The sequence below is a fragment of the Arachis ipaensis genome, chromosome B4 (genome assembly GCF_059453495.1).
Source record: "Arachis ipaensis isolate K30076 ecotype BB chromosome B4, ASM5945349v1, whole genome shotgun sequence".
Taxonomy (NCBI): Eukaryota; Viridiplantae; Streptophyta; class Magnoliopsida; order Fabales; family Fabaceae; genus Arachis; species Arachis ipaensis.
In genome coordinates this window covers 14,314,368-14,386,456 of record NC_142439.1, presented here as the reverse complement: position 1 = coordinate 14,386,456, position 72,089 = coordinate 14,314,368, and the positions used below count along the sequence as shown (strand labels likewise).

The 72,089-nt window shown below is 33.2% G+C and overlaps 3 protein-coding genes and 1 pseudogene across 4 annotated transcripts in view; 1 reads left to right on the top strand and 3 right to left on the bottom strand.

Moving 5' to 3' along the window:
* Positions 1–1,138, bottom strand: part of LOC107638874 (ferritin-like catalase Nec2) — a 3,083-nt gene extending 1,945 nt beyond the window's left edge. Inside the window, exons 1-2 of the mRNA XM_016342272.3 lie at positions 774–1,138; positions 1–42 (exon numbers count right to left, since the gene is read on the bottom strand). The exon at positions 1–42 is cut by the window's left edge and continues 184 nt beyond it. Of these exons, the coding sequence (XP_016197758.1) occupies positions 1–42; positions 774–1,138 (407 nt within the window). The remainder of the gene's footprint in view (positions 43–773) is intronic.
* A 10,680-nt stretch (positions 1,139–11,818) lies between these two features.
* LOC107638875 (uncharacterized) lies at positions 11,819–21,325 on the bottom strand. The gene is made up of 10 exons (XM_088484405.1): positions 21,221–21,325; positions 18,810–18,893; positions 16,446–16,485; positions 16,277–16,329; positions 14,722–14,775; positions 14,546–14,593; positions 13,988–14,138; positions 13,498–13,663; positions 12,514–12,594; positions 11,819–11,903 (listed from the first exon to the last, which is right to left on the bottom strand). The coding sequence occupies exons 1-10, from the start codon at positions 21,323–21,325 to the stop codon at positions 11,819–11,821; spliced, it is 867 nt and encodes a 288-aa protein (XP_088340531.1).
* A 17,773-nt stretch (positions 21,326–39,098) lies between these two features.
* Positions 39,099–41,306, bottom strand: LOC107636051 (ferritin-like catalase Nec2 pseudogene; annotated as a pseudogene). The gene is made up of 3 exons (XR_015880974.1): positions 40,936–41,306; positions 39,753–39,978; positions 39,099–39,497 (listed from the first exon to the last, which is right to left on the bottom strand). The product of XR_015880974.1 is annotated as a ferritin-like catalase Nec2 pseudogene (transcript).
* Positions 41,307–56,565: 15,259 nt separating this feature from the next.
* LOC148566726 (protein FAR1-RELATED SEQUENCE 5-like) lies at positions 56,566–57,126 on the top strand. The gene has a single exon (XM_088484404.1). The coding sequence runs from the start codon at positions 56,566–56,568 to the stop codon at positions 57,124–57,126; it is 561 nt and encodes a 186-aa protein (XP_088340530.1).
* Positions 57,127–72,089: the final 14,963 nt, after the last annotated feature.

The following is a 72,089-nucleotide window of genomic DNA, read 5'->3' as shown; positions in this document are numbered from 1 at the left end:
AGCAATGGCCTTGAAAATCCTCTCACCGTGCTCTTTATGGCCCTGCAACCAAATTTAATTAAGTACTTTCATATATATAAACTAACACGTCAACACATTTTGTAATTTGTAACTATCGATTAATTATTATTAATATTTTTAATAATATAAAATTATATTTAATAATATAAAATTATACACTTTTTTTTAATTAAATATTAACTAAGTTTTAATAAAAATACTAACCCCAATTCTAAGACTTTTTCTAATTTAATTACTCTCAAGTAGTCTTTTATAATAACTGATAATTGAGTCAAGAATGTTTTCCTCCTTACTGTATGAACAAATTTTAACCATATATTTACGCTTGTTTTTTTTTTTATTTTGCAAAATTTGATTTATAAATTCAAATATGTTTTACTCTAGAATGATTGCAATACTCACAATAATTAACAAGAATAAAGACACAATAATCACAGTCTATACAAAATAATGAATTAAATTTTTCTGATATATTAATAGGAAAATGATCGAGAACGAATTCATTTTATTTACCTAAATTAAAATTAGATTTTTTTTCTTTTAATTTTCTCTTTCCTTCCCTATTATAAAAATCCAAAATGCAAACCTTTAATTTTTACTCGTCTAGTTGGTCGATTGATAATTCAAAAATAAGTTTTTTTTTTTTAAAATAAAACCATGATGATTAACATATACACAAGCAAAAACGTCTTACAATAAGAGAAATGATTAATAAAAATCTAGAATATGAATAAATAAAAATAAGAATGAACCTCAAATGTCCAACTTCTTGGAGACCAAATTGGAAGATAATATCCTTAATAAGGGGACTAAGATCGGCAATTTTGCCACCAATGGGAGAAGGTCCTCCTTCTGTTAAGTTAGGGTTAACCACATCCAAACCATAACCCTCGGCTCCATACAAAAAAAATTCAGCTTCCAAGTACTCCAAATTCAGAGCCACTTCAATCAAATCAGCATCAGATTTTGGAATAGTATCCCATGATCTCACAAAAATTTCATTAGAAGAATAAAAGAGAAACACTAGCAAAAACACAATAAAAGAACTCATGGAATTAGAAATAATGTTAAATGCCATGTGGATTTTTTTTTTCAAAGAAGATGATGTGTGATGCATGCATATAGGTTTATTTGGTTCACACTTGCGTCTATATATAATACCGAAATGGAAATATTTGCAAATAAGTCCTCTAATTTTTGTCTAGTGTTTGATTCAGAAGACAAAGACATAAATCATTTTTAAAATATGTGATTTAGCAATCCTAAATTGCTAAATAATAATGATACCAACAAAAGACCCATTTTAAAAGAAAATTTAACAAAACATATTTTTTTATTTATACTATTAAACAGATTTAAAATATAAAAGTTACATATTTTAAAAACGATTTTGTTAAATGAGAAAAATGAAGAGAAAAAAATTAAAAGCAAAAATATTAATTGATTATATTATTGAATAAAAGAATTTTTCTTCTAAAAAATTAAAGTCTAAACTACACATAAATAAGAGTACTTTAAAGTTATTTATACTGACACACAAATTTTAAAATCTTTTAAAATATCGGGACACGTATATATATAAAATATAAATTAATTTTTTAATTATTTTTAATATCTTATTTTAATTATATAAAATATTTAAAATATTTTTTATTTTAATAAATAATAATATATACTATTCTAAATTTATTTCAAGAATACATGTTAAGAATAAGATTGGACTCGCGAATACGTGATGATATTTAAGTGTGTTCAAACATGTTGAATTTTTTTATTTTTTATTAAGACGTGGTTGGATATGACAGACATGCGTGTCGGACAAGTGTTTATGAGTATCGTGTCTGAAAGGTGTCCGACACACAAATACAACAACTCAATGAAGTGTTCGTCGTTCATAATTTTTTAGCAATTTTTTTTTTGTTTTCCTGTGTTCTTTTAACGGATAAGGAAGTGAACATTTTTTATTTAAATTATTTAAATATAATATTTATAAAAATACATAAATAAAATGTATTTATTGATATGCACAACATGTCATATTCGAAATAAATTTAGAGCGCACAAATATAAATATTATATTTAAATGATTTAAATAAAAAACCCAAGAAAGTGCCATGTGGCAAAAGGATAGTCGCACGCAAGTACTTGTTAGGGGTACATAATTATCAAGCATTTAAGCTGATTAGGTTTTGTGATTAATTAATATTTCTTAAACATTCTTTTTCAATGTTTTTGGGGGGAGAACTTGAAAGATTAGTCAATAGTTTAGCTTGCTTTATTGTGTGTGGTCAGCATTAGCACTTAATTGGTGGAGATATATCGGTTTGATTTTAACAAAAATATTGTATGTACTTTAAAATTCAATCAGTTAGTATATTTGTAATTTATTTTTTTAATTAAATAATTAAACACTAAAATAATTAAATTTGTTATAGTAAAATTACTAAATTTAAAGTAAATGAATAACTAAACTTGTTTATATATAGGAAAAGTATAGGTAGACAATAAAATATTAAATAATGTAAACAATTAATATATCAGATGTTCAATTCATTAGGTATGCGGATGATTATTTTAATATGAAGAGTTAAGTGGGTAATTTAGAGTGTAGTGTATTTTTACTTTATTGAGCCAATTTTAAAATTCATTATTTACATTATTGTTCACAAAAATTATTATCTACCTACTAAAATTCATATATATAATCTAATTTATATAGTAATATAATACATTTTTTATGAGATGTCAAAACGCATTTAATTGCTAATTACACTACAACGCCAAAGAAAACACATGGTTTTCGAAACTGCGACTAAATAAAAGGATAGTAGCGATTATGGAGCAGTTTTAGATTGCGTTGCAAGCAGTAATTTTTAGTATTTTTGTTACTATTAGATCCGTATAAATATTAAATTATTTTTAAATAAAATTTTTTATTAATTTATGTATATAAATTCTGAAATTGTGAGTATAAATTATATTAATTTATGTGTGTAAAATTTTAACAAATATATATATGCAAATTATATATGCTTGATGTGAGCAAAATATTTATAAATATGAATGCAAATTATTATTAGCTAATTGCTGATAAAAAATAATAATATTTACTGGTAATGTAGCATCATTCATTGCAAAATTGCATAATTTAGCAGCAATTTTAAGACTAAGATAATTATTGCAAATTCCTAATAAAAGCGTTTTATACTGTCGTGCAATTATATCAATTCTCTTAGATAACTTTTCACGCAGTTAATGTGAAAAATAGTTATTTTTATTAATGTAACGTTACGTAATTAGATACATATATAAAACGTGTATCAAAATTAAATTAGTTAAGAAAATTATAGATAATAAAACAGAGTGCAAAAGAAAGTTTTAGGGAAAAAAAACTTTACAAACAAATAACACCAGCATAAAACAGCACAACAAAAGAAAAAGCATAACCTATCTAACTGGTAAAATATTATATCACGAAATCATTTGTATAAAAACTCAAATTGTTAAATAGTATATATATAATTTAATGAAAAATACACAACTTGGCAGAAAGTTGGAACCTAAAAACGAAAACAAAAATAAATAAAAATGGACCACAAAATACTAGCTACTCGTCAGAGGAAGACGAGAGGATACAAGATAAATTATACCAATTGGCTCCTCTTCTAATTAAGTATTATTATTATACCTATGATCTATGATTTATTTATTTTATAAAAATATATATGTACTATTTTGCTTAATATTTAGGTTAAATGATACTTATTAGTGTCCCTTATTCATCACCTAATTTCTTTAGATAACTTGGTACGTTATTAAAGCTTCCTTTTTGGTTGTTGTAATGCTGTCTATTCTATTCATACAGATTACAAACCATGGATTAAACAGATAAAAGTTACAATAATTAGTTGTTTAAATTGACATGGGAATCGAAAGGAAAACAATGACCCTTTCTCATGCAATGATTTTTAGCTAATTTTCAAGTCCACGCATGCATGGAAGCTCTAAGCACTAAGCAATTTCCATAATAAGTAAATAGTGGTCCAAATTGCACATAGATGTGCATTTAATTAACACGCAAATATCTATAAATATAACAATGATACTGGTGCTTTGTTTTATCTAATTTTGGATTTGGATTGGCATTTGGAAGAGTCGATTATTATTTATTAGATACACTAGGTTAATTAGAATTTAATTTTTAGATTTTGGTAAACATATCGATCAATATTTATAGAAATTGGATAAAGAGTACTCTAAGAATATTGGTTAAAAAAATTAAAAATAGAAAGTTTTAACTCGTAAAAAGTTTACATTTTTAATTGAAAGTTTTATATATCGTAAAGTGATCTTAAACGTATAAGAGAATTTTTTATTATAATAAAAACTTTTTAAATGGAAGTGAAAAACAATTATATAACCAATATATCTGACCTTTAATGATATCCAACTTTTTGAAAAATTATTGAAAAAATAATTTATAGAATATGTAATTATTACAATTCACCTTAATATACCGTTTAGTTTTTTATTTTTCTTGGAACATCGTTCTTTTTTTTGGTGTGTTTCTTTCTAAATTTCAGTAAAATGATTTTACAATGCAAGTTGGCTTTTCATAATCATAATTGACCCACACCGATGAAAACGCTTATTATGTTATTAGGTTCCGGTTTTATCTGATGCAGCTTCTAACTAAGACATATACACAGTGTCATTACTACATCATCAAATAAAGGAAAGTTTGCGCTTCAAATCAGTGGGTAGTTTATTTAAACAAACCAAATGGAGTATCGTACTATTTTTATCCTAAAATGTTTAAAATTGTATTAATATTATTTCACCGTCAAATTTTTCACTAACAATTAACAAAATTGATGTACTGTTAATAATGTTTTTGTTAAAGCTACATTTGTTTAATTTTCTTCTCTCATTTTTATCCTCTCAACAAACTCAAACTTCATTTTTTTATTCTCTTCTTTTTCTCTTTTACACTATTAATTCTCTAAGAGGGATTTAACAAAAAAGAACAAGGAAGTAGTAAAATGAAATTTGAGCTTGTTAAAAGAGTGAAAGTAGAATAAGAGGGTTGAGCAAATATAGATTTAACAAAAGTATTTGAAGGTTCTTGATAGTCTAGAAAAAGAGGGTTGAATCTATGACTTTCTTTAATTACTTGATTAATAAAGCCTTAAACCAAAACTTTTAAGTTTACTTCTGTTTGGTCTGTGTATGTGATTATGCAGGAGACAATTTCGTTTTGTCTCATAAATCGTGAAAAATAGAATCAGAGTAGAGATGAAGAAGATGACACACAGCCATATATCTTGGTTCAGTTGTCTAGTGCAATGTAACCTACATCCAGTCTCCACCACAACGTTGGTGGAATTTTCACTATCTTTCCAAGTATTACATACACCAATTTTCTAGAACTCAAACATAATCCTATTTGAGACACACAAGTTTCAACATAAACTTAACTTGGCTATGTAACTACCTATACTCAACACACTAAGTACTTATCCAACTTAGTAAGGGATACCTCTCAGGTACATAACACAAAATAGAAATACAACCAAAAGAAATCTGAAATCATTCTTGGCTTTTCTCTCCAAGTGTTTCTCTCAACCTTTTTCTCTTAATAGCTTTTTCTCAATGTCTCTTTTTCTTGTTTTTACTTCTGAATGAATACAAAGAAAGATACAACTTTAAAACAGATATATAAACAATAAACCATGAAGAATATGATGATTCACAGTCTTGACGCTATAAGTTGAACCGGATTCATCTCTCTCTGATAAAACTCTCCATCTTGGCGGAATATTCCTTTAATGTAGAAATACTATTTAAAACGTTAAACTCTCATAGGGAAGCTCTCTCTCAAACTCAGATTCTGGTTCTCTCTCCTTGTTTTCAAATGAAAATCAATTTTTCTTTTGTATCTACCTTGAGTCACGGTTAGAGTTTCTTCTTCAAAGGTCAACTACTTGGTCCTTGAACCAGCTGTAGCCCTTTTACTTTTTTTTCCATTCAGACCATAAAATTAGGGATTTGAAATCTAATTTGTTGGCTTAACCGAGGAAGTAGGTACAGCAACAACTTACTTGCTCAATGAAAATCCCAAATCCAATCTTTTAGATTTGTACTTTAGCTCTAAGAAATATTTTCAACCAATGATTCATAATAGAAAAATTTTGTCACCACTTTTTTTATTTTGCCCGAAATAATGGTGCAGGAGAAGGAGAAAATGTGAAGCAATTAACTTGCATGTTAAAGGAAACTAATTGCCTTTAACTTCTCTAAACTCTTCTTAGCTTACTTTTGATTCACTTGATTTGACATTAGCTTTTTTTATTATAGCTTTCCCTTTCTTCTACTTTGATTTTGAATTGAAAAGTAAACTTCTCTTCCATGTCTGACCAACACCTGAAATAAACACACGCTGAGACTTAACTTAGGGTTGCTTTGCTTTTGTTTGAAGGCTGCTAATGGGCTGGGTTTGTGATTCATTTTTTTTTAGTTTTCCACGGTATCCCCCAACCCGACAGGTCAAGGACTAATCCGTCGCGGATCTGAGCTCCATTTAAGGGTCTGCTGCTGGCCAATGGGTTGCTGTATGCACAAGGCGCACAACTAGAAAATGGATTAATACAGACAGATTTACAAACAGATTTAGTCTTTGTTATAGACGGATTTTTGGTTGCCGAGAAAATTACCGACGGATTTTGTCCCTTTGTAAAAGCCCCATCGGAAATTATTTACCGACGGATTTTTTCTGTTGGAAAATTACTGACAGATTTTTACCAGTTACCGACGGATTTTCCCTCTGTAAATTCTCCATCTATTTCCTGAAGTCGACGAACTTTTCGACAAATTTTTCGTCTGTAATTACTGACGGATTTTTTGATGGATTTTTCATCTGTATTACAGACAGATTTTTCGACGGATTTTCCGTCTGTAATTACAGACGGATTTTTCGACGATTTTTTTGTCTGTAATTATAGACGGATTTTCCAACAGATTTTTCATCTGTAATTTGAACCTTGAAAAATCATCTCACACTCTGATTATAGACAGAAAATCCGTCTGTAAATCCGTCAATAAAGTAAAATATTTTTTTTCCAGTTACAAAATAAACTTATTTTCATACAAAATAAATATAAATTTAACACAAATTTTTATCTAATTTGTATTCGAATATTTATAATATTTCAAAAAATAAACAAATTCATCGTATTATCAAACTAAAAGAAAAGTACTATAAACAAACAAGTCAATATAATTCAAAATATAAACAAAGTGTTGATACATCAATTATAATAACAAGTAACAACCATACATCAACAAAGTGTATTGATACATCAACTATTGTCCTCTAATTAAGTCAAAATATACAATAAGGTTGCTTAATTAGGCTCTAAAATTGGAACTTCATCTGTACAGAAACCATTAATCATTATTGTGTCCATTGATTCAAACTAACAGTGGGGTCATGAATTGATCCTCTGCCTCAGGCTTCTCTGCCTCCTTATATTTTTCTATTTCTCATCTGTTTCCCAAGTATCAAATTCTAACAAAAATAAAAAAAATAGTGATAACATAATCTATATACAATGTATTCTTGAGATGAATAAGTGAAGCTCACCTCAACATCTGGTCTAGTTCCAATGACTTTCGATTTGGGGCTGCAAATTTAATAGGAGAAATAATATGACCATGGGTTAGTCAGAGAGAGACCAAATAATTATTACATTCAATTACATTTGATATGCAGCCATCATTATAAGCTAAAAATAACATACCAGACTCAAAATAGAACTGGCAAAAGATGCTGAAATCAAGTGTATATATTTTTTGAATGTACCTCTAAGTCAATGAGCCAACTATTGGCTCCTGATCCGGATCCAGGATGAAAGTGATAGGCAGGCAATGTTCCATCCAAACATACTGCATGTAACACCCTAACTACCAAAGCTCATGCTTCCGGCTACGCGACTCTGATAGCTCGGACATTACGACGACACTTATATTATTTAATACTAAAATATGAGCCTGTTTGAAACTTTAAACCGCAATACCGCTCCTAAAAATACTTTCGTTCGATAACGTACATCCATAGATACCATACAACTTACAAAAACTCATAAAGAGTACATACATATATACACTTATATACATAGATAATATTATAAGCATTATCCAATACAATTCCTATCCCTCTTACAGAACATATCAAGATAAAGGCGAGGGTACAAAATATACTAAAGCAATACAGAGTTCTCAACAACAACTAAATAAGCTCTTCGTAACTTCTACGCCCATATCCTGAAAGGGGAAAAATGTAGGGGGTGAGAACATCATCCTCGAAAGGGTTCTCAGTAGAGGGTTTTTGGGAATTACTGTAATAGGATACATGAAGATAACCGCACCAGTGATTAATAACCGTCTCATGCCTCTTTTCAAAAACAACGATTTACAATGAAAGTAAAGTCGGAAATCTTTTCTGAAAGAGGAACCTTTCAATTCTCAAAAACTCAAAAGCCATTCAAAAGGATTTATCTATGCTGAACCAAAATAGCCTTTCATATTTTTTTCCAAACCAGAGACACACAAAACCAAAACCAACCGTCGGTTCATCTCATTTCAACCACGGCCCTAGGCCCAAACAATCCAACCATCAACCAATCACCACAGTCCAACAGAGTCCCAGTAGCAAACACAAATAGGAAGATGCAAGCACAAACAAACAGTTATTGCAAGTAGAACAATTAGCAATTAATCACATAGGCACACCAAGTATAATATACACACCCAAACAATGTCACATAGATGCATATGATACATGCCTGTCCCTAGTGGCTGATGATATCATCTATCGGTTATATAGCCAACCCGACACGTCCTGGTAGCTAACCATGGACAGAAACACCCACCGCGGAGCAAGTAGGTTTGAGCTACAACCCAATTGCTACTACCCGCTCAACCCAGAGCCAGTGGAATAACCACTACTGCGGCTACTACCCAGGCGGGTGTTTAACAGCTCAACCTGGAGCGAGTGGAATCACCACTACTACCGCTACTACCCAGGCGTCACAGTCTCTGACCTGGAGCAAGTGGGACGAACCACAACCCTTGCTACTACCCAGGTATCTCAAGTATATATTCATTCAGTCCCAGTCATGGATCAACATCCATCTCAGCCATCCGGCTTAAGTTCATAATTCATAGTCAGCCATACGGCCCATAACTCATTCGGCAATCAGCCATAAATCAATATCATACACAGCCATTCTGGCCCATAACAAAACAGCACTTCCACCATCCAACATCATCAAATTCATAAACCGGCATTTAAGCCATAAATCACTTTTTCTCAAATCGCTTTACTTTGAAATCAAGTTTCAACTCTTTTCAGCATTGGCTTCAGAAATCTCATTTCTCAAATCATCTCAGGCTCATAAGCCAAGTTTACTCAAAGTGAGTTCCCTTTTTAAAACAAAGCCACTCTCGACATCCTCTTTCCAAGACTTCCAAAACCATGGAAAGTTAAAGATTCAATTTGGGAACAATCAAAATCACCCATTCCACAATGGAATTTTATAACAAAATTTCTCGGCAGAGTCCCAAGTCTTTAGGGGAGAATAACATAACTCATTTCACCAAATTCATTTAAAATCATTAAAACATTGGCTTTCCGATTTGAGTAGGAAAATAGGATCTAAGCCAAACCGAGTCACGTAATCATTTACTTCTTTCAAAGCCGTTTCCTTTACTTAAGCAAAACCAACTTCAATCCCCATGATAAATTCTAGAACGTTTCAACTGTTCAAGGTTTGTTTTAGTCTTGCAAGAATTCAGAATTCAAGGAGTACTTAAAACCTTTCTCAAAACATTTCAAAATGAAACTTGTCAATAGACAGTCAGGTCTTTTCAAAATCATTAAAACTCTTTAATTGAAACCCCCAAGTCAAATTCAAAGGCATAAACCCTTTTCACATTCAAATAGCTTTAAAACACAAGTTTCATCTAAATAACTTTCTCCTGAAAGAGATACAATGCATTTCTTAAGAAGCAAGACTAAATCACAATTTCCTCTTTAATAATTCATTTCGAAAGCATGAATCATCCTTTTCTCGATAATTCAAATAAAATAGTAGAAGTCTTTAACTCATCATTTTCCAGACAACATTTCAATAAAGACTCGGATTTTATAGAAATTTCGGCAGCACCCCCCTAAAACTTGGACTTTTGCACCCGATTCGGGTCCCAACTAAACCGTTTCTCATTCCTTTTCAACAGTTCAAAACCAAAAATCAATTCAAAAGCAAGCTAAATCCAACAGTCTCCTCAGTGGCATATCTCAAGGAAACCATTTCAGAAATCAACCGATTTAACTCATTTCTAAAGCTTTAAAGAATCGGTTCAGCAATAAATCATTTATCAAAACCAAATCAGTTAAGGCAACCCAGGCTGAATTTTGAGAGTATTCTATCTTTCACATCATCAAAATAATTGACTCAATCCAAACCAATCCTCGACGGATTAAACTCATTTCAAATCTTTAAAGAATCAACTTCAAACATTACATTTCATAAGCCACACAACAATTCAGCCAAACCAACATCCATAGTCATTCGAGTCAATCAAATAATACATAAGGCAAATACAATCACCAAATACACAATATCTCACATCAGTACCCATATGTAATAATTCCAATAATAAACTCTAGTTTTCGGAAAGCGCCCCTACCTCAAAACGCAATTCCATTACCCAAACGTCTCACGGAGTCCCTTTCGCCTCAACGCGAAGTGACGGCAACCAACAACTCGGCTCCACTTGCTTTCTCAACAATCTCAACGACTCTAATCGCAACATACAACAAGTGAAACTCAATCTTATAGCAATTAACGCCACAAACCTCAGCGTGAGATAACAGAACAATAACGAAAGGGCTTTCAGATCGAAACGCTTACCGAACCGAAGAAGGAACGGCTAAACCGAAACAGCGGCGGTCTCCAAACCGGCTCGACGGAAGCCCGGTAGCCACCTCAAGCGGCAGCGGTGACGAATTCCAATCACGACGACTGAAACCAGCAGGCAGTGACCATAGTAACCTCTGAATTCAAAAAGAATAGAAATCTCAAATAATACCCTTACCGGCAAAAGTAACCAGAACCTCCAACGGTGGCTCCGGCGGCAGCAACTCGCGTAACTCCAAACGACACCGCTTCAGTGGCGGTTTCCGGCAGACAGGCATGGTGGCGCGGCCCCAGACGGCAAAGGCAATGGGGAGCTCTGGGGTTCAGTGGGCAGATCTGGCGGCAGGAGGAGGCACGAACGACGGCGGCGACAGCAGCACCTCCCTCCACCCCGCGTGTGTGCTCTCTGTTCATGAGCCGCCAAGGACGGCGACGGAGGGGACCCTGGTAGCGACAACGACGCGGCTTCAAGGTGGCGGCGGGAACCTCGAAGGCGTTCAGTCCTCACCGCGATGGCGAGCTCGTGGCGGGAGTGGCGGCGGCTTCTCCTTCCCAGTCCTGGCTCGCGCTCGTCACCCCCTCTCATGGCTCGTTTTGATCTCTCTCTCTCTCTCTCTCTCTCTCTCTCTCTCTCTCTCTCAGCCTGGTTCGGCGACATCAGCAACAGGGCGGACTTGACGGAGAGCAGAACGGACGGCGAGGCTGATCGCAGGAGACTCGACGGCGATGGCAGCGGGCCCTTGCTGTGACGCCGTCCCTCCCTCTCCGATTTCCCCCATCCTCTTCTCCGATCTTTTCCTCCATGCTTGTGTGTGTTGCTATGCTGAGGGAGGATGAAGGTGCTGCGTGATTTTGGGGAAAGGCTGTACAGCTGCTGGGTTGTGGGGAAACCGGGTCGGGTCACTGGGTTAGGGTTTTCATTTTTTAAAATTAGGGTTAGGGGTAAATTGATAATTTCACTTAAAAATAGGGATAATATAGTAATTAGAAATAAATTCTAATCCAACAATAATAATGTATAAAAATACTATTTGCTCATCAATTTCACACTTTATTTTCAATAAAATGTTCAAATCCAAAAATTAGAAATAATATACTTAATTTCTTCATTTTCCAAAATAGTAATATCAATATTCTAAAATATCAATTATTTAGTCCAAAATCATATAAAAATCCTTTTTATTTCACAACTACCAACTATATGATTTAAATATAGAAAATAATCCAATAATTATAAAATTGGATAATAATCATAACTCGTCTCAAATCCAATAAATCAAGAATTGCCTTAATTATCTTTAATAAAATAATTTCTGAAATTAAGGCTATAAATAACTATATGATTTGAGACTTACGCATAAAAAGAGTTTTCAAAGGTTCTGGGTCTTACATTGCAAATGTAGCACAAGAAAATATAAAGCTTAATAATCAATTTTGAAGCATTTGAGACACTAATTTCGTTTCACAATAAACTAGATAAGCTTTGTCATTAGAGAGAGGAAACAGTAGGTACCAGCTCTTTTGGCAGTAGCTCCATTGATAACAGTAATGGGCACCATGAGAGGAGGTGACTGGGAAGGCAGCTTGCATGAAACTGATGAGAATAAAGCATCGTTTACAAATTTAGATAGCTGAGCCTGAATCATGTTCAGCAATCTACTTTACTCATGAAATGAATGTATGAGATACTAACCATAATCAGATAGCTCCAATTGGATACATGATTGGACAATATGGTGTAATGAATTAGTCCAAAGGAATATGAAAAACTTCACACCTCACTACACGTGTTAATCATATTATTTTTTTAATAGATTGAATTTTAACATCAAATACTCTATATTTTGTATGTGTGAGAATTAGTGGAAGAATGGGTCATGAACTAGTGGGAACAGCAATGAGTGGCACTAATTACTTTAGTATTCATGTGCAATAATATACAAATAAATAAATAATACTGTGATCTATTGTGTTGAATCAGTCCCACTCCACCTGCTAAATAAACCAAATTCATAATTCCTAATCTAAACTAAACAGAAACATTGAAATCATGGAAAAATACTGTTTACAACTTTCTAATGCAAAACTATAATTAGAGAGACCCACAAAATTTTTTTTCTCTTATTCAACACATGCACAAAATGTATCATCAATCAACAAAAGAATCATCTTCACCCACTTTTTTTTCATATAACTTCTCTATCTAGAAGAAGACATAAGAGATTTGGAGATTATGCAGATAAAGAATCTATTGATCAGAAAATAAATGAAGGCATAAAAGGGTACTGCAATTTGTTCACAATTTTCATGTACTTCCTTTATCTTTGAGGTGTCTATCTTTCTTTTTTCTTTTCATTTGTGTTATGTTTTTCATTCTATCTTTGAGAGATTACAAAGACTTAATTACAATGCAAGAAGTTCATCTCATATTTTCTTAAAGATTTTACAGTCTCTATCTATATTTTAGAGATGCATGGTAAACAAATATTAGGCAAACCTTAGGTCCCAATCTCTATTCACATCCCAGTATAAAGAGTACGATGAGTTCACAACACTTGACAGAAGCCAGAGAGGCCTATAAAAGTTTGTCCACTTATCAGGGAAGACGTGATATTTAAGGGCCGAGAGAAAGATAACTGGCACTGCGGTTGAATATTTTAAAGCTGAAACCATAACCAAAAGACAAAAGATGAGTTGAAAACATGATAGGTTGATCATTAATGATTAAAGAACTCAATCAATAAAAGAAAGAACGTAGAAAACCATCAATTAAATTACAAATAAAAGAACATGATTAACTAAAACAGTATAAAAGACTCCAACATTAAAACCAATATTCTTAACATATTATAAGCCTAAGATAGAAGAATAATGTATTACATCAATTTTCTAAACCTGCAAAATTTAGACCAACAATTGATAACTAAAAAAAGTTCTGAATAGGAAACAAAAAGACAGCATGATTTAAGGCAATAAATAGCTCTTACCATTCAAAAGACAAGTTTTCTCCCCGGTATCTTTGTACTGACGGAGACATTGGTTTAGATGGAAAAGATAAAGCAAGACAAGCACTAAAGGGATTGCAACAGAGTGACTGCCACACACAGAATCAGCTTCCAACCAAGCAATTGTGGCAATCTACAAAGATTTTAGAAAATGGATCCCCTAATTAGAGAAGTCAATCAAGCATCTTGAGAGCCAAGAACAAAAGATACAAGTCTAGAAACTAAAAATTTTAACTATTAATGAACAAGCTCTATGGAAAAGGAGAATGGTAAGAATGTTTAAATCTGTAGACAAATTACAAATATCAATATTATATAGAGTCCACAGTGCTGTTTTTTTCTCGAGAATATTTTGAACAAAATCAAGGAAACTTGTTCCATGACTTCAGTGCTATATATTTGTGTATATATATAAATCATATGCATAAACTTGACAACATTCTGCCATAATCAAAATAGGAGTCCCATAAGTTACATAAAATCACAAAAAGTTAACTCTAAATAGAAAAAGGCATTAACATCAACCAATCAGAACCAAACCTGCCGATGTACCATCCTACATATAGAATGCTCCAGATCAGAAAAAACCTGCATAAAATCATAATCTAAATAAATGAAGGAGTGAATTAATAAAAAGTTAGAAACCAAAATTTAGATAAACAAATATGTTGATTCTAAATTTCCTAGAGAAACATATCTTCAAAAGCAAAGCAGACCTTTGCCATGGAAGTGAAAATATCAGCCAAGAAGAAATCAGAGAATGATATTGCCTGTTTACATGAAAATACAAAAATATCATATATTCAAACATAGTTCCAACAAAATATAAAATAAAAAATTGGTTAAGGAATAATATGAAGTTTGCTAAAGTTTACGCTCACATATGAAATTCCTAAGAATCTAAAAAAAAAAGAAAGAAAAAAATATAATTTTCTAAAGCTTAACATCAATAGTTCCCAAGTATCTCTGAGGAAGGAGAGGACAAGTTTCAAACCAATGTGGCAATGCCTCTTCAAGGGTTTTTTTACTTTTTTCTTGTCCACATAATAGTGTATTTTGTGTAACTGACAATGTTATTGATTGACAACTGACAATTGGTTTTTTATTTTGAATGGCATCTTTATGATCAAGGGATTTAATTCTTTTCATGACATAGTAAGAGGCAGCAGTGTCAAGTCCACTTGTTGGTTCATCAAGAAATAAGAGTGTTGAGGAGTCTTTTAAATACAAAGCAATAATTGTGATATCAAAAATGCTTTGCAAATCAGAATTTAACACATGCAAGAAATGGAGTAAAATATTAACATCAACTGATATTTGCCAAAGTAATCATATTTATGAAATGGTTTACGATATTGATAGGGCACAAAATTATTGCTGTTAATCTCATTCTAATCAGTCACAGAGTAATTTCAATCTATATACTTAGCATATTGCATTTCATGAACTGGTATTTATAGTTCTTTCAAATGCAAAATGAGCAAAAGGTTTTATTTCATTAGATAGGAATAAACTAACTAATGCATGTGTTAAAACTCAAGAAACATAAGAAAGAGTGGAATACTAGAGAGACAAGCTTTGAAATAAAAGCAAATCAATTACAAATATAAATATCAGAAAATCAATTGAGACTGATTTGAAATAAAAGCATAAGCCTATTGTTCTCATTGTTAAGTCTTAACTCAAACAAATATATATTGTTAAGTCTTTACATATAAAACCTCATGATAAGTGAGTTTTTCTTCTGTGCAGGTCGGATGAGAAAAAGGGAGCTATTGCCATATGTGATAAGATGGGATTAAAAGGCTATCAAGTAAGTATATACATTCCCTAACATGTGAGATTCAATAAAAAGGCACAATTATCCCAAAAAAAATTGCTAGTAACTTATAAGTTATAAGCTCTAATTCATTTTACCTCGCCATGTAATGTCACTTTTGATCAGATGGGGAGAGCTAGACAGATGGCCGAATTAGATGCGCGAAGAGCTGAAGTCTTAGCCAAAGCAGCAAGACTCATACGGAAACAAATCCGTATACATTTAGCAAGAAAAGAGTTTATCACCTTGAGAAATGCTACAATTCATATCCAGAAAATTTGGAGAGGTAAGCTGTCTTCTCATAACTTTCTGTCTTCACATAAATTTGGAGAGGTAAGCTGTCTTCACAGAACTACTAAATAATTAATAAAGGAGTGAACATTTAAGATAAATAAGGATACAGAAATTGAACTAGGCAAAGCAATTACAACTAGAATGTGAATACAATATACCTCTAGTACACATATCTGCGCAACATTATCAACAAACTGCCTAGAAACCAGAACTGCATCCAAAAGAAAGAAGCCCTTGTCAGTGCAACAGCAATTTCTAATCCATATTGATTTAGGCACCACATAACTGAGCATCAATTCAAGACGTAGCCATGATCTGAAAACTCACCTTTACCAGATTTGCCCACAATGGATGCAGCAAGTACAACCTATATAGGTGAAAAAAATTTAGAACATAAATTCAAAGTTGTATAAGATAATTCAAGCAAATAGAAAGAAAGACTGAAGTATTCCCCAATCCAGTTAAATGCATCATTTTGCAAAGGAATCCAGCACTGCCCCAACCTCACAATTTTGGCTACGCTCAATGGGCAAGTAACTTGCATATAATCTAATTCATCACCAATTTTGTACGAAATAGAATTTACAACAACCTATCATAGCTAAATTTGAGGAGAAAGAAAATAACACCAGGTATCATAAGCTAAATCAGAAGATCCAACTGTAATCTTGAAGAACATTCAAATACAAACCTCATCATGAATAGATCTCAATTATAAGGCAAGTGTGTACAATTACACAACACAAAGCCCATGTAAATGTATCACAGATTCAAATTACATGCACATATCAAAATTGTAGCTGATAGAGAAGCCTAAAATAAATATCGAAGTGCGGGATTGTGAGGAAACAAAAGGATTACCATGTCTGCGTTCGATCTTTGAAATGACGGAAGTGATTATTGTCTCAAATTGAATCTAACAAGAAAAAAAAGTCTGTAACAGTGTTAGGAGCCATGAGATCAGAGCGTGAGATGAGAAGAATGTGCAGTGAGGGCAAGTGAATGAAGAATTCGAAGAGAGAATACAGAAAAAGAAAAGAGAAATAGAGGTTACCAGAATGCGATCTGAAATTCAGAAGCGCAGATCTAAATGGAGGGGACTGAAACACAGCTCAAACAGAAGCAAGAAAATGGAGCTTGTAAGCGATGGAGCTTCTTCATGGACGGAGCGATGGAGAGAGCGGCGGCGGTGAAAGAAGCTCCTGCAATGTTTTCCGTCTGTAATTTATGCTAATTCATTTTTTTTATTTTTCGACAAAAAATCTCTCTGAAATTCCGTCTGTAATAGCTAATTTTTTAGTAATGGCAGGATTCGAACCCTCGACACTTGTTTAAACGGGCAAGTGAGCTGACCACTCAACCAACCCATTCATTTTTCATTCAGTTGCTTCAGATCATTTGGTTTCATAGATTTGGGTTGCAATAAAGAGTTTGGGCTTGCACACTAAATTAACATTATCAAATCTACTTGGGTTATTAACTCGAATTCAATATGTTTGTCATTATCAATTTTGTTATTTAAATTTCTAAACTCAATAATATTATTAACAGTACATCAATTTCATTATATATTAGTAAGAGATTTGATGGTAGGATAATATTGATGTCATTGTAAATATTTTGAGATAAAAATAAGATAATTAAAACGTTAAAGACTAAAATAAAATTCACTCTAAATGTTAGAGACTAAAATAATACTTCAGTTTTTTTATATATAAACAGTTGCTATCTTATTAGTTTTATAAAAAAAAAATATAAAACCTAAAAAGAGACCACTATTTATGATTAACAAAAAGAGTAAATCATTGTTAATGTCCAGATTTTAAACTACACATAAACCAATTTCTTATACCACGATTTATGGCCAGAAAATCATGCACCCAAAGACCAAAGGATGAAATCACGATTTATTCAACCAGGAGATTAAACCTATATATATATATATATATATCCCACGATTTACTCGAGAAAAAGTCAAAACCGGAGAAAAGCCAACTATTTATGTTTGTATAGAAAATAAGTCGAAGGTATAAATAGTTCGGACTAACGAACATGGAGTGTTGTAGAGTGAAAAAATAGATGATAGTGATAGTTTTTTAGTGGAGAAATTAATATTTTTTTGGTAAATTTTTTTAAAGAATTGCATGTACTTTTTAAAAGATTTAAGTATTTCGTTTTGTATTTGATAAATTAAAAAATTTATGTGTTTGTATTTGTAATTTTTTAAAAATAAGAGTTTTTAAAAGCATTTAAGAAAAAGAAATTTAAAATTGGTTAATGTTTATAAAAATTAAAAAATTTAATATAACATCATATGGTAATTAATATCTAAATTTAATTCTTATATTATTGTCTATTATTATAATATTTTTAAATTTTAAAAACTATTTACTAAATATACTTGTTATTGCTTATACTTATTAAAAGTTATTTTTCGATCTTTAATTGGGTTGTTCGACCACAAACGGAGAGCAAAAATTAAAAGCTCAACGAAACAGATAAGTTGAGCTATCAAAACAACAAGTCTCATCCTAACAAAAGGCACGACAAAACACCCAACACAAACAAAAACCAAAACAAATACACATCTCCTAATCGATTAAGACCAAAAACTCAAGCCCAACAACCTACAAAATAACCAAAACACGGTATCAAACACCATAGCACTAACACTAACTCTTCAAAAGATACCTTATACACATTACTTCGTATAAATGAAACTAGTTCTAGTTTTGTGCTGTTCTCCGCCTTCTTCTGGTTCTTTTTCTGATTGTACTATCAAGTATCAATCATGTTTAGTGACAAATTCAATAAATTTTGATAGTGAAGGCAAAATATATATAACATAATAATAATAATTTGGGTTTAGCTAATATGTGTCCTAAAGACACATGACAAACTTAGTATTAGTGGAAGATTTTAAATTTTTCATTTAATAACTATAAAATAAATACATTAAAAGTTAAGTTTTTTGTATTTCCAATAAAAATATTCTCAATTTTTAATCTTAATATATACTTTTAGGACACAAGATAAATAAATTCTAATAATTTTTATAATAAAAATATTATATTGCATAAAAGTCAGCTATAAAATTGTTCATTAACCATTATGTATTTGTGTGTAAATATATTTATTGTTTAATTAATTTTCAATATGTATTTTGTATTTCAATATGTATTCTATACAGGTAGTTACTTTTTATGTACATATAGCATAATTATTGTTATAATTATTTTTGTTATTGTAAAATATGATTAGTCTTCAAAATATATAATTTACAAATTAAAATACTAAAATAATAATTTAAATAATAATATATAATTTATAATTCTATTTTTTAAGTTTCATATTTTTAAAAAAATTGAGTAATCTTTTTTTTAAGAATACAATCGAAATGTCTCTTTTTTTTATATATATTACTAAATAATTATTTAGAAATTCACTTCTCATACAATCAAAAGCCAATTCTCAGTTATATTTATAATTAAAAAATTCTTTCAATTAATATAGTTGTTACAGAAAAAAACTAAAACTAATCTTAAAAAAAGATAAATAATATATTTTGAGTTCATTTTTATGAAAGAATACTAACTTTATTTAAATTGAGAATTAATCATTCTAATAAACATCTAATTATGAAATTCTTAAACTGACTATTAAGTACCAAAAGTTGAGTAAAAAATTATTGTGGGGTCAAATTTAATAATTTAATAGGAACAAATAAATATTATTATCATATACTACTTAAAAAATTTTCAAATTGTAGTGAAGGCACTTGTCCCCACTACAATGCATATAGATCCGTCTTTGACCATGTTGATATTTTTTTCGTCCCTGGTTACATAAATGTTCCATCACAACTTTTTCATCACTACATTGTAAACCTAGTTGAGATCCCAAATTTCAGGTTCTTCTTGCTTCTTTCTTTAAGTCATTTATATCACTATCATCACTTGTTATAGGATCATTTTTTTTCTCTTCTCTTTGAATCTTGTACACTTTTCTTCTTCTTTGTTTGGTATTTTTTTGTTATTTTTTTTTATGCTTTTCCTTCTTAATAGATGTGTGGCCGCTTCCCTATTTTTTGTGATGAGTTCTCTTATTTTTCTTTTCTTAATTTTGCTTCCTTCCTTTTTAGAACTTGTTTTCTCCACTTGAATCACTTTTTTATCACCAGATTTTTTATGTAACCTCTTACTTTCTTCCAATCTGGCTTGTGCCAGATTTTTTTCTGTAATATCTTCAAAATCAGGTGAAAATAAAGGTCCTAAAATAAATTTGTCTTCCTTGTCTTGCCTTATTTGCTTTCAAAAGATTTGCTTCTTTTTTTATCCCTTGTAAGTCTAGTGGTGTCTCTTGTATTATTTCTTCAGAGTTATTATCATTATAGATGCACTTAGTTGATATTAAACCTTTTGTGGAGGTTAAGTTTTCTATCATTTGTAAGTCGAGAGGATCTTGCCTCTCCACCTGCTTGTCTACCTCTCTATGAGTCGATAAAAGATCTTCGTACATGACGTCTATCTTATTGTTCTTAGTGCGCATTAAAAGTGTTGCCACATCATTGTCTTCTTCTTCCGTATTATGACTTTTACCTTTCAAACTCCCTATATTTTTATTCTCTATGCCTGTTTTCTTCACAAAAATATCATATTTTTCTCTATTCAGATCCAAATGTATCAAATCATTGATATGATGAGCTTAGTTAATATCCACCAACACTTTGACGAAATTAAAGTTTCCACCTTTCTCAAATTTTTATCAAATTTTATAATTTTTTCACATCCCTGCAATTTTAGAGAAATTTTTTTCACACCATGCATGTAAGAAAACTCCAAAAACCTCCACCCAAACTCTTCTCATCCTATTAGATTCCTCTGTGAATCATCTTTTTACCTTTCCAAAATGATTAAGGAGAAAAAATGATTTGAGAGTTTCATTCATGTTTTCAATTGAGTCAAATGTAAAAATTATTTTAAACGATCCCAAATATTTAACACAAATGAGCATGTGCCAGTCATAGAAAAGCTTGGGATGGTTTCTTTCGCCTTCAATGAAATGACAGACTCTCCAACGATACTTTTTTCAAGTTTCTCTACCATATCCTGATTGACCTTCCCTTTTACTTCTCCTGCGACCATTACAATTTCTCTGTCTTGTACACTTAATCCCTTAATGGGATTTAGCTCAATATTTTGGTTCATTATTAGAGCCTTCTTAAAAGTTCTTTTGCCATCAGTGTTAAAAATAGTTTCTTTGGTTGGCTAGCTTGATCCTGTTCTGTTAATTTATCAAATATAGATGTTACAACTTTTAAAAAATAAAAGTTTTGTCAAATTTAAGTCTAAAGAGATAGGAAGGATGTCACTTTTACGAAAAAAATGCTAGAGATCATCAGAATTTATTATTTTTTGCCATCACTTAGCCATCAACTCAATTCTTTTAGTCTAGTTCTTTTAGTCTAGTAATCTAAAAGATCACACGTTCTTTAAATTAGTCCCTAAAAATTTTTTTAATCAAATTCGTCCTTCAAAAATTTTAAATTAATCGAATTAGTTTTTCTATCATATTCTTTGTTGACAGCGCCAAACACAGAAGTCTTAATTGACTATTAGCATGATAAATTTATGAAATTAGATCAAATAAAAATCTAATTGAGGGGAGAACTTGAAGTATTAGAATTTTTCAATTTGGGGTTAATCTAATTTCATAAATTTATCATGTTAGCTGCAATTAGGACTACTAGGTGTGTGCTATAGTGTCACTTGTAAGAATCGGAGTTTTTCACGTAAAACCATTTTAATAAAATAATTTTTAAGTGCTCGAAGTAGATTCAAAATTTATAAGTTTTAATTTGAAATTATAAAGGTGAAATTTGAATTCAATAGATTTTTCTGAGTTGGAAAACGTATCTTTTTCGAAAAGTTTTGTAAAAATGCGTACTGGCGCTTAAGCTAGCAGTACCGGCTCTAGTCTGTCCAGTACCACGTATTTCGGAAAATAAGATTTTGAAAATTGATTTATTATTTTGAAAGGATAAAAATGATTTAGAATTGAAAACCGGACACTAATCTTAAAAGATTTTGGCCCAAAGTGGACCAAACGGACCAAAAACGCTAACGGGTTGGATCGGACCCAAACCGTACCCAAGGCCCAACATATATATGCTTATTAAATGAGCATTTCAGCTCATTTTCACCCCAAAATAAGAAAGGGGGCGCTGCATAGAGAAGAGAGGAGAAGAAGGTGATGTTACTATTCATCATTACCTTCCGGGAGCCATAACTTGAGCTACGGAGCTCCGATTGACGAGCCGTTTGCGGCCACATAAAGCTCTCATCGAACTCTTTGTTTTATCTAAGAAAATCTGGTAAGAAATTGTATCTCAAGCTCCAGTTTTCTACCCTAGTTTCTGTGCATTTTTTGTTATAGTTTTTTAGTAGATTTTGTGATTTTGGTTGTTTAGATGATCTTTAATAGCGGGTAATCGTTGGGCTTTGCCCCAATCCTCTTTTGACAAGTTTGAGCTTTGGTGCTCTTAGAGTTATCTTGGCTTTTTGGTGGTTTCGTGCGTGGAGGATAATCGGCCAAGGTATGGTTTCGGTTTCCTCTATGTAATATATAATATTTCTGGAAACTTAGGCTAGTGAACCATAAGATAGGATTGAATGATGTTGGTGTATGCCTAATTATTTATGAAATTATATTGTATGATGAAGAAGATTATAGAGAATGATGGAATGCATAACATATGTTTATGATACTTGTTGAAGGATATTGATGATTATGATGTGTGATGATATATTATGATGATGGTTGTGGGTTTTGAATCTTGTGATTGGTGATGATATTGGATGGTGCCGATTTTGAGTTAATGTTGCATGAGGATGCATTATTGATGTTGAGCTGTAATTGTCTGGTGCTGAGGACGTTAGGTAGGCGATGGCGATGAGGTCGCTCGGAGGGTAGGTTGGTGAAGGATGTGAGACAGCGGTGACTAGTTTTAGTTAGAAATCCCCTCAGATTAGATACCTTTGTTTATTATTTACGGTTTAAGTTATTTATTTCATTAAGCTTGAATATCTGGTTGGTATGAAGCTCTAGGATTGCCTCTGGCGTCCAGGAGTCTTATATCTTACATTACTGGGCATTGTTACCATACTGAAAACCTTTGGTTCTCATTCCATATGTTGTTGTTGTTTTTCAGATGCAGGTCGCAACCCATCTCGGTGAGTTGTTTCGATTTTGTGATTTTGGTTGTTGAGGTGATCTTTAATAGCGGGTAATCGTTGGGCTTTGCCCCAATCCCCTTTTGACAAGTTTGAGCTTTGGTGCTTTAGAGTTATCTTGGCTTTTTGGTGGTTTCGTGCGTGGAGGATAATCGGCCAAGGTATGGTTTCGGTTTCCTCTATGTAATATATAATATTTCTGGAAACTTAGGCTAGTGAACCATAAGATAGGATTGAATGATGTTGGTGTATGCCTAATTATTATGAAATTATATTGTATGATGAAGAAGATTATAGAGAATGATGGAATGCATAACATATGTTTATGATACTTGTTGAAGGATATTGATGATTATGATGTGTGATGATATATTATGATGATGGTTGTGGGTTTTGAATCTTGTGATTGGTGATGATATTGGATGGTATCGATTTTGAGTTAATGTTGCATGAGGATGCATTATTGATGTTGAGCTGTGATTGTCTGGTGTTGAGGATGTTAGGTAGGCGGTGGCAATGAGGTCGCTCGAAGGGTAGGTTGGTGAAGGATGTGAGACAGCGGTGACTAGTTTTAGTTAGAAATTCCCTCAGATTAGATACCTTTGTTTATTATTTATGGTTTAAGTTATTTATTTCATTAAGCTTGAATATCTGGTTGGTATGAAGCTCTAGGATTGCCTCTGGTGTCCAGGAGTCTTATATCTTACATTACTGGGCATTGTTACCATACTGAGAACCTTTGGTTCTCATTCCATACGTTGTTGTTATTTTTCAGATGTAGGTCGCAACCCATCTCGGTGAGTTGTTTCGATGGTGACAAAGCGAAGGATCCTGGATATGTTTTGGAGTCCTTTTTTATTATTTTGTATTAATCTCTCACTTTTGTATTTATTTTTCCTAGAGGCTTACTTTGAAAGAGAAAACTTGTATAAGCTGTTTTAACTTTCAGAATTCTGTACTGTCTGTGTATAGCTAGCCGGCTTAGACTCCGTGAGCCGTGGCTAGATCTTTATACTATCATACTCTTATTTTTATTATATTATATCTATTTCTTGTGAGTTAAGTTTGTAGCTTTGTGTGTACGGTTTGCGCTTTTCGAATCCTGTTTTTGAGCTGTATCCTTCATCGGGCTTCTCAAATATATTACTTCTTCTATATATTATATGTATAAGCCTTAAAATTGTCGTAACCTTTGATTAACCTTTGCTTTACGACACGAGGTAAGGCTTAGGGTAATTAGGGTGTTACATTTAGTGGTATTAGAGGTTCATCCTCATGAGCCTGAGGGATGGACCGATTGTGCTTCAATGCATACTCTGTGTCTTTTTTCTGTGATTCTATTAGGTTATCTTTTTGATATTGCATAGCATGCTTGTTTGTGAGTACCTTTTTGGGATAATTGAAGCACTAGGCTTTTGATATTGAGACTGATCACCTTGATATCGATTGTTTGGTGTAGACGGAAACCCTAATGGCTACTCGCAAATGAGGTCGTACGCGTTCACGAGGAGAGGATAGAAATGGGCAACCGGCCGATAACCATGCCGAGTTCATAGTGGCAATGGCTAATCTTGCGAATACCATGGAGGCGAATGCTGCTGTGACTCTGCAAGCTGTGCAGAGATTAGGTCAACCAGCTGGAAACGGGAATAAGAATGTGGAAGGAAATGGTGATAACATGGGAGGTGCTCCGATGACTTTGGCTACCTTTTTCAAGGTACATCCACCAAGTTTCATAGGTTCAACCAATCCTACGGAAGTGGATAATTGGTTCCAGGCCATGGAGCGTGTGTTACAAGCACAGCATGTTCCGAACAACCAGTATGTAGAGTTTGTTGCATATCAGCTTTTGGGAGAGGCTCAGCATTGGTGGCAAGGAGAATGCCGCTTGCTACAGCTTCAGAATGCCGACATTTCTTGGGATGTATTCCAAACGGATTTCTACAAGAAGTACTTTCCTGTATCGGCAAGGAAAGCGAAGAAGTTGGAGCTTATGCAGTTGAAGCAATGTTCCTTATCTGTGGCGGACTATACTAGCTGATTTGAGGAGCTCTGTAGGTTCTCTAGGGTGTGTCAGGGTGCCCTAGAGACTTATGAAAGTTGGAAATGCATTAAGTATCAAAGGGGCTTGAAGGATAACATCATGACTACTGTGGCTCCTTTGGAGATTTGGATATTCTCCGATCTTGTGAACAAGATGAGAGTTATTGAGGAATGTGCGAAGACCGTAGCCTCGTCGAGGGACACTCGTGGAGGAAACACTAATAGGGAACGTGATGATTACCTTGCACCGAGGGGACAAAGCTTTAAAGGAAATGGGAACTTCGGAAGGGACAACGATGCTCAGTTTCACCATTTGAGGGGAGGTCGTCTGTGTTTTACTTGTGGAAAGTCTGGACACATATCCAAGTACTGCCACCGTGGGAGGAACCGAGATGTGAGCAGGAGTCAACAACCAGGCCGAGTTTTCACTACAGATGCAGGAGTAGAGGCGACGGAATCAGATCCGCTGATGAGAGGTAAGCACATAAAGTTGTTGTGATATGTTATTAGGACCTAGTTGGCATAGTTTTATCTTAGGGAAGGTTGTCGTAAGTTTGGTCGAACTTAAAAATTTGTTGGAGGGACCAAGAGAAGCAGACTTTTGATGCATGTAGCCGAGTAATTCAGATTCTTAGTTACGATAATCAGAGTGACGCAGCGGAAGGAGAGAGGCAATATCGACACGGTAGAATGCTTCAAGGAGGATATATTGAGTAATTCGAATTTTCGAGGGCAAAATTTTTTTTTACGAGGGGAGAATGTAAGAACCAGAGTTTTTTACGTAAAACCATTTTAATAAAATAATTTTTAAGTGCCCGAAGTAGATTCAAAATTTAAAAGTTTTAATTTGAAATTATAAAGGTGAAATTTGAATTCAATGGATTTTTCTGAGTTGGAAAACATATCTTTTTCGAAAAATTTTGTAAAAATGCGTACTGGCGCTAAAGCCAGCAGTACTGGCTCTAGTCTGTCTAGTACTGCGTATTTTGGAAAATAAGATTTTTAAAATTGATTTATTATTTTGAAAGGATAAAAATGATTTAGAATTGAAAACAAAACACTAATCTTAAAAGATTTGTCCCAAAGTGGGCCAAACAGACCAAAAACACTAACGGGTTGGACCGGACCTGTAAGGTCCCACATCGGTTGGAGAGGGGAACGAAGCATACCTTATAAGGGTGTGGATACCTCTCCCTAGTATGACGCATTTTGACGAGTGAGTGTGGGGGACTTCGCCTATCATCCCTATCGTCAAAGGCAAAACCGTGAGGCCTTGTGTGCCAAAGCGGACAATATCATGCTAGCGGGTGGTCTGGGTTGTTACAGATGGTATCAGAGCCGGAGCCCGGATCGATGTGCCAGCGAGAGCGCTGGGCTCCCTTAGGGGGGTGGATTGTAAGGTCCTATATCGGTTGGAGAGGGGAACAAAGCATGCCTTATAAGGGTGTGGATACCTCTCCCTAGTATGACGCGTTTTGACGAGTGAGTGTGGGGGACTTCAGCTATCATTCCTATCGTCAAAGGCAAAACCGTGAGGCCTTGTGTGCCAAAGCGGACAATATCGTGCTAGCGGGTGGTCTGGACTATTGCAGGAACCAAACCGGGCTTAAGGCCCAACATATATATGCTCATTAAATGAGCATTTCAGCTCATTTCCACCCCAAAATAAGGAAGGGGGCGCTGCATAGAGAAGAGAGGAGAAGATGGTGATGTTACTATTCATCATCACCTTCCGGGAGCCATAACTTGAGCTATGGAGTTCTGATTGACGAGCCGTTTGTAGCCACACGAAGTTATCATCGAGTTCTTCGTTTCTATCTAAGCAAATTGGGTAAGAAATTGCGTCTCAAGCTCCAGTTTTCTGTGCATTTTTTGTTATAGTTTTTGAGTAGATTTTGTGATTTTGGTTGTTTAGGTGATCTCTAGTAGCGGGTAATCGTTGGGCTTTGCCCCAATCTCCTTTTGACAAGTTTGAGCTTTGGTGCTTTTGGAGTTATCTTGGCTTTTTGGTGGTTTCGTGCGTGGAGGATAATCAGCCAAAGTATGGTTTTGGTTTCCTCTATGTAATATATAATATTTCTGGAAACTTAGACTAGTGAACCATAAGATAGGATTGAATGATGTTGGTGTATGCCTAATTATTTATGAAATTATGTTGTATGATGCAGAGGATTATAGGGAATGATGGAATGCATAACATATGTTTATGATACTTGTTGAAGGATATTGATGATTATGATGTGTGATGATATATTATGATGATGATTGTGGATTTTGAATCTTGTTGTTGGTGATGATATTGGATGGTGTCGATTTTGAGTTAATGTTGCATGAGGATGCATTATTGATGTTGAGCTGTCATTGTCTGGTGTTGAGGACGTTAGGTAGGCGGTGGCGATAAGGTCGCTCGGAGGGTAGGTTGGTGAAGGATGTGGGACAGCGGTCACTAGTTTTAGTTATAAATCCCCTAAGATTAGATACCTTTGTTTATTATTTACGGTTTAAGTTATTTATTTCATTAAGCTTGAATATCTGGTTGGTATGAAGCTCTAGGATTGCCTTTGGCGTCCAAGAGTCTTATATCTTACATTACTGGGTACTATTACTATACTGAGAACCTCCGGTTCTCATTCCATACCTTGTTGTTATTTTTCAGATGTAGGTCGCAACCCACCTCAGTGAGTTGTTTCGATGGTGACAGAGCGGAGGATCCTGGATATGTTTTGGAGTCCTTTTTTATTATTTTGTATCAATCTCTCACTTTTGTATTTATTTTGTCTAGAGGCTTACTTTGAGAGAGAAAACTTGTATAAGCTGTTTTAACTTTCAGAATTCTGTACTGTCTGTGTATAGCTAGCCGGCTTAGACTCCGCGAGCCGTGGCTAGATCTTTATACTATCATAATCTTATATTTTGTTATATTATATCTATTTCTTGTGAGTTAAGTTTGTAGCTTCGTGTGTACGGTTTGCGCTTTTCGAATTCTGTTTTTGAGCTGTATCATTCATCGGGCTTCTCAAATATATTACTTCTTCTATATATTATATGTATAAGCCTTAGACTTGTCGTAACCTTTGATTAACCTTTGCTTTACGACGCGAGGTAAGGTTTTGGGTAATTAGGGTGTTACATCACTTAAACAAATTTTGATGCTTTTAGCAATGGAAGTGACAAAAAGACTAAAATGACTAACTTAAAATGTTTGAAAGACGAATTTGATTAAAAAAATCTTTTGGGGACTAATTTGGAGAATAAGTAATTTTTCGGAGACTAATTTGACCATTTACTCATCTTTTTATATTGTATAACTAATTGTTACTTCTGATTCTGAAAAAATCCAAATTTTAACTCTTATGCCATCTTAGAGGGCTATACCTTATAATAATTTTTTCAACATAAAAAATTTCGATAATGATTATTTAGAAACTAACGAGTCAAAGAATGATTTTTAATGAATTTTTAAAAATAATTTATTGTTCCATTTTGATTTTATAAGTTTATAAAAATGTAAATTATTTGAAATTTGAATTAACAACAAAAAATTAAATTTCTATTCTTATTTGTTTTGATTCGATTTACTACTTATATGGCATATACATACATAATAAATCGAATCAAGCTAATTTAATTTATATATAAATAATGTAAATCGAATCAATTTAATTCGATTTATATAAAAATATTTAAAATAAGAAGTATAATATTTACATAATTTTAAATTTTATTTATTTTATCTGAATAAATTACCCTTTTTCTATATTTGAATAATTGAATATCACCCTTTCAAAAATGCCACCTGTACCATGAGGCTTAGCAATGTTGGCATTTTTGTAAACGCACCTAGGTTTGAAATACGGGTTTAACCTATATAGTAGAATAAAAAATATTTAGTATAAAACTTAATTTATATTAATTTAAAATTATTTTAATTTATATTTATTAATTATTTCTAAAATAAAATGTATAATATTAAATATAATAAATATATAATTTTAAATATTATATACATAAAATTATAAATATTAAGTTAAATATAAATGCATGTTAAATAATTTTTATATTATTATCTTCTTAACATTACTCCAGTAAAATATGAAAACTCATATAGCTGCGTATGTATAGATAGATGTGTGAATTTATATTATGATATAATATTTAAAAGGGTCCATCTAGTGTACAGATGGATATATACAGATTTTTGTCTTTTGTGGCAGAAAAGCGTGTCACTAAAAAGTGTTGCTTAAAGAGAAAGTGTTACCCTTAATCGTTAACTTGGCTCTGATACCAATTTTTTACAGTCGACTTTCTTTTTAATTTCTTTTTCGAAATTAACTCTTCATATTTTACTTTAAATAAGTTTATAATTTGTATAGATTAAATTAGTGGTGCTTTATTTAAAGGATTTGAATAATTTGCAAGTTTATAATCTAAAGTATTAACCATTTCTACTATTTTTCTTGTGTGATTATTTATTATTAGTCCTTGATTTATAATTCTGATTTTTATAGTTTTTTTCAATCTTGTTTTAGTTTATAATATTCTTTTTTGTATGGATTATTGTATATAAAATCTTTTATCTGTTTGTCTTTTTCTTTAATATAATTTCTCAAATCCTCACAAACTTCTTTTATTTCTACACTTTCTGTTGTTTCTAAATATCTTTTTAATTTTTCAACTTCATTCTCCATTTTTTCTTTCAATAGTTTTAATTCTTTTAAGTCATAATATGGTTTTCCAGGCATTTATAAATTTTTTAAGTTTAATTCCAACTTATTTATATTTATTCTTATTTCTATCCTTTTTATTATAAGGTCATCAATTTCAATTTGAAGATTATTTAATTCCCTTTTATATTCCTTTATTTTACTTTTTAATTTTTCCGCCATTTTTCTTTTTATTTTATTTTCTGGTTTTTCAATCTTTTTATGCTTCATTATTTATTTTAGAATTTCTGCAGACTCTATCATCGATTCATCACTATTTTCCAGAGATTCTATTAATTTTTCTAGCTCTTCAACTTCTCTTTTCAACTTGTCATAAATTATTTTTAGAGCTTCAAATGCCTTTTGATTTATTCCAGAAAACTGTAAATAATTTAAACGATTTTCTCTTTTAAAGAGCTCTTGTTTCTTGTCTTGATAAGTTACATATATTTCTTCTTTATTTATTGTCATAATTTAGTGTTTAGAGTTTCATTTAACTTTTCGACCTTTTTTGTTAATTCTTTTATTTCAGAATTTTCTTCTTTAATTTTTAACTTAGATAAACTTAAAGGGCTATTAATTTTAGATTCTCTTATTTGAAAATTCGATGAAACTAATTTTCCTGATGGTTCTTTTAATAATAGAACTGGGTTTTCAATAGCTTTATATTTTGGTATTTCTGTTTTTACAATTTTCTGAAATAATTCATCGACATAAATTCTTTCTCTATTTTTAAATATTATACTATGATGGCTATTTGTTAAAGCATAATTTATAGCATATGTAATCGAAAATGGTTCATCATCTTGTTCCATTAGATTCTTTCTGTGAAATTTATAAGCCAAACTTATAGATCTACCAAGATTTTCAGTTGATAAAGGTATAGCATATCTAAGATGGGCATTGAATTTAACATTTACGTTTGCCAAGTTTCCATGAACAATTCCGATTATTTGATCTATTGGGTCATCAGTAATTCTTTTGTCACAGATTGCTAAGCTTATTGGTGAATTAATTCCTTTCATATATGTAGATTTGATTAAGACTTGTATAGTACTAATATGAATCCATCAAATTTTAGATCTTTTTTGTTGATCCTTAATTTTCTCAATCTGTTTGCTCAATTCTTCATCATTTATCAAAGCTATTTCAAGTTTTCCATTGGCGGATTTTATCTTTATAGGAGCTTCAAGTTGAATTTTTCCATAGTATATTATATTTTTTCTATTAAAAACTTCTTTTAAGAGATTTTGTTTATTAAAGTTTTCATGTGATTTGAGATTTAATTCTATTTTTAGAATAGCCTGTTTTTCATTATCTAATAAAGCAGTTAATCTATAATAATCAGATTCTTCTGTTAATTCTACACTTTCTAAATAATTCATAATTGAAAGACTAGGATGAAGATGTACCTTTCTGGAGAAAAAACTTCCTTTATTTAGTATATTTTACATAAGGTGTTTTTATCTCCAGAGGGAAGATTGTAGATGCTAACTCCAGAGGAGAGTTTAGAATTATTTTTCCCTAAGGGAATTTTTTTTCAGACTATAGAATCGCCTTGGCAACTTCCTCCTTACTCTCCTAGCATATGAGTACTCTTAGCCTCCTGCTTTCTATTGTCTGATGCTTCTACAATTGCCTAAGCAACCTATTTATAATAGTTGGGTTTGATGGACAATTCCCATCCTTACCCTTCTTATGACGTCATTGCTTACGTCATTGTTTGTTCTTTTGCACCAGCTACATTGTTGGTGCTCTATGACCTAAGTGCTTACATCACTATGCAATAATGTTGAGAGATGCTTCAGATGCACTGTCCTCCTCTTTTATCATGTGACCCTCAGATGCATTGTCTCCTTCCTTCATCATGTGAGTTGATTCCGTTTCATTATTGCTTTCTTCAGATATCTCTGAGGCACATAGCTGGCACTTGTGGTCTTCTCTGTCTTTTATCAAATAGCAGAGATTCCTCTTTATCCCTTCAGGGAGCTTTTCTAAAAGTCCAGATAAGTTGTAAAATGCTGATTCAAATTCCACCAAGAGTCTCATCTCTCTTTCTTCAATTTCATTTCTTTTACTGGACACAAGCAGAGTATTTCTACTTTTATAATTAATCCTTGTGTGAGATTCCTTCGTTATTTTTTGAGTTCTTTCAAAGACCCTTGCTAATGTGCTGGCTAACCTTCCTTAATGACTGTAAATCGTTAAATCTTGAATCTGATCAATTGGTTGAAAATTTCCTGGGAAGACGGACATGAATATTACTTGGTGTGCTGGAACCAAGCATTCTTCTTCTTCATTAAAAATAGGTTTGACTGTTTGTAAATTTTAGGGATATATCCCTTGGATTTACATTGTCAATCATATTTTTAAATCTCTTTACTGCATCAACGAATCCTGCAGGAAACTCACTAATAATTTTTAGATCATTAAAAATTAAAATTGTATCAATTAATCCATATTGGAAAAACTGATAGGTGTCAGATGGGGAAGCATCTGGGAATATAACCAGCTTTGTTAGCTGTTCTTTGGCAATAGGATAATATCCCAAAATTGCCCTTTTTTCTTCAGTCCAATTCAGGACTATGTTAAGGGTTTCTTTGAGATTTGATCTACAGATCCTTTTCTTTTCCTTGATTTCAGCCCTTGTAGGAATGTTTCTTATTATCCCTGTTCTCTGGGTTTGAATTGGAGTTTTATCTGCTCTTTTTAAGGTTTGCTCTGGATGGAGAGCTTCATATTCCCTGAAGGATTCCTTTGCCTCTTCCAGTGTTAGAAACCCTCCTTTATGAATTATCCTTGATTGATGTGTGAATGGTGCTGCTTTTTCCCAGGCATCATATACTCCTTTCATGGGGCCATTATAAATTACATAATATTTTTTATCTTAGGTGGATTTTTTAATGATTTCAGCAATTGTTTTATTCTCTGAAATTTTTTCTTCACCTGATTTGTCCACCACGCTTAGCTGGCTGAACTCTGATGGTTTTGCTTGCTGTGTTGATTTCATTACTTCGATGGCCTTCTTGAGAGATTGAATCTGTGTCATTATTTGCTGACAATGCTTGCATTTTTCGAGTTCTTGCTCATATTTTTGAATTTCTTGATCTAATGCGTTGTAGACGAACTCCATTCTCTTGTTAATGTATCTGCAATAACATTTTTGTCACCCTTAATATATTCAATTTTTATTGGATATTGTAACAAAAATAATTGCCATCTTACCAATCGTCCATGATTATAATCAACTTTTAAATTATATCGTATGAAACCTGTTAGGTAACTTGAATCTGTCCTTAATGTAAGTTCTCTGGGTAGTAAATCAATTTTCCATTTCTTAAGAGATTTAATTGCTGCTAGAGTTTCCTTTTCATGAGTGGTATATCTCTGTTCTGTTGGAGTAAAAATCCCTGAAATATACCTGCAAAGTAATTCCTTTGGGGAAACTTTAGAATCTAATGATTCTTTTTCTTGTTCCAAACTTTTTATAGCTTTCTTAGCTTTTAGACATCCTGACCAGGTTATGTCTGAAGCATCTGTTTCTACTATTAAGTAGTCATTTTCTTCTGGAATATAAAGTTCTGGAAGTTTTTCACATAATTCTTTAATCCTTTGAATTTGCATACTATCTTTTTCATCCCATTTCCATTCTTTTTTAGTACTTATTTTTGGAAATAAGCTTTTAGTGTATTCTGTTATATTCTTTAAAAATTCTTGATCAGAAATATAATTTATACACCCTAAAAATCTTTGTAATTGTTTTCTATCTTCTATTTTATTAGGAAATAAATTTACCTTTTCTAGGACATTTGGCTGAAGTTTTAGCTTTCCTTGAGTGGATAGAATTAATCCAAGAAACTCTATTTCTTGTTTTGCTATTCTTGCTTTCTTTTTGCTAAGAACTAATCATTTTTCTTTACATCTTTCTAAAACTATTAATAATTTTTGAAGATGATCTTCTCTATCCTGTTTTGTAAAAATTAGTATATCATCAATGTACACTAAAACAAATTCATTTAACTCTTTTAGATTTTCTTCCATAAATCTTTGATAAATACCCGGGGCTTGTTTTAATCCAAATGGTAATACATTCCATTCATAGAGCAACACACTTGTTGATTCTTTTGTTGGGCAAGTAAAAGCAGTTAATTTCTTTGTTTCTTCGTCTAAACGAAGTTGCCAATATCCTGATTTTACATCAAGAGATGAAAACCAAGTTGCTCCTTTGATTTTTTCTAAAATAGAATCTTTTCTTGGAAGTTTATGAGCATCACCAATAGTTGCTTCATTCATCTTCTTATAGTTAATAACCATTCTTCGTTTTCCCCTTTTAATTTCATTATTGTTTTCGACATAAAAGGCTGGAGCCGCATGAGGACTTTTACTTAATCTTATAATTCCTTTTTCCAAAAGATCTCTACATTCTAGTGAAAACTCTTCTCTATTTCTTACGAAATAAGAAATTTTATTTGGAACATTTATCTCTTTTGTAGGATCTTTTAATTTAATACTTACTAATTCGTTATTTGTATTTTTAATATCTAAAGGATTTTCAACACAAATTTCATCCAAAAGTTCTTCTATCTTTATTTCAAGATTATTTTTTGGGATATTTATCTGAAAGTATAAATTTAAATAACATGTCTCTAATATAGAAAATATTTTAAATTTTAAGATCTTATCTATAGTAGTAGTCGGTATTTTTATACGTTTTGATTTTTGATTTATTGAAGAATCGTGTGGAGCTTTTAAAACTATATATGTTAATTCTTGAATGAATGGATGATATAGCTTTAAAAAATTATTTCCTATGATAAAATCCATTCCAGAATCTAACATATATATAGATGGAACAATGAACCTATAATTTTGAATAAAAATTTCAACCATCTCTGCTTTTTGGTCAATTTTATGTATTGATTTGTCAGCTATTCTAACTCTTAATGGTTTCTTTAATTTTTTCCAATCAAGTTTTATATTTGAACTAGCAAAGCATTGTGTTGCTCCAGAATCTATGAAAGCATTTATAAACTTTTCTGTTATTTTTATAGTAATAAATGTAGCATTATTACTCAGTCTCTGAGTCTGTTTCCGAGACATATTCAAAAATATAGTCTAAGTTATCATCAGATTCCTCTAAAGGTTCCATGAAACAAGACTTAGCAATTTCTATTTGTTTAGTAAGATCCTTTTTATCCTTCTTTTTCGGACATTCATTTGCATAGTGTCCTTCTTCTTGGCAATACCAACATTTACCATTTTCTTTTTTATTCGGGCAATAGATATTTCTTTGTTTTTTGTTTTTATTATTATTTTCCTTTCTAAAATATCTCTTTTTTCTCCAGTTTGGATAGTATTTTCTTTTTCTAAATTGATATTTTCTTTTTCTTTGAAAATTTTTATTAAGACCATATTTTTGAGGTATCTCTTCATTATCTTGACAGCAAATTCTAATTATATTTGCAAATCTTTTTTGAGTTGCTTCTTGCATACAACGTTCTTTTATTTCCTCTCTTATTGCAGAGGTTGCTCCACCAAAGTTATTTTCAATTGTTCCTCTATTTATTTCTCTTATAAATCTTCCCATTATAAATTCATTAGCAGGATATGGAAGTTTTGTTATATACATACTAAGATAATGATTTTTATCTTCTTCTTTTAATTTGTAATAATGTATTCTATATTCACATATATAAGACTCCACATTACATAGATCATATATCTGAATATTAGCTAAATGGTTTTTTGCTTCTTGATATTCTTTATTATAAACTTCTTGTCTATGATCTATAATATTTTTTCCAAAAAATTCTTTATATAGAATCATCATTATATATAATATCTTATCATAAGCTGTAGTTTTTGTTGCTAATTCTTCTATTATTTGGTTTTCTATTGATGTCATATAATCTCTTATAGTTCCTTTAGTATGAAACCCTATGTAATTCCAAATATCTCTTCCAGACAATTCACTAAGTTTTGGATTAGTAAAGGCTTCTAATAAAAAGGAATTCAACCAATTTTCAAAAATTTCTTTTTCGTTCTTTTTACAGTCTAAATCGAGCATTCTTTCTCCTTCCATTTCCTGGATTTTAGGAACATATTTTGATGGTATTTTTGTATATTTTGAATCTTTATTTGTAAACCCTTTTTTAAAAGCATAATTATCAAAACCTGTTTTCCATTTAAATTGAGATTGATTATCCTTAGATGTTCCAACTTCATTTTTTACTTGTATTGGAATGGCTGGTTCTTCGTCACTTGAATAATCTAGAATGTGTTCTTCATTTTCTATATTTTCAGAATTTACTAATTCTACTTCTATTTGAAAACCATGTTCCATAATATTATTTTCTTGAGCCATTTTTAATTGTTTAAAAAGCATTGTAACTTCTTCTAATTTTTCTTCAATATTCATAATTTCAATGGTGGTTTTACTTTTAAGTCTGTTATGTTGATTATATTTTGGAATTTTTCTTCTTTGGGATTCTCTTTTTCCTTATTTCTTTGAAATTTTATGGATATTAATATTTCTTCAAGCATATCTACTATAGAATTTAATTGTGGGTTAAAAGTATGATAAAGATGTGGGGAATCATTTCCATGGTAGCATTTTTTAGAAGTTCCGTGTGAAAAATAAGTTTTTTCAGATTTTTGAAGTCCTTCAATAAAACTTATAGTAAAATAAAGATTTTGAGAAAAATCGTTTTGTATTGATTTTAAGAATTCGGTGTCATTACAATTAACATTGGTTAAAATCATTAATTTTTGATCTATTAATTTTGATAATTTAACTATTTCTTCTCTTAAATCTTCTAATTTACTTTTTTCCATTAGGTGACGCTTTTCTTTGTGAAGAGTTATGGTTTTAACTGAAAAGTGTGGCTTTAAAATGTATGGTTTATATTTTGCCACGTAGCATATCTTTAAATTTTGATGTGTACCTTATATTTTACCTATTTAAAATGTAGGATTGTTTGATTTATCTGACAAAAAAAATCAGATGCACATCTAATAAATTAGACCAATATATATATATATATATATATATATGTTTTATATAAATTATTTTTTATATATATGTAGCATAATTATTATAATTTATATCAATAATATAGACATAAAAAATCAGTTAATTACTAATTAGTAACCACATGTAAACATATATATTTAATGTCTTATAAATTCTTTTTATATAAACAAATTTGGTTATTCTATGCTGACGGCTTCAATTATTTCTATTACTTATTATTTATTACTTGAAAAAATATGTCCAATAATATGTATAAATATATATAAATATATAATAACTAATTTGATGATTAATTTTATTTTAGGGTACATACAGTTATTTTATATTAAAAGTTTTAATTTTTAATTTTTAATTTTTTAATATAAACTTCTTTAAATCCTTTACTAGATATTTATAGCAAAATCTTTTAAATAATTATTTTATCACCGTCATATTCGATATAATGTTTATTAAAAATATAATTATTTATATATTTTTTCACATCAACTTAAAATTTTAAGAAAAATAATTTTATAATATAGAATTAAAATTTTTATAATAAAAAAAATCTAAAGTTCAATCTTGACGACTTCAAAAAAAAAATTATACAAAATAGTTCACGTAAACCCAACAAAAATTATATAAAAAATTATGTTAAAAATATAATCATGTGTTTTTTTTTATTAATTTAATTAAATTTTTGTAATTGGTTTCATAGGCATAACATCGATAAGTATAACTACTATATATATCATCACATTGATAAGTAGCGGATGTTAAAATTTTAAGAGAAAATTTCACTTCTTTTCTCTACGAGATGTTAAAATGACATTTTTTTTTCTTCTATTTTATAAATATATATTCTCTCCCTTTCTAAGTTTTAAAAAACCTCCTCTTTAATCTATTTTAAACTTTTTGTGTTAACTAATGTTAACTTTATCCATTTTTTAAGAAAAAATAAATTATTTTTTAAAAAAATATCCATTAACAAAAATTTTATTTTTTATCATTAAATTTTGTTTACAAAAATACCCTTTAATAAATTATTCTTTTATTGATTAAATTATATTTTTAAAAAAATTAATAATTATATTATTTTTTCTAAAATACCCTTCAATAATTTTTAATTATTAAATTATAATTTTATCAAAATTTTTATTAATAATTTTTTATATTTTACTATTAATTTTTTGACATCTATATATATTATTTTAACATTAAATAAAAAATTTTAGTAAGATTATCTTTCAATATCAATATATATTAATCATTATACATATTAATAGTGGTAAAATTTTTTATTTAATGTTAAAATAATAAATATTGATATGAAAAAATTAATAGTAAAATATAAAAATAATTGTTAACAAAAATTTTGGTAAAATCATAATTTAATAATTAAAAAATTATTGAAGGGTAGGTATTTTAGAAAAAATAATTTAATTATTAATTTTTAAAAAATATTTTGGTAAAAATATAATTTAATTAATAAAAAAATAATTTATTAAATGATATTTTGGTAAGCAAAATTTAATGATAAAAAATAAAATTTTTGTTAATGGGTATTTTTTAAAAAAAATAATTTTTTTTCTTAAAAAATGGATAAAGTTAATATTAGTTAACCCAAAAAATTTAAATGGATTAAATAGGAGGTTTTTTAAAAGTTAGAATGAAAAAAAATATATATTTATAAAATAGAGGGAAGGAGAGTGTCATTTTAGTATCTCAGAAGGGAAAGGAGTAGAATTTTCTCAAATCTAAATGATAGAATATATTTTTCACGGAACAATTATTATTATTATTATTATTATTATTATTATTATTATTATTATTATTGGGTAACATGCATTACACCTCAATGTTTACAGCGGCATATATATAGAACAAATTTAGTACAATGGCATATATATGGCAATTTATTCATTAGATTTTTTTTTTTTTTTTTGGTGACTAATTTATTCATTAGATTATAACTTAAAACAGATCCTTATTAGTTATAATTATTAAAGTATATATATGAAGCAAGGAAAGATTTAGCTAGAACACCATCAGCTCCCTTAGGAAAGAAGCCACCAGGACGACTTTCATTGCCTGTCAGATACACTATCCTCAACAGTTCCGGTGCTGTTCTTCCATATTGAAGAGAATCATTGTTACCTGAAAGAATATTCCCACTCACTTTACCCTCTGCACCAAGCTCTTTAGGTACCACAAGACCTTCATCTTTGAGACCTTCCCTTCCTAACTTGTTCCTAAGCTCTGAAATGCGATTTGTGAACTCTTCCACACTCTCTTTATATGGATCTACCAATCGTGCTCGATGTTCATATAGCAACGTTCGAATAACTCCATCTTGGCCAGATTCCATGCCGAGAATTCCGGCAAGAAGCTGCATTTGCATTGCAACATATATCAGTAACCCAATAATAAAAGAGTTTAATTTTGATACATCCATACAATTATATTCATTTTTTTTATAACTATTCAAGCGATAAATATAAAATATAATTATTTTCTGTTGATGTGACATTACGTAATTGAATGCATGTGTAAAACTATTTTACACGGATAATATATCAAAATTAAATTCTAATAAAAAATAATAATCACTTTAGAACTTAGAATTTAAGATTTAATAATATACCGCCTTGGCGGTTGGAGTTTCGAGCAATATATTGGCATTAGTTAGGCCAGTAACGCCGATATAAGGAATAACGTAAGATGCAAGCAAAAAGTTGATTTCATTGACATAGGGATCGAATGGAGGTACAAGTGGCCTTTCAAAGGCATTATCCATTAATTGGGCAAATAATTCTGAGCTTATGTTCAACAATGGCCTTGGAAACCCTTTCACTATCCGCTTTTTGGCCCTGCAACCAAAATTAACATCATCTTTGTTACTATTACACTTTGTTACTAATCCATAAAACCATCACAAAATAAAGTACTGATTAAGTATGTAGGATAAAATTAAACTTATGGGTTCATTTGTCTAGCTAGTAGCTACCTTCATATTCTGATATATTCTTCTTTCATTATCACTATTTATTCTGTTAAATATAATTATATCATTATATTTTGATGTTTAATTAACAGAGCCAAAAATAAAAAAGAACCAACACTTTAACACAAAAATTTGTATTCTATATACATAAATTCTGATTGTTATGTAGTTTTATCCTATAGATTTAAAAAATAAGATTCAATTTGGTTAATAAATAATGTTAAAAAAGACATTTTTCTTACTTTATTTTTTAAAAATTATCCTAAAATGATAGGTATTTCTTAAGAATAATATTAGATAATTAATAAAAATTATTATTTTTTATCAATACTTAGTCAACAATACTTTAAATTTTAAGTTTTAAATTCTAATTCTAATATTATAAAAGGTGTCAGCTCTCTATGTCATCCTAGCCTGGCCTCAAATTAATTAAATCGCAGCTAAAGCTTGTTGTTACCAAGTCGTACATTTGCTTTCACCAAGTTTATGAAAAATGGGATTCTAATAAAAAGATTTTGGTGTCAATGTGGAAGGAAGGGCCAATGTATTTTCGGGTGTGGAAACCATGGAACAATGTTAAACTCTTGATACTATAAAGTGATTTTGAGATAAGAACATAAATTGGCTGAATGGAGAGCCAGAGAAGAGAATGTGTGTAAAGAGAATTATATAGTTAACTAACTAATCTCAACAGATTCCTAACTGCACTCTAACAAGAACTATCCTTTACTAAATTGAAATTGCATATTCTAAAGAATTGATTGAAGAACAAAATACACATATAATTCCAAAAATGATAATATAATTGGAGATGAGAATGAACCTCAATTGTCCAGTGTATTGATAACCAATTTGGGACATAAGATCCTTAACGAGGGGACCTAGATTGGCCCTTTTGGCACCAATGGGAGGGGGTCCTCCTTCTACTAACTTTGGAGCAACAACATCCAATCCATATCCCAATGCCCCATTCAAGAAGAACTCACATTCCAAGTAAGCAAAATTCAAAGCAAATTCAAACAAATCTTTTTCAGTTTGTGTGATAGTTGTGTTGTCTGATCTTACAAGAACCATATTAGGAGTATAAGAGAGGAGCACTAGTAATGGAAACAACATTATAACAAAGGATTTGCTAGATTTGGAAATAATGGTAACTGCCATTTTTTTCTTGTTTGTTGTCGATGATGCATGCATACTTTGGTGGTTCACATATATATATAAAGAATTCGTTTACATAAGGTAGACACGGTCGAATAATTTTTATGTGATGAATTTTATGAAAAAAATTCTTAAGTGTTCTCTTGATGTAAATTATAACTCTTATATTGATTTATTAGTTGAATGACAAGTTATTAATATATATTTATAACAAAGTAAAGATTCATATGTAGTTGTCTTCACATTTAATAATTAAGAATAGTTAGACGATAATTAGTCAAATATGTTAAGTTATCTAATAGTATTATTCAACTATCAAATTCACATAAAAATAATTGGATATAAATATTCACTTTATAATAAAATTATTTTAATTAAAAAAATTAATTCTTTTTATAAGACAGCTCTACAAGTTATAACATTTTGCGTGCCTTGAGCCGAGGTTACTATATTAATGGTCAGTTGGGGATCACTATTTTGAAATTACATGGGAACCGAAAGGAACAATGACCCTTTCTCATCCAAAGATTTTTAGCTTGGTTCCAATTGGATGCATGGCCAATTCATTATGCACCAAATTTAATTTCCATCAATAATGTGGAATAGCGGTCCTGACGGACCTAAAGATAGTGCATTATTATTAGATATATGCCTTCTCTTACTCATTTAAATTAAAAAAAAAAAATTAATTTATAATATAATATCAAAATTTAGAGTTTGATGTTTGATAACTATTGACGTATAATGTGTGTGGGCCTAGTATGGGCCCCATGTAATATTATTGTAGTACACTTTTTTTATCTTGTTCAAACACTACAACAGAACTATCAGATAGCGGCGGATATAAAGCAATATTATTGCGGCGATTTTCGACTGTTGCTGAAAAATAGGCCGCGGGTAAATAGTTAGTGGCAGTTTTATCTAACCGTTGAATAACCGCCGCGTAATAAGAAATGGTTTTGTGGCAGTTTTTACCCGCTGCCATAGGGGTTAGCAAAATGTATAATAATTTTACGGCGGTTGCAAACCGTCGCTAAATAGCAGGATGATAAAAATGATGGCCGTTATGCGGCGGTTAGAAATTGCCGCCAAATTTCGAAATCCCATTAAAGTTTTAACTCTTTTTATTATTTTGCCTTTTTATAGTTGTCTGTTTATTCAACTTTAATTAATTAGTTACTGATTAATTTAAAAAACTTCCAACCAAATAAAACAACAAAATAACACAACAAACTAAATTATATATATGCAAACATAACATATATAATGAGATTGTCATAAGTGCATCATTCAATATAAAGTAAAATTTGATAATTTCAAGAAAATAAACATAAAGCACTAAAACAATTCAAATTCAATAGTATCTAATAACATTGATTGAAAGTCAATATTTTTGTTGCGGGTTATGATTGCCAAAAGAAGATGGCCTTGCGCGCGCGATGATGTTTATAGAGAAAAATTTTTGTGATAATGTGGTCTTCACTATCTTAAACGATAGCGGCAAATCAAAAGACAATCTTAAAGCTCGCAAAGATTTACAATGCATGGGCATAAGGCCTGAATTGTGGCCAGACAAAGGTGGTAAATATCTTTCTACAATATTTACAATGTCAAAATCACAGAGGGATGTATTCCTGAAGACTCTGTAGAATTTGGTCTTCCCAGATGGTTACTCTAGCAATATTGCTCGTTGTGTTGATTTGCGACAACGCAAGTTGTCTGGGTTGAAAAGTCATGACTGCCATATTCTAATGGAACAATTACTTCCGATTTTGGTGAAAAATGCACTTCTGAGTCCGGTGTCCAATGTGATTGCAAATTTGTCATCATTTTTTCGAGAACTTTGTGGGAAAGCCATAAACCCTATGCAGCTTGCTGACCTTTAGAATCATGTTGTGCAAACCCTGTGTCAGATGAAAATGATTTTTCTTCCATCTTTCTTCACCGTCATGGTTTACCTAACGGTGCATCTCGTTGATGAAGTAAATCTTAGTAGACCAGTACATTATCGGTGGATGTATCTAATAGAAATATTAGCTTGGTAATAAACCCCTTAAATACAATCAGTTGAATTAATTGTGTATATACTGAGCGTTATGTTGTATTTATATAAAAGGTATCTAGGTTGTTTGAAGCAATATGTTCGTAATAGGGCACAACCAGAAGGCTCAATTGCGGAAGGATATTTATCTCAGAAAATTCTGACTTTTTGTTCTAGATCTTTGGATAATATTGAGACTAGAATCAACCGACCAAAGCGACTTGATGATCAACCCGTTGATGTTAGAAATAATTTAGGGGAAACTATGTTCCCAGCTATTGGAAAGGCATTAAGGGTTGTTTCACATTTCGAACTCACTCCAATAGAAAAACATCAAGCACATCCATCGTCATGTGCTAGTCAACTGTGAGGCCGTTGTTCCGTTTCTTGAGTAAGTATACACATGTATTTTTAAAACACGAATATAACTCTATTCACCCAGTGACTAGTTGGACTAATTTTCTTTTCTTTCAAAAAGTACATTTAGGGAAAAAACAAAGCGAAGATTACGGGCTCAAACAAGGTCGCAATATAAGATAGACAGTGTTGTGCATGCAGGATTTCCTTGGTGGTTTAAGCATGAGGTTGATAGATATTAAACTGACTAATGTGTTTTTAGCCTAGAATTCGTACTTTATGAAATCCGATTTTAATATAAAGCATGAATGTTATGTGGTGCCAGGTTCCAATGGAAAGTACACTTCATTCGAAAGAAATGAAGTTGCTTGCATGCGGTCCCATGATTCAAGCAAGACGTTTTGGGACGTACAACGTTAATGGGTACAAGTTTAGTGGAGTATATGCAAGAAGTTATGCAAAAATGCGTGATAATAGAGTGGTTGTTGGTAGTGTTCCGTATTATGAAAAAATTGTAGACATAATTAAATTGAATTATAGCTGTCATTTCACAGTGGTATTGTTCAAATGTGTTTGGGCTGATACCACTACCAGTAGAGATATCAAACAAGATCATTTGGGCCTTACTAGCGTTAATTTTTCTCGTTCGATACATGCTGGTGATCGAGAAGATGATGAACTGTATATATTGGTATTAGAAGCTTATCTTGTATACTATGTGGATGATGAAGTACCTAAGGAATGGAGTGTTGTGGTTCATGTGAAATCACGAGATTTGTATGACATGGGAGAAGTGAATGAAGAAGCTGAAGTTGATTTTTCTCCACAGCCAGGGTTGAACATGTCAGCGGAAGGTGACATTGGATATTTACATTTGACAAGGGAAGATGATATAGAAGATCCCATAGAAAATGCTTCAGAGAATTTCGATGATTTGCGTAATGCTTATATGAAGAAAGTTAACGTATAACAAGGATCTTTGTGCCATGAGTAAGTTAAATAAACTCAACGATGCACATTGTTTTCTTTGGTTATAAAAAACTTGTGTATTTTTTATTTGCAGTTAAGTCTTTAATGTATTGTGCGTTTTCATGAATAAAAGCAGATTTTTCATTTTTTTCACCGGTTTTTTCGTCAAAAGTTTGTTTAAGTTAAATTTTTAGTGTTGTTTCAGTTGTTGTTGTTCTTAATTTTGCAGTTTTGATAATCTTGATATCTAATATTCGATATCAATTCCAATAGTGTTACGATTTTTAAACATTAGTGAACATAACATGATGGTGGAACAAGACAAATGAAAACTGAGAACTTTTCATCATGTTGTACAAGCTTCTGTCTAAGAAATTTGCCCAAACTACCAACAAGGGAGATGGTAATTGTTGTTTATTTGCGTTTAGTTTTAAAATTGTCTTAGTATATTGTCGTCTATTTTTTTTCTAAATTACTATCTAATGACTTAGGAGTTCTCAATTTCTTCTGGGTATACTTATTTTGTTGTATGCAATTTGATATTTTCAGTATTACCTGAATATTTTGGAAAATTAGTTCTTGACAGTCTAGATGAAAAAGAGTCTGATTCAGAAGATAATTTAGATGATATCTCCTCCGTTGGAATTGACAGATCCATGTAATTTGATCTTAATAAAGTTTCGGAAGAAGACTACGAAACTTTAGAAGACCAACAAAGACAAGATGATATACATGTTACAAAAAGGTGCTTTAATCTGAACAAAAAGCCATGGTATGGAGATGGCATATCAGATCCTATAAGACGAGAAGCCCATAGATTCTTGACATAGTATTTTTTGCCAGGTCAATGCGATGTTGAAGAGAAATTTTGACCTTTTATTATAAGAGTTACGTTGATTCCCTTAATTTAATGTTTGGGTCACGGTTTTACATATTTATCTACTTTTAGAATTTCTTGATTTAGGTTCAATAAGGCATAACTTCGATGAAGAGTAACTTTAATCTATGCTCGTTAGAACTTTATTTTTTAAGTTTATAAATTCAGACTATGCCTTTATTTTTTTTCTTTTACATTTATGTTTGAATGCAAATTTAAATGATAATATAGTAAACGAGAAAATCTTATTAGTAAATTTGTTCACATGAGTTAACATATATAACTTATTTAACTTGTGAACTTTTTTATGTAAAACGAATCTAGAAATAGTATTACGAATTTAAGTAACAATGATCTAAACATATGTAGTTTAAAAAAGTTGTGTCAACTTAACTAGACTATACCCAAATGGTTATTACTAAAAAAACATTGAAATATGTAGTTAAACACATTTTGCGGCGGGTAGAAGAAAACCGCCGCAAAATGTAAAATAATAATTCACCTCAAGTTACATATCGTGGTGGTTCTAGAAAAACCGCCGTTAAATATAAGGCTGATTGCAGCCCCACTCCTAACCACCGCGATATGCGCCGCAATTATTCATTTGGCAGTGGTTTTATAAAACTGCCCCAATATTCCCGCCACTATCTGCAGGAATTGTTGTAGTGAAAGTACATGCAGAAGCATAAAAGATGTATATAAGTCATAATCTGTAGTATTGTAAAATAGTTTTGACTTCTCAATAGTTACAATAATCTACTAGTTTGTACAATACGATATTAAGAGCTGGTTACTAGTTTTACTTTCTTTCGTTGAAATTTTTTTCTTCTCTCAATTCGTACTAGTTCCTCTGATTCTTTGTAGAAGATTCATCAAGAACCAATCTTTTGTTCACTATCTTCTCCAATTCTTCATTCTGATTCAGTGTGCTTTCACTCCTTTTATATGGCACTTATTCTTGCTGACACCTCTTCCAACAAAATTGCTCTTGTTCCTTTCTCCGAGAAGCTTGAAGACACTAATTTTTCTACATGGCAACATCAGATTCTACTCACCATTGAGAATATTGACATACTTGATCATCTTGATGCCACCAAAATCCCTCCAAGAATCTTTATAGATGCTGAACGTGCCACTGGAACTGTTTCTGAAAAATTTAAGGAAAGGCATCAATAAAATTTAGCTCTCCTCACTTGGTCAAATCCATCAGTCTCATCATCCTTCAAACCAAAATTGGTGAAATTCAAACAATTTCATGCAGCATGGACATTCATTCAAATGTTTTTCACTTCAACCTCAAAAACAAGAATTCAAAGTCTTAAATCTCAATTAGGGGCTGTTAGAAAAAACGGGTACTGTTTCTAAATTTCTTACCAAAATTCATAAAATTATTGACTCTCTTACTGCTATTGGTTACCCTCTTCAACCCGATGATCATATTCAAGCCATTCTTGATGGCTTGCCAGAGGAATATCCTGGTTACATTTCATTTGTAATGTCCAAAATTTCTAACTACATAGTCATATAAGCTGAGGCTTTCTTGATCTCTTATGAAGAAATGCTAGAAAGATTTAAGAGACCAGACATATCTATACTCATGGTGGCCAATGTCACGCAATCATCTTTCTCTCAACCAAATAATATTCGAGGAAGTTTTCTAAGACGAGGGAGAGGGGGTCGTTTTGGTCGTAGTGGCAGATTTCAAAACGCTCGCCGTCACTGCCAACTATGTTCTAGGCATGGGCATGTAGTGCAGAATTGTTATTTTAGGTTTGATCCATCGTTTCAGAATCCTAACTATACCAATTCAGCCTTAACAATGATTCCCTATTCTACCTCTAACCCACCTCCACCTTCTATCAATTTTCAAAAATCAAGGGCCTACCTAACTGCACCATCCTCGGTTGGAGATAATTCTTGGTATGCTGACTCTGGCGCGAGTCATCATGTAACCAATGATCCCTCCAATCTCTTAACGGCAAATGTCCTGAACTTTTTGTAGGTAATGGACAAAGTATTTCTATCCCTCACTATGGTTCCAAAATTCTTTATAATCAAGCAAATAATATCTATTTTAAGTTAAATACTTTACTATCCAACTATAACTCAGAATCTTCTTGGTGTGTCCAATTTCGCAGAGGATAATAAAGTCTTTTTTGAATTTTGGCCTAAAACATGCTATGTGCGTGATCAGGTTACCCGGAGGTTGCCTCTCATAGGCATAGCTGATCTCGGAATCTACAGATTTGATGGTTTATGTGTACCTAGATCTTTTTTAGTGCCTAAATCTGATGCTATTGTTTCTAATAAATCACATACTGACATACGGCAAAATAAAGCTTCGACATTTTTTTATTCATGTAAAATTCACAATGTTACTACAGACTTGCAATTTCCTAGTAATAACTATAATACATCTTACTCTTCTCATGATTTTAGTTGCACTTCTGTATTTTCTCCGTTTCTTCCTTCTCCTACTTCTGTTAGTGATTCTACCTATCTAGCTTTTCCGGCTACTAATGTTGACATGTGTAAAAATTTTGAATTGTGGCACAAACGCTTAGGTCATTGTGTTGCAAAAATAGTGATGAATGTTCTTAATAAGTGTCATATTCCAGCTAAATATGATCATCATACTACCCATATTTGTAAATTTTGTAGCATGGCTAAAATGCACAAAAATCCATTTTATAATTCTGAATCTATTTATTCTACACCCGTAGAGCTAGTTTTTGTAGATATTTGGGGCCCAGCCCCAGCCTTATTGATAATGAGAATTAGTGTTGATCTATAATTTCTTAATAGAATTCCTTCGTTGCAAGTATAGTCCAAACCAACAACTAACTCTCAATCAAATTTTAATTCAAAAATGTCACAATTCAAAACAAATATAAACCGGGAGTTTTAAGTCCCGGGTCGTCTTCCCTAGGAGTTACAATGAAATACTCAATTATTGGCTATGGGGGATTTGAGGGTTTTGATTATAAGAGACAAAAAATTAAAATGGCAAGTAGTTAAATGGAAAGCAAGTAAAAGCAATAAAAATGGAAATTAAATGGCAAAAAAGGCTCTTGGCAGGAATTGGGAAATTAAGGCTTCCTATCCTAGTCATGGACCACAAACATGGTAATTGTGTAGAATTAATCCCAATTAGTCTATCCTAACATCGAGAATAAGTCAAAAGGGCATAATTGATCTCAATCCACAAGTCCTAGCTAACTCTATTAATGGAAGGCTTAGAGTTAGTGGAAACCAAATCAACTAACAATCCTCACACAATGTAGAATGGACATCCACTACTCAAGTTCACCTAATTACCCAATTTTCCAACCAAGAGTGTGAAAAACTAGGAAAAAATCCAACCCAGCATTTTATCAAACACTTGGAAGGCACAAAATAAAAGGATGGCAAAAAGACAAGAAATATAAATCCTACAACTACTAATTGCAAGAAAACAATAATAACAACTAAATTAAACAATAAGAAACATAAAACATGAATTGAATTAATTAAAATTAAAAGTAACAAAGTGTCATAAATATAAAAGAACAAAATAAAAGAAATAACAAGTAGAATTAAAGAACAAGGGTGCAAGAACAATAAATGGCAAGGAAAACTAAATGAAAACAAGAATTAAACCTGAATTTAGGAGAGATCTAACCTAATCTACCCTAATTCTAGAGAGAAAGGAGAGCTTCTCTCTCTAGAATATGACTTAAAGCATGTTTCTAATCAACCCTAATTGCTCTCCACTTGATATGGAGTGATGCCCCTTTGATATAGCACTCAATCAGCTTCAAAAAGTCCAAAACTGGGCTCTGGAGGCCCAGAAATCGCCCCCAGCGTTTTTCTTTAAGTGAGTCACGTGCGCTGATTCGTGCGTACGCACACGTGCTGAATTTTCCTCTTGTGCATACGCACAGGATGTTGTGCGTACGCACACATGGCTGTGTGCTCCTCCTTTAATTTCTTCATGTTTTCTCCCTATTGCATGCTTTTCCTCCACTCTCATCAAGCCATTCCGACCTATTATACCTGAAATCACTCATCAAAAACATCAAGGCATCGAATGGAATGAAAGTGAAATAAAATTGGTTAAATTAAGCACAAAATAACATGTTTTCACAATTAAGCTCAATTTAGGGAGAGAACACAAAAGTATGCTATTTGAATGAATAAATGTGGGTTTATATGATGAAATCCACTCAAATCAATCCAAAATTTATCGTCAAATATGGATTCATCACTTATCTAGAAGTGTTTTTCGATATTATATTATTTTTGTCGATGCTTTTACCGAATTCTCATGTCTCACACTAACAAAGCTCAAGCTCTTCTCGCATTTCAGAATTTTAAAAATTTATTAGAAAATCAAACAGGTTTTAAAACCAAGGCCTTACAATCTGACCATGGCCAAGAATTTCTCTCACACTCGTTTACTAATTTTTTGAAAGAACATGGAATATCTCACGGCCTATCATGTCCCTATACGCATGAGCAACGGGGTATTGTCGAAAGAAGACACGGGACAATTACAGAAATGGGTGTTTCTCTATTGGCTATAGCCTCTCTTCCACTTAAGTTTTGGGAGGATGCCTTCATTATGACTGTTTACATCATTAACAGGTTACCCACTTTCACTCTTTAGTTTAAATCAACCTTTGAGGTTTTATTCAACAAAGAATCAGATTATTTATCCTTTAAAGTATTCGGTTGTGGGTGTTACCCGTATCTAAGATCGTTTAATAAAAAAAAACTAGATTATAAGTCTGAATTATGTATGTTTTTAGGGTATGATAGTCAACACAAAGGTTACAAATGTATGGCTAAAACCAAAAAGGTTTATTTTGTTTGGCATGTTACTTTTGATGAAAAACTTTTTCCTTATGACATCATCTTTAAAACTACGGCCTCTGTTCAGTCACAATCAAGTGAGACTCCAAACTCTCAACCATCATTTTATATACCTATCTCTTTACCTAAACATACACTTGAACCTCCCTCTTTGCCTATCACTAACCCTTCTATGCAGATTGATAATAATTCTATTTTACCACCAGCATCAACTTTTTCAACATTTAGCTTGAATCCTATACCTCACACTTTACCAATAGGATTTATTCCAATTAAAGGCGTTGTGATACAAATTCTATCACCGAATCTTCCTATATCAGGGCCTACTTCACTCAACTCTCGTCCTATGTCAACACGAGATGAGAGCAAGAATACATATTCTAAATATTTGATGGTTAAATCTACACCTTCTATTAACCTTGTTAACAATAATCCTAAAACGACCAAGCAAGCTTTTGCTACACTTCAATGTATTCTTAACTATTCTTGGGAGTAAGTGCGTTTATACTATTAAACGAGGTCCTAATGGTGAGATTCTTCGCTATAAAATCTAGGTTGGTAGCTAAAGGCTATCATCAAACAGAAGGAATTAGCTATAATCAGGTTTATAGTCTGGTGGTTAGGCCTGTAATGGTAAGAATTGTGTTGTCTTTAGCCTTAACTAATGGCTGGCCTGCATGGCAGTTTGATTTCAATAATGCAACTTATTGAGACAGTATATATAAAACAACCTGAGGGTTTTAATGAATCTAATATTGATCTGGTGTGTAAGTTGCAAAAGGCTATATATGGGCTTTGTCAGGCTCCTAGGGCTTGGTTTGAAACACTATCTACTACTTTAAATAAATTTGGATTTCATCAAACTAAGTCAGATATATCTTTGTTTGCTAAAAGGACTATTACCTCTATTTTATATCTTTGTTTGCTAAAAGGACCTAGAAAAATTTAATTTTTTTCTTAGGTTTGGAAGTCACTTACCTGGAAGAAAGGGGTGTGATGCTAAGTCAGTCAAAATATGAAACTGAGCTTCTAGAAAAGATTGGAATGCAGCAATCAAGCCTGGTGCCAACCCCGATGATCTTTTCTCTCAAGTTGTCTTACTCAGACTCTGAAGTATTTCAAGACCCCAAGCATTATCGGTCTGTGGTCAGAGCCCTCCAATACCTAACAATCACTCGTCCTGACCTTGCCTACTTTGTCAATAGAGTTACCAATTCATGCACACCCCTACCCTTCAACATTGAAAGGCAGTGAAGTGTATCCTTCGTTATGTTAAAGGAATAGTAAATCATGGGTTGTCTTTCAACAAATGCTTTGATTTTAGACTTGTTCCGAGGGTTATCCGAAACATTAATTTGGACTTGAACGTGAGATTCAGATTCTTTTGTATGGCAGCATCCGACTTGTTGATGCCGAGGTGCTACCTGCCTGAGTTTCTCGTGTGGAGGTGGGGAGGTGGTACCTGTAAGAGACTCTGATGCTTAAGTCAGCAAGGGCTTTAGACAGGTTTTTAGTAGATTAGAACGTAAATTATACCTAAGGAGTGTCAGTGTATTTATAGTAGAGTTGATAACCACTTTTGTTATAGTAGTTCCATATTTATTGATGGATAGTCATTCTCTTTATCTTGGGAGTTTTGTTGTCATCTATCTCTTAGGAAGATAGAGATAGGAGGAGAGATTCGCGGAGGTATCTACCTATTGGGCAAGTAAAGCCGAGTTCCTTTGTCGGTGTTTGACCTTTTTAGGGAGGTCAGGCATGTTGGTGAAGGCTGCCTTTCTTGGTGGGCCTTTTATCCTTATTGGACCTGGCTTTATGCTTTGGATCAGAGTATGAACAAGACTCAATGCCTTTGTTGATGCAGATTGGGCGACGAATGTCGATGATAGACGATCAACTACTGGGTACTGTGTGTTCCTTGGCTGCAACCTCATAGCGTTGGAGCAGATCGCGGATACCTTCCAAAGCCACTGTCATTGTCTCTCTTTAGATTTGCGAGCAAACTGAGAGTGAGCAAAAACCCTCACCCTTGTTTTTTTTTCGGTTTCCCACGGTATCTCCCATCCCGGCAGGCCAAGGACTAATACGCCGCAGTACTGAGCTCCATTTAAGAGTTTACCGCTGGCCAATGGGTTGCTGCATGCACAAGGCGGAATTTGAACCCCTCACCCATGTTTGAGGGAGGGTATTGACGCATAGTGTATGTGGGCCTGGTATGGGCCTCGTGTAGTGTTGTTGTGGTCCACTCTTTCTATCTTATTCAATGTACATACAGAGGTATACAAGATGTATATGTCATAGGAAAGTTTTCACGTGTTATAATCGCTTTACTGATACATTGGTGTGACAAGTACTGTTAGGTAGCCAATTAAAAAGTTGTTGTGTATAATATTTTGTAAAGACAAAAAAGACCATGAAAGGACACTCAATGGACGGCTAAAGGTAATCCTCAAAGAAAGCTTATTTGATGAGGTAGCTGAATTAAAAAAGGTGGTGGTGGCTCTTGGCTAATGGGCTTTATTTATATGGCCATTTTTTTTTACTAACTTACTTCCTGTAATTAATGGTTGAGAATTTTTAGCCCAAACTGTATGATGGGTTTGAAAAAGAAAAAACATGTGAAATAAAAAAGTTATAACTAATCAGATTTGTAATTAACCAAAAAAAAAGTAATCAAATTTGTACTGCATTAGGTATAAGATATTTTCCACCGTTATGGAGGATTGGAAGGTTAGGAAAGTGTGAGGAAGAAGAAGGTGTAATTTTTGTGCCCCTGGGATGTTCGTTAAAGGAACGTAATGTTGAGAAACATAATGCTTTGCTGAGTTCTGGCATCTTCCCAAGGAAAAGAGTCGATTTGAAGATATTCCAGTAGCTGACTCCTCTCCCCGGCGACCTTTTCTCTGGTGGCTCACTCCTTGCGTCGCCATCTCCCTTCACTATTGAAGCAGCAAGGTTCGCATCTGGTAAGGCCTTAGATTCATTCAAGGAGTGCCGTAGGCTTATGTGCATCGGGATTGGGGAGGTAAGTTCCACTAGGAGGGAGTGTAGTTGCTGTTAGTATTTTCTTTTTAAATCGTATTTGTCTTTTGGGTGTGATTCCGGGTCGGGTCGGTCTTAGGCGACCCTACCGAATGCCTTAATAAAAAAAACTGTTTTCCAAAGAATATGATTGTTGGAGCAATAGTAGATGAGCTTACAAAGAGGAGGGAGGGGGTTTACCGACGTGGTGGCTTTTGGGGTCTTCCATTTCTATGTTTGTGTCCTTTGAATGGGTTCACCGAGTGGATATAGTCAGGTATTGAACAGTTCCTGGCGTGGTGGGTGCAGTGCTGGGCAGACGAAATTGGTGGGATAAATACTCAGTGCCACTAAGTGCGTTGCATTTAAAGCAATAGGTGAGTTTCACTTTAAAATCTGTAAAGTAGATGTTGTTAGCCTGGTGAAATGAGAGAAAAAGTGAACGACATATTAAGTATACCTAATTGTGCTAATTGTTGTAATGATTCCAATTTATTCAGAGGATGGGGTCATGCAGCGGTGTTGTAGAGGGAATGTGCCAGTGGAATGTAAGGAGCAGGGATGATTGGGTTTCACGCAGCGGTGTAGGTTTAGATGAGCAGGTACGTTCTTTTTAGTGTTTGAAAGTACTCTTTAATCTCTGAATATGACATGGTTGGTGATACAAGTTAAATAAGTTCTTTCAGTGTAACAATTCGATAATAGATTTTAACTCCACAATTTTAAATATTGCTAGCTAATTAATAATAGAAAATAATAAATTTAGTTACCGACTAGTATGTCTCAATGTATATAAACTACTAAAAAGATAAACAAAGATTGAAAGCCAGTCTAAATTTTTATTCTTAAATCTTTTGATGAAGCATATTATATATAAAGAGTCGGTATTTTAGAAAGATTTATTGAGTATTCATTAATTACAAAGATTCAATGAGTACTCATTAATTAAATCTTTTAACTAGTATTCGTTAATGAGTACTCATAAATTAAAAAGATTTATTGTAATTTCTTTTATCCTTTAGCAGTTTACATATATTGAGGAACCTAATAGGTAATTTTCTTTTAACATAATGTGTTATTATAGTTGTCAATTTAGATGGTAATATTAGTTCCTAATGATGCAGCAGCTGTGTGAGATGCATTTATTGAAAATTGTGTTAAAAATTTTATGTGTAAAGTAAATCAGGGTTGGAAGCAGTGTTGTTAATGAATCGAAGTAGCCATTATTGGCGGGTTTAACATTAAATTTTGGCTTCAAGTGTTTCTAACGTTTGGTGAATTTGGTTAGTCTTTTCTGGTGTTGTGAACCATAGCAATGCAATGAATTTAATCTTTTGTCATTTGCCTTGTTTTTTATTTGGCCTGAATAAGGGGTGTTCATAATTCTGTTTTTTCATAAGCTGATGCACATACCATGTTAAATGGTTTAGAAATTGAACTAAACTACTTGTTGACATAGAAATTAGTTTTAAATCAGTTTATCATGTAGTGCAACAGTTTAAACTAGTTCATAAAACTAAAACCATTAAAGTAGTCTAAAGTGGTTTATTTGCTACAACTAATTTTTAACATACCCAAAATTAATTCTAGGCTTTCTCCCATTTCTAGTCCACCTCTCTGTCGCCCCCATTCTCTCTCTCCACCTTTCTCTTGACCTCTCTTCTTTGTCTTTTCTATCATCATTTATGTTTTCTTGAATATAAGTTAAATAAGTTTTTTTGTCGAATAATTCGATAATAGATTTTAACTCCACACTTTTAAATGTTGCTAGGTAATTAATAATTAAAAAAATAAAGAGTACTCATTAGTTACAAAGATTCAATCAGTACTCATTAATTAAATCTTTTAACTAATATCGTTAATGAGTACCCATAAATTAAAAAAATTTATTGGAATTTTCTTTTATCCTTTAGTAGTTTACATATATTGAGAAATACTAAAAGGTCAGGATAATTATTATTGTTTGTCCTTAATTAGCTAGCAGTATTTAAACATGCAGACTTAAAAAATATTAATGGATTATAAGATCAAAAGAATTTTTGTAACTTATATTTTTTTTATCATTATAAGTCTCATTCTATTGAACACCCAAGGTTTCAGGCTAAGTTAAATTAGACAAATTCGATTAATGGAAGTGGCTAAACGTTATAGTAAATGGAATGAATTAGCAATGATCTATTTTGGCTTATCAAAGCTGTAAAACGAAGCAACTAGCTTCGAATTATATCACCGTACACTTTATTGGTAATTCGAATTAAATTACTTATATTTATCAGTGCATCACAGAATGGCTGTAAATCAAATTTGTTTGCTCCGATTTACATAATTATAAACCAAAACGAGACAGGCATGTAAGCTTTTTACATGTAGAACATTGATGTAATATTGGAACCAGTTTATGTTGTTCGTGTGAATTATCCTTACATATATATTAAAATCTATTATGACATGAGGAAATTAAAGCACAGACTATGGCACCTGTATATCACGTCATAATCATTTTACGCTACCAGCAATCAGAAAAATGCTTAGTTTTGATATTACTGTAGTGAAATTAGATACCAGTTTTGTTGCGTTTAAACCAAATTGGACCGTAAAAACTAGTTTTTAACAAACTGGTTTATATCAAAAAGTGTAGTTTCAGTTTACTGATTTTGTTTAAAAATTCTGGTTTATTTAAAGCAGTTTTTGTTCAGTTTTGTTAAACTATTTTTCTTGACCACCCCTGGCTCCGATGATGAATAATGGATTTCATTAATTATACAGGAAGCATTATATGACATGGGAATTGAAGCGAAGGAATATTTTGGTGACTATGAAAGTAAGGATGACAGGTGTAACGATGGGTTCGATTCCGACGAAGGAGTGCGGCCAGATGATGTCCTTCGAATGGAATTTAACACTCCAGATGAAGTCAGATCCTTTTATAATAACTATAGCCAATTAAAAGGTTTGTGGATGAGCATAATCATGAACTCGCATCTGGCAAGTTCGTCGATTACTTGAGGTCGCACAGGCGGATATATGAAGTAGAGATTGCACAAATGACTAGCTGGAGGGAAGTTGGTATTAGCATTCCTAAAATATATGAATCCTTCACGGCACAGGCTAAGGGTTTTAACCTTGTGACATTCACGAAGCAAGACATGTATAATGAGGTGAGGTGACAAAAACGAATGCAAAATGGAGATGTAAGCGCTGCAATTCAATACTTGGAAGGTGTTTCCCGTGTAGACAACAGAATGTTTTGGAGGTACAAGATTGGGTCTGAAAATAATCTTTGTGACCTATTTTGGAGTGACGGGCGCAGTCAGTTCGACTATGCAATATTCGGAGATGTTCTTGCCTTTGATGCTACTTACGGTCGAAACAAGTACAATTTGCCTATTGTTGTGTTCTCGGGAGTTAACCACCACAACCAAACATGTGTCTTCGGATGTGCAATGGGTTCTGCAGCAGTTTTTGGAATGCATGGAAGGAAAGGCCTCTATGGCAGTCATCACAGATGGAGATACCTCGATGCGAAATGCTATATGTCATGTATTTCCCGAAAGGCCAAAACCCATCACAGGCTATGTGCTTGGCATTTGCTTCGTAATGCGACCTCCAATATATGTGACTCACGATTCACCCAGCTATTTAGACACTGCATGCTTGCAGACATGGAGGTTGACGAGTTCGAGGTGCAATGGGAGGCGATGCTGGATGAGTGTAGGTTTGTGAAATCGAATGGGTGAAGAATTTGTACCGCAAAAAAATCGCATGGGCGACAGCATTCATCAGAGGCCGATTTTTTGCAGGCATAAGGACAACGTCCTGTTGTGAATCTCTACATGTGAAGTTGGGCAGGTTTGTAGAGAGTAGATACGGGGTCCTTGAATTTTTCACGAACTTCCAAAGATGAATTGATTTCTTGCGAGACAATGAGGACGAGCTTGAGTTTCGTTCATGGTATGGAACTCCAGTCTTGTAAACTGAGTTTGTTGAGTTTGAGAAGGACGGGTGGACAAAGTACACACGGGAGATGTTTTGGAGATTTCGTGAAGCTCTTAAAAGGTGCGTTCGAATTCACATATGTAGATGCAATAAAATTCTGAGGGTGAAGTATATGTTGTTCAAAAATATCGCAGGCCAAAAAAGAAGTGGGAGGTTTCGAGGCAAAATGTTGGTAATAAATTCAGCTGCAGCTGCCTGAGAATGGAATCATTCGGACTGCCCTGTGTCCACATACTAGCTGTGTTGGTGTGCTTGGATTATACTATCATTCCCAATACGCTTGTGCTCCGCAGATGGTCGAAGACAGCAAAGTTGCACTATGGCTTAAATTGAACTGGAAATGAAACATGGGAGCAAACAACAATATATAGGTCCCAGCTGGGAGCTTTTGCTCAGCTATGCACACGACTAGGCCAGGTTGCATGCATGAGCGATGAGGACTTCAAGTACTACCCACATAAGGTACTAACTGACACAATATGCTGGAAATTAAGAATGGCCTTAGGCCCCCGGAACACGATGGAGTAACGGCGGAGGAACAACGAGTGAAGGACCCCATCAGCATGAGAACAAAGGTACCGGTCGACTCAGCCAGGCATCCGCATCGACTGGGAAAAAATGGCGCAAGTGTAGCAACTGTGGCCGACTCGGTCATCGAAGGACCCGTTGTCCAAATTGTGCAGGTCAGGAGGGTGGCCATCCGTGTCTGGGCGTGAGTAAGAGAGTTCGAGGCACATAGGTAAAGATGATCAGATTTTCGTTTCTTTTCTGCTGCATGGTCCTGTTCTTTGATGTAGCATACTACATTTAATTCCATGAATACTTGGTCCATGTCCTCGGTTAAAAGGTGACTAAATTTTTTTCATGCAAGTGGTGCAAGAAGAGGCTCCTTCCAACAACCCGGAGGCTGTGTCACTTGGCAACCTTTGATATGCTCCGGAGTGGCACATCTTCATTTTAGTGGTACTAGTATATTAGGGGGAATGTTGTCGCTTCTTACGGCTTCAGTAACCGTTGACTAGTTGTAGTAAGTTTGTTTTATAGCACTTGATGTTTAAAACCTTTAAATATGGGTGTTGCTCATTTGCATATTACTAGTGCATATAGTTAAGTATCTGTGAATTCGGTCACAAACATTTCAGATCTGTGAAGTTGGCATTTATTTACTTTTATTCTTTACATTTTACACGTTACATGATGTTTTGCTTGTCAGCACATTTTTTTATGAGTTAGATCAGAAACTAAAGAAGTATCTCAGAGGACTAGCTGTTTCTTTTGTGGTATATAGTATTATCATGGTAGCTAGATTTGATACGTTGGAAGCCAGGGATATTAACTCTTAATCTTAATTTGTAGTATTTGAAAGATAGGCAGCGCAAGCTTCAAGTATCTCTCAGAGAAGAATTATATGGCGAATCTGCGCAAGCTACTGCAAAGGCGGAAAAGGTAACTTCTGCTCCATGTGTTCTTGACGTTGAACAATGAAACTAAATTATTTATCTTATTTGTGAACATTAGATGGTAATTGCCAGTATTGTCCCATAATCCAAGGTTAACTGTACCAGCAACAACCACAACATTTTTGCTAAAGTTGTCAAAGACTGTAAGCACATGGTCCTGTTGTTTGTAAGAGACTTGAAGAACTACACATTCTTGAAACAATTAGTTAATTAAAATATCAAACAATGTCATGACCTATGATGTTGTCATGACATACCGTGGGGAATGTGTTGCTGGTGCAAGCGCTTAAGCTACATGTCTTTTCCACACCCACCACTGCTACAGTTACACCCTTAATGAACCTTGCTATGTTTGTTCTTTTTCATTTATCTTACTCATTTTCTTCACTGAAACAAAGCTATTTTTCAAAATATCATTTTGTTGAGCCATTATTTACAAGCTTCTATGTGTCTTGGAAAATTTGAGCAATAGAGATACGAGGAGGTGAAGAAGGTGAATAGGACGAATTCTGATTTTTCAAAAGAAGTGGAGGGTGAAAGAATAGCAGTATTTTTAAAATAAATAAATAAAGGCAGGAAGTAGTTTCTCAAGCACCAACTTCATAGTGAATAGTTCTGCGTGTAATTATTAAAAATATAAACATTCATTGTGTCATGCTGTTACAGATCTTCATCATTTGTTATTGCACAAGGGGGAAAAGGAATTATTAATTTGATGGTTTAGGATTATGTTCAAGGCATTATCATCTATGTAGGGGATGAAGAGTTACCATAATGTTGGCAAAGATCATGCTACTTCATGACTATTTTGCTAGTAACCGTATAATTCTTTTGAATATATATCATTAGGATATATTAATTAATACACTAAACGGGTATAATTATTACGGTGTTCAAATCAAAGGATAAATAACATAAATAATTCAATTTGGTATTTGGAGTCATCCCTGTGTATATTTTCAGCATTCCAACCCCCTTCTGAGTTAGTAACTTGAATAAGTAACACCAATCAAAAGGCGACCAATTTAACACCTTTTAATGTCTGATTTTGGAGGCAATGATTACAAATTAATAGGTAATTTTTCTGTGGAGATCAGGGGGATCCAAGTAATTTAAACATTCGTAGTTGTTTTCCTCTGGTGTTTCTAAAAGCGAGTTTGGTGCTGGCCCCGTATCTTCTGCTGCTGGTTTAAGCTATAGTATCCTTTTTCATAGCAATGATAATTGCTTAATTTCTCTCTAATGTGTCTGTCCTCTTGAATGTTTGCATGTTTCTGTTTTTTTATCTTTTCTATCTCTAGCAATGATAACTAATTAAGGCTTGCATTTTCTATTTATTATTGTTATTTCTGGTTTAAAAAATTGTGCAAGTGGTGAAATCTTAGTGGAGGTAGACTCTTTTGGAGGTAGTTCAAGAAAGCTAAGATAAAGTGCCATTGCTCTATGATTTATGAACTCATTAGGTATTAAATAGAAACTGTTGCAGGTTATATGCTACAAAACTTAAAATGGATTCCAACAACAATGTTGCGATACATGTTTATGATCACATTTCAGCAAGGATGTTCGTTACAAACACTTTTAGGTCGGCCTTTGTCATGCATCATCCATTTTTTCTCACGAGGTCCTGCGAGGAGGGCGGGTTGCTTGTTAAGACATTGGTGTCGGTGGTGTGCCTGACTTTCCTTGCTGCAAAACGATATTGGAGGGTGCGGATCAGCATAAATATTGAGTACTTTTATTCATTGCAATGTAATTTGGTACCGAAACTTTATGGGTTAAATCAGAGTTAAAGATTGAGCTCCGAATGTTTATAACATTTTTACTTCAGAAATATTGTTTCGTTTCGTATTATAAAAAAATTTTCATTCAATTTTCTTAGATACAACCTTCATTTGACTTACCACTCTAAACTTTATATGAAATTTCATGTTAACCATTACAGTACATAAACTGGTGCTCTAAATGTAAACTAAATTACTAAGTTAAGGTACTGCTGTCAAACAAATTAATAATTGTTTCATTTGTGATGATAATTGTGAAAGTATTCCCTATGATCAGATCAGATGATATTCTAATATTTGATTATCTAAACAAAGTCTTACATTTTTTTGCGCATTCCCTTACAGTTACTTTATGTCTTTCTGGGCACCAAATATAACATTATTTGAGTGAGTCGCACGGTCTATTAATGTGAGCTCAAACAATAAGGTCAAAATATACTAAGCACTTTTAACTGAAATATCCATGCCTCCTCCATGGATCACACGAATGAAAGAAAAAATGTAGCCACACAGGATGTATCAACCTAGATTGCAGTCCGGTTTGCATAAGTTATACATGAGCCAATATTACTATGGATGTTATATAAAGATAGGCATTACGTCAACGTAGACTTCATGACATCATGCTTAACTCAAATACATACCTTACATAAACATAGTCATAATGACTATCATGCTTGATGCATCATTCTTAACTCAAACACATACCTTACATAAAAGTAGTCATAATGACACCCATCCCTGATACTGTAAATACCATCCTAAATTAGCAAGGACACCAAACATAAGTACTATAGTCAAAAGGATTTGGTCTTATCCACCGTGATTGCAAAAGGGTAATGTGTTGATATGGGTGCTCCTGCCATAGTGGAGGGACCACTCGTTTTCACACTTTACCATCCAATTGAGATCTATTAGAGCCCTAGGCTTTATACATAGTAAACCTTACTAAGCTATTTTATAAACCATTATAACCGTTCGCAACACATGCACATACGAGATGGCCATGTTGCATGCGTCTATGACCTTGGAATCTAGTTATGAGCCCGCATGAGGGTGCGCCACAGCTTCTCTGCCTCTTGATCCACAGCCTGCTTCTTGTGGTTCCAGTCAGACAAGATGATAGTTGTTGCAGTTTTCATTCTTACTTTTCTGCTCATCATGACACCAAGCCTCCTAGGGTTAAGTAACGCATCATTCAGCAGCCAGTAAATGCACCACACAGCAGAATCGTTGCTGGTTGTCACAGAAATGAATTGTTAGAACCCTGAATTAGCAAACTAAATACTGGTTTGGCGATAATAGTTGCACATGACATAGACTATCACTAAATAAATCATTAAAGCACCTGTTTGGTAGGTTGGGAACTCCTTTGGGATAATTAATGGGTCCCCAAGTTGTAGGATCAGGAGAGATCTCTGTGAAACTGCTAAGATTCTTCTCTTGCTTGAAAATTTGTGACAAAGTTATCATTTGCATGAAACATGTTACCACGGTTAGTTGCTTGGCAAAGTAGTTACACACCACATGGAAGTCACGAAGTCATTAGAAAACTATGAGAAAGGACAAGGTACTTACGATTGTACGCATGTTGCGCTCTCTACGTTCCATGGTTTCTTCAGTCTTGGTGATATCAAGAGCGTAAACCTTGCCTTGTTTGACGTGGACTACCATAATGTACCATGAATGATTGGGTTCACATATGGGAATAATAACCTGCCATGATCACAAAATAAGGTTTCCCCACATCCGCTTACCACCTTAACATTACAGAATCCGAATTTGAAAGCAAAGAACTTTAATTTATACCTTTTCCAGTTTAGTTGTGGCAGGCATCCAGCGACACAGGTATTTTTTTAACTATCATGTCGATGGGCCTCAGCTGAAGCACATCAACAGCAAAGAGACTTGGGAGAAACCAAAAATGAATGGGAGATTCTCTTGATGCTCTTAGAGAAGCAAACAGGACAACAATGTTCACAATCTGCCATTTTCAATCCGGGGAACCCATTAACCAACAACAACATGCTAGTCATCACCGACAAAGTACATATATCAGCAGGTCGTTTATGTTTAGTTGGAGTCACTTACATCAGAGTGGGGAACAAATTTTGGGATCAAAGAGTGGAACATGCCCCTGGCAACCTCCAACTCATAAAATTTGAAGATTACCTCACTACGACAAAAAATGAAATTACTTAAGATATTCAGCACCGGTTTGGCTATATAGACTGGCAACCAGGAGACTAAGATAATATCAAATTACGGAAGGACTTACTTAAGGTCTTTTGTCTTGCCGTAAACATATGCAGCGATGCGGCACTCGTCGTAGGTTAGATTCATATCCGTAGTTGGGTTAAAAACCATCTCATAGCTCTGTAATCAACAGAAAAATTGCATAGTATGCAGACCATACTTACACCTAAATTAATAAGGTTTGCACATTTTCCTTTGTTACTAGGGGTGTGCATGGGCCGGGTGAAACTGGGTTTGATGTGACCCAGACCCGACCCGAAATATATACCGGGTCTATTTGTTAGACCCGAACTCGACCCTAAACCCGATGAAACCTATACACTTTCGGGCCACGATTATACCGGGTAAAAACCGGGTGAAAACCGGGCCGTTAACATTATATTACCTTGATTCCTTCTTGTAAGTTAGCATGTAAAAATATCCAAATTTCCAAGACTCCAACCATTATTTGACATGGTAAAATTCACTTAGAAAAATATAATAAGAACTAACTCTTCTCTAAAATTAAAGTATAACCATAATCAATACTAATATTGCCTAATAACACCAAATATTTAAATCAATACAAATAACACAAGATTATGCATTAGTCTAAAGTCTTATGCATTTTAAACATAAAACATTAACTTATAGTCTTATATATAATGACTAATAACACAAAATATTAAGATTTACAATACTTAAATTTCACATAATAATAGCCATCATCCATCACTAATAACACAAAATATTAATTATGTATGATGATTAGGCCACCGGGCCGATTTCGGGTGACCCGAGCTATGGCCCGGACCCGACCCGAAATAATGACCGGGTCTACTTTTGAGACCCATACCCGGCCCTAGACCCGATGAAATCACATCAAATTAGCCCCTAAAGTGTTCGGGACCGGGTCGGGTCTTCGGGCCGGGCCGGGCCATGCACACCCCTATTTGTTACCATGGGTATAAGAAAGATAGGGGAATCAAGTCGTGAGATCAGTCCAGGACGCCTGACCGCGCTCCCACCCTGCCTCGGCAGAGCTATCGACTTTTCCGCCAATTCTGGTTGGATCTCGTTTGTATCATCAACGGTAGACATCGGCGGTTTCGGATGGTTTGAGATGGGACCTGCTTGCTCCACCTTAGGTATCTTGGGTGGAGGCATTGGTGTAGCTGAATGCGAGAATAACTCACACACGACACTTGTGCAGTCAAGTTGTTGAAAACCAGGGAGGTCATTAAAGGCCTGCAAGATCTGGGAACAAATTAGCTTAAATCAAATGTTAGAGGTGTTGTATCAAAAAGTTGGTGACACAACTGTAACACATGCAGAAATGTTGGGAGTTATATGTGTACACCTTATCAGTTGACCGTTGATCGGGACAGCGGCGCGTAGTGTTCCCGCCAAGGCTCAGCTTAGGTGTGCCAGCTTCCCAATGCATCATAGACCCAATTTGCAGTCCCATCTGCCGCCCGCCAACAACTGGAGGTGGGGTAGATAGGTTCTCGTCGATGACAACGTCATCATCGTAACCAAGGGAGTTGGGGATTATGACATCGCACATGTACCCGGAATTGCTTTCTATAATACCCTTCCCTTTGTTGGATGCATCGATCAGGTGGGTGTAGGTGTGGATCTTCTGACCACTTTGACATCTTGTGGTGGTAGTGGTTCCCGTGTCTGGGCCAGGATGTCGTAACCCAACACTGTGATTGTTTCTCGCAGATGTTGTCACGGTGGTAGTTCTTGTAGTAACAATCAAGGGGGTCACACCGCTTGAGTTCCGGACCTTGAGCAAACGCTGAAGTTCAACCAGGTTTGCTTCCAGAGTAACTGATCTAGCATCGATCCTCTGCATACAAAAAGAAAAAACTAAAACTTTTCACAATGGGTTCCACCCATTATTAAAGCTACAAGGCCACAAAACAAGACCTATTTAATTGAGATTGAGCATCTTCGCGAACGACAAACATACTTGATGAAGACTTTCATCGGTTGCATTCGATAAAAAAATTTGGTTATGCTTAAGAGGGGCCCTTCAAGGTCAGACTCACACATCATGTACACTACATGTGTCGTACCCCAGTGTTGACCAAAACATATGCTAACATTTATAACTTTTGTGCCACCCCCATGTACATTTCACGCCTAATCACCCTTTATATTTTGTTTCACCAAAACCCCCTCGACTTTACTAAAACAAGTGATGAAATAATGGTGTCAGGCACGAATCCCAACTGCATCTAGGATGCTTCGGAGAACGTCGGAGATGATGTCGTTGTAACTCCCTCAAGTGGCTGCTGTGTTAAACCAATCACACACAAAAGGTCTTAGGTCCATTATCCAAACAACATCTTCTACAAAAACAACAAATTAACACGGGTTTCCAAGGGTTTCGGATACTCACCGCGTCAATTGGCAACTCTGGGTTGACGTTGATGTTTCCAACGTCAGTGGCTGATTGTGCCTTGGTAGGGCACTGAGTCGAGAGAACCCACCTACAGAGAACAAAGAGAATGTTACTTTAGAGTTAACAATCGCATCTAACTGGGAGTGGAAGTGCAAAATAAAAATCCCTATTTCGTTAGAGAACGTACCCATTTCCTTCTTCCGATAGTTGAGAATCATTCGGCACAACTTGTTCATCCCCCATGGCTAACGACATAGTTAGAAACACAGCAACGGAGGTTTGGAAATATGGAGTGAGGAGAAGATATGGAGTTGGATGAACGTGGAGGTGCAATGAGGGATCCCTATATAGGCAAGTTTGCCTCTGTGCACCTTAGCTTTTTCTTCTCCAGACAAGACGTGTACGACAGAGTATGGCCCACAGAGAGGGCGTGATGACTGTGATCCGATGTGCACCTGCTTTAGGTTGCTCCGTGCCCACTAGACCCGACAAATGTTAATTCCTCCGCCCTTCCCCAGTTTAAATGTTGTGTTTCAAAAGCCACAAATGAGTTTATCGTGGTCAGGGCAAGCCATACATCGATTTAATAGATACCATCAAGCCCTTTACTTGGAAAACCTTGGCTATTTGTGAAAGTTAAAACTAAATTAGTGGCGCGAATATTTTCCAACAGTGTATTACATAAAAAATCAAGCTATTTAATATTTTTTTTAACTACTGTTATAGTTGCAAGAAACTTATTCGATTGTTATATGTAAATCTAAACTTTATTTTACAATAATATATGGAAAAACTAAATCTCATATGGTATTGTAACAGATTCGTATAATAACATATTCCTTAAGATGAATATTAAAACATACTTTTATTCCTCTCAAAAAATAATATGTTATCACATTCTGTTCTTTCTAACATTAGTCCATTAGTTAATTACTAAATTTATGCTTAGTTTTCTAAATATAAGTGAAACTAACTCTTAGTTATGCACATCCTCGTTTTTTAGATAACCGGGAGTTAAAATTCTAACATTAACAGAATAAATTTAAAATAACTTATTGATATTGCCTGAAATTAGTTGAAAATCGTTGTTAACTTCCTATTCGAATTATAATTTACATGCTTTATTTTAAATGTTTTACGTCATTATTATAAATATAAGTAAAATTATTAAATTTGTTCTTTATATCATAAATCTTATTTTGCTCCTTCAAAAAATTAAAGGCAAGTAATAAATTAAAATGCAACTAAAATTACTCAATTACAACTTTCTGCAACTACTAATCTGAATAAACGTTTTCACAATTCTATGTAAATTGGTACTGCTAAGGAAATTAAAAAAAAAGATAGATAAAGGGTTTTTCCTACTAGACCTCTAAGAAACCTGTTCTTAGCAACCTAGGTCACCGGAAGGGGCTCCCTACTAGACCTTCAAAGAACTTGTCCTTGACAACCTAGATCAGAGGGATGAAAATTGAATCACTCAATCTTCTCCATGCAATCAGCGAAGCAAATCACTCACCTCACTCAATCACACTTAAAAAAACGTGCATAAAGCACTAAGGAAATTTTATTCATCAAAGTTATTCCAAATGGTCTCACCAGAGGTGTTTAAATAGGATCCTAACAAACTAACTAAAAGATAAGATAACTAATTTAAATCAGATTTGATCTTATTAGATTAGATCAGATTTGATTTAAATTTTAAAATCCTAAAGATATGATAACTAATTTAAATCAGATTTGATCTTATTAGATTAGATCAGATTTGATTTAAATTTAAAATCCCTAAAAATACTACTAAGCAAATCAGGAGTAATTCAAATCTTTCAACAAACTCTAACAACAAAACAAACTAACATAAATGCCTAAAAATTCAAAAATTAATAATAAATTATGTCTCTAATTGAATTTGAAAAGCATTATTGGGCTTCTTGCTGTCCTGACTTAGCCCAATGGGCTTTATGAGTTGTCGCCCTTTCAGCACCACTGTTTTTGAGACAGACTCTTGGTCTTCTAGATGTCCAAGACTGGCATGGCACAATTCTTCTAGAATTCAGATCCTTGAATATGACAAGATTATCATTCCGTCCCTTAGCTCTAAAATTACGAAAATGTCCTCCTGACCACATATCATTCTCTCCCTCTTCAAAAAGATTCGTCCTCGAATCTTGCATGAGATGCTCTTCGTCCCTCCAAGGAATCCAAACCCAATCTCCAGGTTTAAATACCATGGTTTGATGACTCTTCTCTACCCACTGAATTGTGGCTATGTCCTTCATGTGTGCAAGTTCAATCTTTCCAACCATAGTTTCACCATCTTGTTCAAAGTGTGCAATTTGTCTTCCTTTCTTTTCATCCATATTAATGCCTCTATAGTTGATCAGTGAATCTACAAAGCCTGAGAAAGTTGATATAAAAACACTAGGAATTTCATGGTTAGATGTATGAGAAACTAAGGACTCTGTGGATTTCAATGAGATTAATGCACTCTTGTCTAAGCTAGAACTTTCTAGATCTCTCTCACAAGTGTGTTTAATGAACTCAGTTTCTTTTTCGCTTATTGACTCCTCTCGCTCACTATTATCATCTTTTCTCTCAAAACTCTCGCTTTCAATCAAACATGGATTTTTTTTACTCAAACACTCATTCTCTTTCTCAATTTCTTTTCTCTCATATTTTTCAAATTGCTCACATCCCAAGGACCCAGTTGAGAAATTCTGCACTGTTGAATCTTCCAAGGATACATCACCCTCTACAGCATACTCAACAAAGTCTTTCATTTCTGGCTTTGAAGAAGAATGAAAGATAGGCGTAGAAGAATTCCTCTTGTTATGGCGATCTATCATTTGTTGCACTTGCTCCCAGTTAATGGCCAATTTGACCAAATCGTCCATGGTCGTCTAACGGTAACGTTGGACTGTATTTGCAAGTTCTTCGCGTAATCCAAACAAAAATCGATCCATAAGAACCTCAGGACTCCTTTTGATATTAGCCTTGTCCATCAAATATAAAAACTCCTTATGGTACTCCATCACTAATTGTGAACCTTGTTGCAACTTACAAAATCTTCCAAAAAATTCATTGTGGTAAGATGATGGTACAACTCGATTCCTCATGTGGTATGATGATGGCACAAACTGTCTCCTCATGATTTTCTTCATCATCTCCCAGCTGCAAATTGGGCTCTTTCTGTACCGTCTTCTAGATCTTCCCAATTCAGTCCACCATATACGGGCAGCATCGGAAAAATTGGCTTGTACCAGTTGAACCTTCTTTTCCTCTGAAAGGATGCAATTTGCAAAAAATGACTCTACCTTTCTTTCCCATTCGAAATAAGCTTCAGGATTGTTCCTCCCTTTAAATGCAGGGATTTTCAACCGAAAACCCTTTTTCACATATGAGATTCCGTCATCATCACTATCGTATTCAATCATATTTTTATTTATTTTTTTATATTTTTTTTCAGACACTGACTTAAAGATAGAATAAGTGCAAAAATAAAATTAAAAAAAAGATTTTTTTTCATTTTTTTTTGTTTGACTCTAACGTGAATTTACAGAAATTAAAGAAAAAAAAGGACTAAACAAGACCCATGGAACGTGTAGATAAATAAGAATTTACCTACGACCTGTAACTGATACTAGATGATAAGGAAATTAAAAAAAAAAATAGATAAAGGGTTTTTCCTACTAGACCTCTAAGAAACCTGTTCTTAGCAACCTAGGTCACCGGAAGGGGCTCCCTACTAGACCTTCAAAGAACTTGTCCTTGACAACCTAGATCAGAGGGATGAAAATTGAATCACTCAATCTTCTCCATGCAATCAGTGAAGCAAATCACTCACATCACTCAATCACACTTAAAAAAACGTGCATAAAGCACTAAGAAAATTTTATTCATCAAAGTTATTCCAAATGGTCTCACCAGAGGTGTTTAAATAGGATCCTAACAAACTAACTAAAAGATAAGATAACTAATTTAAATCAGATTTGATCTTATTAGATTAGATCAGATTTGATTTAAATTTTAAAATCCTAAAGATATGATAACTAATTTAAATCAGATTTGATCTTATTAGATTAGATCAGATTTGATTTAAATTTAAAATCCCTAAAAATACTACTAAGCAAATCAGGAGTAATTTAAATCTTTCAACAAACTCTAACAACAAAACAAACTAACATAAATGCCTAAAAATTCAAAAATTAATAATAAATTATGTCTCTAATTGAATTTGAAAAGCATTATTGGGCTTCTTGCTGTCCTGACTTATCCCAATGGGCTTTATGAGTTGTCACCCTTTCAGCACCACTGTTTTTGAGACAGACTCTTGGTCTTCTAGATGTCCAAGACTGGCATGGCACAATTCTTCTAGAATTCAGATCCTTGAATATGACAAGATTATCATTCCGTCCCTTAGCTCTAAGATTACGAAAATGTCCTCCTGACCACATATCATTGATGATAAGGATTTAATTGGGGTTTTAAGGGTTTAATATATTCCAAGTAATAAAATCCTAATGGAAGGGGATAAGAAAAGAATGACATCAAGAAGAGGAATTTATTGGCATAAAGAGACACAGCGGAAACATAAAGATAGATAAAGAAAAACAAAAGGATAGATACAGTTTTCCTACTAGACCTCTAAGATACCTGTTCTTAGCAACCTAGGTCACCGGAAAGGATTCCCTACTAGACCTTCAAAGAACCTGTCCTTGACAACCTAGATCAGAGGGACAAAAACTGAAAGAAACCACCACACAGATCACCTTAGTGTTGGATCCTCCAATCTTCCTCATGCAACAAGTGAAGCAAATCACTTACCTCACTTCTCACACAATAACAAGTGCTTAAAAGCAACTGAAATTTATTCATCAAAGTTATGTAAATTGTCTCACCAGAAGATGTTTAAATAGACCTCAACAAACTAGATAAAAGATAAGATAAGATAACTAATTTAAATCAGATTTGATCTTATTGGATCAGATCAGATTTGATCTAAATTTTAAAATCCTAAAGATATGATAACTAATTTAAATCAGACTTGATCTTATTAGATTAGATCATATTTGATTTAAATTTAAAAATTTCTAAAAATACTACTAAGTATAGCAGATAAAACAAGTCTTCTAACAACTTTTGACCACATAACAAACTTAAAACAAAAATCTAGGATTTTCGAAATTTAAAGATAAATTATGCCTTCCACTGAATTTGGAAAGCATTATTGGGCTTCTTGCTGTCCTGACTTAATCCAATGGGTCTTGCCCATTCTTCCTTAGTTAGAACTTGATGCAGCTCCATATGCATAAGCGCTGCTAGGTTCCCAAAGCTCTCCTTGAGCTTCTTTGCACGTGCTCTAGTGATGGGGCCCTCTAAAAGTGTGAAATTCCTATTCTGCCCTTGTGTCTTAGAATGCCCCTGTTGTCTTTCCGAGCATGTATCATTCCCTCCTTCCTCAAAAAGATTCGTCCTCGAATCTGTGCCCATATCAAAAGGAGAGAGATCAGAAACATTAAAAGTGGCAGAAACATTATACTCACCTGGTAGGTCAATCTTGTAGGCGTTGTTATTGATCTTCTCAAGCACTTGGAATGGGCCATCCCCTCTAGCATCAAGTTTAGACTTCCTCTGAGTAGGAAATCTCTCCTTCCTCAAATGTACCCAAACCCAATCTCCTATTTCGAAGACTATATGCTTTCGGCTCTTGTTAATCCTTTCTGTCATGGCTTTGTTCTTCTTCTCAATGAGGTCACGAGCCTTTGCATGTATTTCTTTAACTTTTTCAGCCTTGCTTGCTCCATCTAAGCTAATAAGATCACTCAAGGGTAGAGGCATTAAATCTAAGACAGTTAGAGGATTAAAACCATAGACAAGTTCAAAGGGCGAAAAACCAGTGGAAGAATGGATTGTTCGGTTATAAGCAAACTCAATAAAAGGTAAACAATCTTCCCAGGTTTTCAAATTCTTACCAACAACAGCACGCAACAAGGTTCCCAATGTCCTATTTACTACTTCAGTTTGACCATCAGTTTGAGGGTGACAAGTAGTTGAGTATAATAATTTTGTTCCCAACTTACTCCACAAAACTTTCCAAAAGTGACTTAAGAATTTGACATCACGATCAGAAACAATAGTTTGGGGAACACCATGTAAGCGCACAACTTCTCTAAAGAATAGGTCAGCAATATTTGTGGCATCATCAGTTTTATGGCAAGCAATAAAATGAGCCATTTTACTAAATCTATCTACCACAACAAAAATGCTATCTCGACCTCTCCTAGTTCTAGGCAAACCAAGAACAAAATCCATAGAAATATCAACCCATGGATGCATAGGAACAGGTAAAGGAGTATACAAACCATGTGGTAAGGACTTAGATTTAGCTTGTTTACAGGTAATGCATTTGGCACAAAATTTTTCGACATCTTTACGCATGTGGGGCCAGTAAAAGTGCTCAGATAAAATATCCAAAGTCTTATGCACACCAAAATGACCCATCAAACCCCACTATGTGATTCTAGAACAAGTAGCTCCCGAATAGAACAAGTAGGTACACAAATCCTATTACCCAGAAAAAAAAATCATCATGCTTGTAAAATTTGTTATGTGCACCATGTTCACAGGCAACATAGATAGAGGCAAAAGTAGAATCAGATGCATATAATTCCTTCATACACTCAAAACCCAACAGCTTAGAAGTAAGGGTTGTGATTAATGAATACCTTCTAGATAATACATCAGCAACCACGTTCTCCTTACCTTGCTTATAGGCGATTACGTACGAAAAGGATTCAAGGAATTCTATCCAT

Bases quoted from the DNA above. Each gene is read 5' to 3' on its own strand.
- LOC107638875 (XM_088484405.1), bottom strand. From the start codon at position 21,325: ATGAACCAAAATATTGAGCTAAATCCCATTAAGGGATTAAGTGTACAA. The intron at 16,486-18,809 runs GTATCTTTTGAA...TCACCTATATAG, and splicing joins TACGAAGTAATGTGTATAAG to GTTGTACTTGCTGCATCCAT. The intron at 14,776-16,276 runs GTATATTGTATT...TCATGTAAACAG, and splicing joins CGCAGATATGTGTACTAGAG to GCAATATCATTCTCTGATTT.
- LOC148566726 (XM_088484404.1), top strand. From the start codon at position 56,566: ATGCAAAATGGAGATGTAAGCGCTGCAATTCAATACTTGGAAGGTGTT.